Source organism: Curcuma longa, chromosome 7 (assembly GCF_044706935.1).
Source record: "Curcuma longa cultivar G26 ecotype Majalengka, Jawa Barat chromosome 7, ITB_CL_G26_1.1, whole genome shotgun sequence".
NCBI classification, from domain to species: domain Eukaryota; kingdom Viridiplantae; phylum Streptophyta; class Magnoliopsida; order Zingiberales; family Zingiberaceae; genus Curcuma; species Curcuma longa.
The window spans coordinates 9,088,481-9,157,443 of NC_133867.1; the positions used below are offsets into that span (position 1 = coordinate 9,088,481).

The 68,963-nt window shown below is 37.1% G+C and overlaps 11 protein-coding genes and 1 non-coding gene across 14 annotated transcripts; 4 read left to right on the plus strand and 8 right to left on the minus strand.

Moving 5' to 3' along the window:
- Positions 1-911: 911 nt before the first annotated feature.
- LOC141832449 (uncharacterized) lies at positions 912-1,815 on the minus strand. Its single transcript, XM_074719952.1, has one exon. The coding sequence runs from the start codon at positions 1,785-1,787 to the stop codon at positions 1,083-1,085; it is 705 nt and encodes a 234-aa protein (XP_074576053.1). The 5' UTR covers positions 1,788-1,815; the 3' UTR covers positions 912-1,082.
- A 4,294-nt stretch (positions 1,816-6,109) lies between these two features.
- Positions 6,110-7,021, minus strand: LOC141831336 (uncharacterized). The gene has a single exon (XM_074718695.1). The coding sequence runs from the start codon at positions 6,989-6,991 to the stop codon at positions 6,329-6,331; it is 663 nt and encodes a 220-aa protein (XP_074574796.1). The 5' UTR covers positions 6,992-7,021; the 3' UTR covers positions 6,110-6,328.
- Positions 7,022-8,105: 1,084 nt separating this feature from the next.
- LOC141832383 (uncharacterized) lies at positions 8,106-20,462 on the minus strand. 3 transcript variants are annotated; one of them, XM_074719885.1, is made up of 20 exons: positions 20,235-20,462; positions 20,048-20,158; positions 19,901-19,961; positions 19,563-19,599; positions 16,562-16,692; positions 16,360-16,464; positions 16,194-16,290; positions 14,250-14,383; positions 13,327-13,466; positions 12,401-12,451; positions 12,236-12,318; positions 12,102-12,156; positions 11,920-12,028; positions 10,637-11,156; positions 10,275-10,488; positions 10,122-10,192; positions 9,587-9,755; positions 9,386-9,515; positions 8,631-9,070; positions 8,106-8,555 (listed from the first exon to the last, which is right to left on the minus strand). In XM_074719885.1, the coding sequence occupies exons 2-20, from the start codon at positions 20,156-20,158 to the stop codon at positions 8,304-8,306; spliced, it is 2,910 nt and encodes a 969-aa protein (XP_074575986.1). In that variant the 5' UTR covers positions 20,235-20,462; the 3' UTR covers positions 8,106-8,303. The 3 variants fall into 3 exon arrangements, with proteins under 3 accessions (XP_074575986.1, XP_074575987.1, XP_074575985.1); XM_074719886.1 differs by having other exon boundaries at positions 16,194-16,281; positions 20,048-20,462; XM_074719884.1 differs by having other exon boundaries at positions 20,048-20,462.
- A 584-nt stretch (positions 20,463-21,046) lies between these two features.
- LOC141832385 (glycerophosphodiester phosphodiesterase GDPD6-like) lies at positions 21,047-24,663 on the minus strand. The gene is made up of 8 exons (XM_074719887.1): positions 24,538-24,663; positions 24,033-24,211; positions 23,016-23,199; positions 22,576-22,650; positions 22,379-22,488; positions 21,976-22,194; positions 21,699-21,854; positions 21,047-21,483 (listed from the first exon to the last, which is right to left on the minus strand). The coding sequence occupies exons 1-8, from the start codon at positions 24,548-24,550 to the stop codon at positions 21,241-21,243; spliced, it is 1,179 nt and encodes a 392-aa protein (XP_074575988.1). The 5' UTR covers positions 24,551-24,663; the 3' UTR covers positions 21,047-21,240.
- A 271-nt stretch (positions 24,664-24,934) lies between these two features.
- Positions 24,935-25,007, minus strand: TRNAR-ACG (transfer RNA arginine (anticodon ACG)). Its single transcript has one exon. It is a non-coding gene; the product is annotated as a tRNA-Arg (tRNA).
- A 2,742-nt stretch (positions 25,008-27,749) lies between these two features.
- On the plus strand, positions 27,750-30,791 carry LOC141832386 (UDP-arabinopyranose mutase 1-like). The gene is made up of 4 exons (XM_074719888.1): positions 27,750-28,170; positions 29,558-29,808; positions 29,895-30,063; positions 30,254-30,791. The coding sequence occupies exons 1-4, from the start codon at positions 27,835-27,837 to the stop codon at positions 30,590-30,592; spliced, it is 1,095 nt and encodes a 364-aa protein (XP_074575989.1). The 5' UTR covers positions 27,750-27,834; the 3' UTR covers positions 30,593-30,791.
- A 1,597-nt stretch (positions 30,792-32,388) lies between these two features.
- Positions 32,389-33,207, plus strand: LOC141831627 (nuclear transcription factor Y subunit B-1-like). Its single transcript, XM_074719021.1, has one exon. It carries the CDS (start codon positions 32,613-32,615, stop codon positions 33,087-33,089), a length of 477 nt encoding a protein of 158 aa, XP_074575122.1. The 5' UTR covers positions 32,389-32,612; the 3' UTR covers positions 33,090-33,207.
- Positions 33,208-35,625: 2,418 nt separating this feature from the next.
- LOC141832381 (receptor-like protein EIX2) lies at positions 35,626-38,779 on the minus strand. Its single transcript, XM_074719882.1, has one exon. It carries the CDS (start codon positions 38,666-38,668, stop codon positions 35,741-35,743), a length of 2,928 nt encoding a protein of 975 aa, XP_074575983.1. The 5' UTR covers positions 38,669-38,779; the 3' UTR covers positions 35,626-35,740.
- Positions 38,780-42,834: 4,055 nt separating this feature from the next.
- Positions 42,835-47,625, plus strand: LOC141831416 (protein TORNADO 1). The gene is made up of 3 exons (XM_074718774.1): positions 42,835-44,344; positions 44,491-45,728; positions 46,237-47,625. Exons 1-3 carry the CDS (start codon positions 42,835-42,837, stop codon positions 47,623-47,625), a joined length of 4,137 nt encoding a protein of 1,378 aa, XP_074574875.1.
- A 481-nt stretch (positions 47,626-48,106) lies between these two features.
- LOC141832404 (putative protein phosphatase 2C 55) lies at positions 48,107-53,488 on the minus strand. Its single transcript, XM_074719909.1, has 5 exons — positions 53,315-53,488; positions 52,245-53,011; positions 50,105-50,429; positions 49,014-49,163; positions 48,107-48,594 (listed from the first exon to the last, which is right to left on the minus strand). Exons 2-5 carry the CDS (start codon positions 52,910-52,912, stop codon positions 48,301-48,303), a joined length of 1,437 nt encoding a protein of 478 aa, XP_074576010.1. The 5' UTR covers positions 52,913-53,011; positions 53,315-53,488; the 3' UTR covers positions 48,107-48,300.
- A 2,944-nt stretch (positions 53,489-56,432) lies between these two features.
- LOC141831931 (PTI1-like tyrosine-protein kinase At3g15890) lies at positions 56,433-58,420 on the plus strand. Its single transcript, XM_074719357.1, has 4 exons — positions 56,433-56,730; positions 56,844-56,997; positions 57,326-57,588; positions 57,662-58,420. The coding sequence occupies exons 1-4, from the start codon at positions 56,687-56,689 to the stop codon at positions 58,299-58,301; spliced, it is 1,101 nt and encodes a 366-aa protein (XP_074575458.1). The 5' UTR covers positions 56,433-56,686; the 3' UTR covers positions 58,302-58,420.
- A 377-nt stretch (positions 58,421-58,797) lies between these two features.
- On the minus strand, positions 58,798-64,870 carry LOC141831967 (vesicle-associated membrane protein 711-like). The gene is made up of 4 exons (XM_074719417.1): positions 64,588-64,870; positions 62,238-62,428; positions 59,636-59,799; positions 58,798-59,091 (listed from the first exon to the last, which is right to left on the minus strand). Exons 1-4 carry the CDS (start codon positions 64,802-64,804, stop codon positions 59,001-59,003), a joined length of 663 nt encoding a protein of 220 aa, XP_074575518.1. The 5' UTR covers positions 64,805-64,870; the 3' UTR covers positions 58,798-59,000.
- Between the last annotated feature and the right edge of the window lie 4,093 nt (positions 64,871-68,963).

The following is a 68,963-nucleotide window of genomic DNA, read 5'->3' on the forward strand; positions in this document are numbered from 1 at the left end:
ACAACGGTTTTAAATTGTTGTTATAGCTTCCAAAATCGTTGTTGAAAGCGCAAATAGACATCGGTTTTAAAATGTTGTTATAGCTTCCAAAACCGTTGTTGAAAGCGCAAATAGACAACGGTTTTCAAACCGTTGTCGTAGTCTTCAAAAACCGTTGTTGAAAGCGCACATAGACAACGGTTTTAAAACCGTTATTGTATCCTCCAAAAATCGTTGTCGTAGTCTCCCATCAACCTCTCAAAGACATCGGTTTTTCTTAAAACCGTTGTAAAAAAGTAAAAGACATCGGTTTTGCCATAAAATCGATGTCTTTTGAGTGTTCTTAAAGACCGATTTTCTTGTAGTGCGTACGTTCTCATAATGACATCGCCCTGGCTAATGTGGAGATGCTATTCTAGCAGTTATATAAATCCTAGGAAAGGTACGTGAGAAAGGGGAGGACATTATTTCTTTCTTTCTTTCATTCTTCCTTGAAGAGTTATCCTAATTTGAACGTCGGAATGACTTGTTGGGACTCTCCGACACCAAACTATAACCCTCTGCTGTCTTCTAGGACTACTTTAGTGGAATGCACATGTCAGATTATTTGTTGACTAGTAGTTTAGCCAACCGTAATGATTAACCAAAATGGTGGTAATTCAGAGAAGCTACCGGCACTTTAGTTGAGATGAGTTGAAGAGAGTTGTTGGTTTAGCCACAAGCTACTACAAGCACTTTTTGTAGTGTGGGGATGACTTTGTCTTTTCTTTTCTTTTCTTATCTTTTGTGAACCAAATATAACAAGATAAATCGATAATGTACTATATATATATATATATAAACTACACAACCACAATAACAACAACGTCATCATTAATCAATACACTTTCAAAACCAATAAAGTAGAAACATTTATATATACTCCAAGTAAATAAATATGGAACTTATAATTTATTCTTATACCATGGTAATTAATACAAGCTAATTAGTAATGATCCAAACAAATGCACGATGATGAAACCTCTTACAATAATACACTCTAAAAGTACGCACTAGTAAATAATATATAATAATGATGATAATCATATGGAGATCATCGGACATCATGGAGCTGCGGTCGTCGACGGCGGCGGTGGAGAGAGAAAGGGGTTGGAAGGGATTGTCGGAACCGTCACCGGCATCGGTGGCAGCGAAAGCTGTGGGACAAGAGGAGGGATTGAAGCCAAAGGAGGCACTCCCACCGTTGGCATCGTCGGCACTGTTTGAATCGGCGGTGCTGACATTTGAGGAACAGTTGGCATTGGAGGTATGGCTGCCGTTGGAATAGCCGGCGTTAAAAGTGTCGGTGCTTGAGGCACTGTCGGCATTGGAGGCGCCGACGACAGTTGAGGAACCGCCGACATTAATGGAGGCGTCGACAGTTGAGGAACCGTCGGCATTGGAGGCGCTGATAGTAGAGGGACCCCTGGCATTGCAGGCATTGGAGACGCCGATGACAGTTGAGGAACCATAGGCATTGGAGGCGCTGATAGTTGAGGAACCCCAGGAATTGCCGGCATTGGAGGCGCAGACGACGGTTGAGGAACCGTCGGCATTGGTGGCGCCGATAGTTGTGGAACCATCGGCATTGGAGGCACTGATAGTTGAGGGACCCCTGGCATTGCCGGCATCGGTGGCGCGGAAAGTTGCGGAATGGCAGGCAGCACCGGCGGCGGCGCCGTTGTGTCGAGGAGATGCCGAGCCGCTTGGCATGCGCAGAGATGAGCCATCAGAATTGCCATGGCGAAGAGAGCAAAATATGAAGCCATGAAAAAATAGTAGTTAAGGGAAGAGAAGTTGAGGTTGTGGCGTTGATGAATGAGAAGTGAAGGAATTGAGGAGGAGATTTATAGGGGAAAAGTTTTTGCGGTAGAGATTGTTGGTTGCCTTCCAAAATTGTTTGATTATGTGCCATCTTTGGTTGTCTTCCAAATGGCTTTCTTTTTTATTAGGTGTCATGTTAGGTTGGAAAATTAAAAGTGTGATTTTTTTTTTAATATTTCAGTTTCTTAGTTAGCTCATCTTATTTTTTTAGAAGAAAAATCGAGTTAATAGAAGTGAAGTAGATGCACGACTAGAGGTGTAACGGATCGAGTCTGCTCGTAAACTTCAAAAAATATTTAATTCTTATTCAAAATTATGAAATCTGAATATTCATCGATTTTATATCTTTCTATATTTTTCTTTAAATTTTGTAGTTTTTTATAGTTCTACGTACTCTTTGAGATGTTTCCTAAGCTTTATACTACTTCACCAACATGAGATTCATAGCTCACTATAAAAAACTATTTAAAATCATTGTTTTTAAAAAAATCTTCAAATAAAATTTATTTAGTGATTGATGTATAGTGGAATCTACTTGTAATATATGGCATAAATCAACATATTTGGTCCAAAAAAACTCTTATTAATTTTCATTTTTCTAGAAAAAGAAATTTGTTCTCCATAGAAATATTTCTATGAAAAATAAAGTATAAAATTGAAAACTAGAATAAAAAAATAAAATGAAAATATTTTAGATTAAAAGGAATGTGTACATGAAAATAATTCCATAAATAAAAAAATGAAGCAAGCTATTTTTTAGAATCAATTTATATATAAGAAATATATTATTTAAATCATTTAAAAATTGATTTAATAATATTTTAAAATGAAGCAAGCTGTGAAATAGAAGAATTAACTAGAAGTGATTGAAATAGTTCAATTCAAATTTGTCTTCAAAATCGACTATGAAAATATTTTCATTGTTAAAATCGACGATGAAATATTTATTCATCATAAATCATCGATTTGGACGAACACAAATTTTTGTCATCGATTTTGATGATGAATTTGATTTTGTTACGAAATTAGCAACGAAAAAATAATTTCGTCATCAATTTGATAACGAATTTGAGTTTATTTGCCGACGAAATTTTATTTTCATCATAAATTTGACAACAAAAATAGGTTTTTGTCGCCAAAGTTATACAATGTATTGTCAATAAATTTATGATGAAAATAAATTCGTCGCTAAAAATAAAATTTTTTACCAGAACCTCCCAAATCCTTATTCATTTAATCATGTTTACAAATATCCTATTTATAATTGACGAAATTTTATTTTCATCATAAATTTGACAACAAAAATAGGTTTTTGTCGCCAAAGTTATGATATACAATGTATTGTCAATAAATTTATGATGAAAATAAATTCGTCGCTAAAAATAAAATTTTTTACCAAAACCTCCCAAATCCTTATTCATTTAATCATGTTTACAAATATCCTATTTATAACAAACACAATAGACTCAATCGAACATATAACATTCGAACACAATGCTAAATCCAACGTATAACATTCCAACACATTTCAACAATTCCAATAAATCATATTCATTCTACAAGTTAAAACAAACAAACTTTTTAAACAAACATAAAAGTCACATTCCATACAACACAAATATTTTAATCTAACAAGCCAAACTTAAATAATATGAAACAAGTCATCATATCTAATAATCCATTCCAAGAAGACATCATGTATATCCAAATAAAAATATCTCATATCAAATAGTCTCAAAATGACGACAAGATACAAAAACTATTATCGTCATCTTTGGCATTATCATCTTCGACAAATACTTTATATTTGTTCTATTATCTTTCTTTTCCTACATCAAAAAATAAATATATCATATTATACAAGAAAAAATATTATATAAATTAAAATACAAAATTATAATATAAAAAGACTTACTTTTTTCAGACATGAATTTCTAAATTTCATCATCTTCCTTGATCTCATCAACCCTGTTCGAAACAAATTAATAGTACTAATCAATAATACAAAAATGAATGGTTCACAAACTCAATCAAATACCAAATGTTCAAAAACACTAATTCTGAGAAAAATAACATTTATACATATCATAAAAAATTATCACCACTACCACCATCATCATCATCACCGTTATCGCTAGAACTAAGAGGAATCTGACTTGGAATATATAGAGCCTAGTTGAATATGTCACATTATGAAATCTTATTATTGGCGCAATTCTCTCATTTCTTGATTCCTTTGCAATATTATCTCCTTCAAATTGCTAACCTCTTCGATTAAGTTTTCTATTTGTGCCCTTACCGCTGGTGGGGTGAAATTAAAAGATGTACCAACAACTTTATAAGTTCTGCTTAAAGAATTTATTGTCAATATCTTTCCTCCTTTGGATCTCCCACTTGCCTCTAGCTATATATTCAAATTATTACCGACAGAGAACTCAGATCCATCCTTATCACCACTAGCACCTCAATTTCTCTGTGTTAACTCTAGATCATCATATTTCTCCTATATTATCATGAAAAAAATTAAAATTAATTTATAATAATATTTTAAAAACACATATAATATTGATTATATCTAATAGAACTATATTTAAAATAAAAATAAAGCAGGTATGTAACTATTAGAATCTAAGTTAAAAATTAAGATTCAATAATAATCCAAATATTAATTGCTCTAGCTCTATTTCTGCTCTAAGTCTTTTTTTTTTTAATGTGCGAGTGAAAGTGTCTATAATTAATGGCTCCTTCTCCATTTTCTTGGCCTAAAAAAATATTATTAGAAATAATGTAATAGTTTGAAATCAATTAATAAATTAGTGTTTATAAAAAAAATATCAATCTATATGTATGTTCATTAATATTGATTGAGCCTCCTGCATATGTCATGATGAGTCTCCAAAATTATAAGTTTGATTTACCTTATTCTGTTAACTCCTTCGTTTACTCTTCTCGGTTTGTAAAATATTAGAGATCCTGACCCAATTTTCTTCGATGATGCAGGATGGTTTTCCCCCTAATCTTTGCATGATTAAGTACATGTCGAATGTGATCTCCATATTTTTTCTTAAAAATCCTCTTTTTTTTAATTCTTCATTCGGGTCCTAATTGAATGTCTGCTAGAATGAAAAAAAATAATTATATATTCACTTTAATTTCATATATAAATTAAAAGAGATAGATACTTTAAACTCGTTCTATTAGAGCCGTTTATTGGATGATGGAGTGCTTATATATATCATTGAAGCTCCTCTCTAATGGTTATTCATTATTTTATTTATCTTGCAAATAACACATACAAAATTTTGAAATCTATAATAAAATTATAAATAAATATTATTAAATAATTAAGATAGTAGTTGAAAAATAAAATATTGTAAATACTTATGAATCTCTGTGAGGGATTGTACACTCTCGAATGTTTTACATCTCAGCAATGGACTGTCCGGTTGAAGATACTAGCGAATGCAGTAGCGAAGGTACTGGTGAAGGTACTAGCAAAGGTGCATGGGAAGGTCCTGCCCAATTAGGGAGGCATAGATACAATGTCAAGTGTCGAAGCTAGCAGACTGTCCAAGAATAGTCCGTCTATGCCCACTACGTCAAGACTATCAACCAAAATTATTAAGATATAATAAATAAAAATTTGATACATAATAAAAAACATAAAAAATTTTCCATGTTTGCTAATAGATAAAAAAAAATGTGTGAAATCAACCACTAAGATGTCACCTCTAATGGCCTATAACAAGTCAACAATCAAATGTGTAATTGCAGGTGTTGACTGATAAATAGCAAGTAATTGCTAGTTTAGGTGGGACTAAAATTGTTACAAATAATATGTATCACACCTAATGTCGAAATCTTAAAATCTGAATAGAGTAAATTCAAGTTGCAGTCATTTTTTTCTATTCTGACATTCTATTCTGACATAACAATCAAAAATCTAAATTTTCAAACGAGATGAAGAATAGATATAGTATCGCTGAGGCTGGCCGATCGGCCATGCCCGAAGCGCCCACGCCTCACTCACCTCAGCGGGCGGTTGGCCAGCTTTAGCGGCCAGTACACGAATTTATGATTCGTCAGTACATTTGGCAACGAATCTTTAATTTGTCTCAAACTTTGGCAATAAGAAATTCCCAAGCCAAATTCTTCCAAATTAGCGACGAATTTGATGACAAATTTAAAATTCATCATGACGAATTTGACAACAAAAATTGTTTTAGCAACAAACTTTGCAACGAAATTTATTTGTTGTTAGTTGCTAAAGTAGAAACATTTATATATACTCCAAGTAAATAAATATGGAACTTATAATTTATTCATATACCATGGTAATTAATACAAGCTAAGTAATGATCCAAACAAATTAAATGCACGATGATGAAACCTCTTAAAGATTACAATAATATACTCTAAAAGTACACACTAGTAAATAATATATAATATATAATGATGATGATAATCATATGGAGATCACCGGACATCATGGAGCTGCGGTCGTCGACGGCGACGGTGGGGAGAGAAAGGGGTTGGAAGGGATTGTCGGAACCGTTGCCGGCATCGGTGGCAGCGAAAGCTGTGGGACGAGAGGGATTGAAGCCAAAGGAGGCACTCCCACGGTTGGCATCGTCGGCACTGCTTGAACCGGCGGTGTTGACATTTGAGGGACAATCGGCATTGGAGGTATGGCTACCGTTGGAATGGCCGACGTCAAAGGTGTCGATGCTTGAGGCACTGTCGGCACTGTTGGCATTGGAGGCGCCGATGACAGTTGAGGAACCGTCGGCATTAATGGAGGCGTCGACAGTTGAGGAACCGCTTGCATTGGAGGTGCTGATAGTTGAGGGACCCCCATTGGAGGCGCCGATAGTTGAGGGACCCCAGGCATTGCTGGCATTGGAGGCACAGACGACAGTTGAGGAACCGTCGGCATTGGTGGCGCCGACAGTTGGGGAACCATCGGCATTGGAGGCGCTGATAGTTGAGGGACCCCTGGCATTGCCGGCATCGGTGGCGCGGAAAGTTGCGGAACGACAGGCAACACCGGCGGCGGCGCCGTTGTGTCGAGGAGATGCCGAGCTGCTTGGCATGCGCCGAGATGAGCCATCAGAATTGCTATGGGGAAGAGAGCAAAATAAGAAGCCATGGGAAAATGTTAGTTATGAGAAGAGAAGTCGTGGCGTCGATGGATGAGAAGTGAAGGAATTGAGTAGGAGATTTATAGGGGAAACATTTTTGGGGTAGAGATTGTTGGTTGCCTTCCAAAATTTTTTTATTATTTGCCATCTTTGGTTGTTCTTCCAAAATAACTTTAGTTTTTTATTAGGTGTCATGTTAGGTTGGAAAATTAAACGTGTGACTTTTTTAATATTTATTTTAGTTTCCTAGTTAGTTCATCTTGTTTTTTCCATAAGAGTCGAGTTCATAAAAGTAAAGTAGATGCACGACTAGAGTTGTAAACAGATTGAGTTTATTCATAAATTTTTGAATTAGTTTAAAAAAATATTTGATTCGTATTTAAAATTATAATAAAAAATATTTAATTTATATTTAAAAATTATGACATCCGAGTATTAGTCGCTTTTATATCTTTCTATATTTTTTCTTTAAATTTTTTGTTTTTTTATAGTTCTACCTACTTTTTGAGATGTTTCCTAAGCTTTATAATACTTCACCAATAAGATATTCACAGCTCTCTATAAAAAACTATTTAGAATTATTATTTTTAAAAAAATCTTCAAATAAAATTTATTTAGTGGCTGATGTATAGCGAACCTACTTATAAATTATAATAATACATTGCATAAATCAACATATTTGGTCCAAAAAAACTCTTATTAATTTTCATTTTTCTAGAAAAATAAAGTATAAAATTGAAAACTAAAATAAATAAATAAAATGAAAATAATGCCACAAGTAAAAAAAAGTGAAGCAAGCTATTGTTTAGGATCAATTTATATATAAGAAATATATTATCTAAACCATTTAAAATTTGATTTTAATAATATTTTAAAATGAAGCAAGTTATGAAATAGAAGAATTAACTAGAAGGGATTATATTCCAAGTGATATTTAGGTGCATAAACCTTGTGAATTTAATCATGAGTAAACTTGTTTGATTTCGTTACTGCTGTAAATATCTAATGACTAATTATCGTTTGCATAAATTTTACCTGAGATTTTTTATCTATGATCAGATTATCTATCAGTTCCACACATCAGAATCAACACACTGAGCAATCTTCAACTCTGAAAACAAGTGAACTCCAAAACAATCTATGATAAAATACTAAAGTATAATGTAATATAACTCGTTTCAAATATTATCAAGCATACATAACTGTCTAAATAATATGGTGCAACACCATATCAACTTCATACTTTCAGCAGCAGTTACATCTCATCTAATTATACCCCTAAGATGAAGCTTTCGGCGCAAGGAAAGAAGAACAAAACATCTAATTATCAGGAAGTTGCTCAAACCATCTTCTAACCTTTTGACCAGATTTAGTTGCATCTTTACCATCGGTTGGATCACGGCGTGAAAATTTGGAACGGTATTGCTCAATTAGCATGTCCAACTTATCTACTATTTCCCCCCCTGATGAGCCCTTTCTCCTCTTAGGTTTTCGAGCCGGATTTTGATGTCCCAACCCACCATCAGGCTCAGTTGTGCTCTTTCTTTTCTTAGTCTCACCGGATGTATCCATCTGTAATGACATCACAAGATTATAGTATACTGTAAATTGTAGGCTGAGGTCAAAGAGAGTTGGCATGTCAATTACCTGATTCTTGTTTGGCTTTTTTACATGAACTTTTCCACCCTGTATCGCGTTGGACTCTGATTCCGACCCAATATGCTTAAATTTAGTGGAAGGAACAGCTTTGCCTCTTCTACCAGCTTTATTTTGTTTCTTGTCCTGTTTAGCAGCATCCCTACCTTTTACATCTGGATCAGTGTCCTCGGAAGTCAACCTTAGTTCGACGCCGGGCACTTCAGCAGTTACCGATGGTTGGGCTGATCTCTTGTGGAGTGTTCGGCGCTTTGGTTTCTTGGATTCCTCACCTGCATTGTCTCTGTCAGGCCCTTTGGTTTGATCGCGAAACACATCTGAATTATGATTATTCTCCTTGGACTCCACGTTAGCTGTATGTTGTTGTCTTAGTTTCTGCAAGTTGTCAATAGCAAATTCCACGATAGGGCGATGCTCAGGACCGAAGGTTTCTAGTAGAGAAATACAAATTAATTAGCACAAAGTAAAATGTTCAATAAATTTATCTACATGATATCAACGGAACAAAGTTTTTAGATACTAAAATACAATGTTTTGTTGCACTTTCCCCTTCCAGAATGCAAAGTTTTAGAAAATATATATATATATATATATATATATATATAAAAGAAATGTAACAGAGAAATTTAAGAAGGATGTCCAACAAATTAGCATAAAGAAATCCAAACTATTAAGCAAGAAATGCCGCATCAATACACTAGAGAAAACTTGAAAGACAAATCCACTAGGAAAACGCATCAAATTACCTGGATTGTTGTTCAGAACCCTCAGGGCTACAAGTGCATGTTGATGTTCTCTAAATTGGACAAAAGCCACACCATGGGAATGTTTTTTAGTTGTAACCTTGCCTTTCTTTGCGTCTTTCAAGACCTTTACCTGGTCAAACAGTGCAAAATTAAGGGATAAATTCTAACAAACGTAAGGTAAATAAAAGATCAAATAGAAACCTTTTCAATGATAGGCTTCTGCTTTGAAGCACGGGATGTAACTGCATTTACACAGAGTTTCCTCACTTCTACTGGGGTCATTGTCTTTGGCAAATTGTAGATAATCAACATAGTTCTTGATACATGGAATTTTGGAGACTGAAGCATTTCCGTCTTCTTCTTCATCAACCTACACGTGAGATTGATCTTAGAAACATATCTGTCTTCACAGTATGATTGTTAAATTTCACATCCTAAGAGAGAATACATATATCCACAATTTAGCAATTCCAAGGAAAAACATTGTTAATGGACATGTTTAATAAACAATCCTGAAAATGTCCAACATGCAGGAAAACAAGTCAAATCAATTGAACATCATGAGGGCTGCATGCAATGAGAGCAAGGCTGAAATCAACTGAACATCATGAGACCAAGCAGCCGTGCTAGATAATAATATTGAAATCAACATAAAATACTCTGTCCAAAAATGGAAAAGTAAAGGGTATGTATTATCCATGCAATGCCAGAATACCAGGACGAGGTAACAACTTACGCCTCACGCTTTTTCATATCATCTTCAGATACACCTTCTGCAGCAGGTGTTCCAGCAAGTATCTCACCTTCCTGTTACAGGAACAAGAAAATTACAGTAAGTAGCCATATCAAAAAATTTGATAAGGTAATTGAAGTTCAAAAAGAACCAGACCTTTGTTAGATATAAATTGCGTCTGTCATGCACCACATTCTTTAACTTCTCGAGTTCCTTTTTGTGAACTGATTCCTTATCTAAGGCTTTTAAAACCTTAAGTGGTCTTCCCTTAATAATGATTCCTAAGCCAGATTCAGCATTTGCAGCAGAAATGGCAGCATCTGCTGCAACTGGACTATCAAATGTCAGAAAGCCAGTCCCTTGGGGTCGCCTGCAATAGCAAGAATCATACAAAATTGAAAATAAAATACAAAAGGAGTTCTGGGAAACACGTGTGAAAGGAGCTTCTTGAGTTATTATAAACTCATTATTACATAGAACAAAAAGAAACAAAACCAAAGGTATCATCCTCAACGTACTTGGTAAGTTTATGGAGAACTGGATGAAAAGATTGCACTTTTCCAAATGAAGAAAACCTCTCCTTAACCTCCTCGGTAGTAATTTCGAACGGGAGGTTGCTTATGAAAATAGTTTTATCCAAATCCTTATCTTTGTTTCTCAATTCTGTAATATCAGCTTTTATCACTTTTGCATCCTCGCCTTCTACTATTGCATCTTTCCTTGTAGGCATGAGAGATTCCTTCTTTTCAGAGTCATCTTCTGCACCAAACTCAGAAATACTATCATCTGTCTTGAAATCCATGCCACATGCATCAGACCCAGCAGTAGATCTGATCAAGTTATCAAGGACCTTTTTTGCAACTTCTGCCTCCAATGCAAAATCAATATCGTTAGATGGGACCATATTTCCACTAGCCTTTGGGGCTTTTTCAACAATAGCAGCTTTATCAAGTTTGACTTCATCTTTAATCATGTCATCTTCATCATATTCACTGTCACTGTTAGTGTCTGAATTACTCTCACTGTCATTGTGCTGTCCTGTAAATAAGATTATTTATTAGACCGGAGGAGAAAACATATCCAATCCTTTGTAAATGAGATCACAGTAGATGAAGCACTTATCACTAAAATCATTAAACCTTTTTCTCCTCTGCCAAGAGGGAAAAAAGGAAGAAAACTAGCAAATAACAAATAGAAAAGAATGAGACAAACAGTACAGTTAAGAGTTTCAACAGAATCTAGAAAGTTGCAACATGATTTCACTCGGTTTAAAAGAAAATTATGGAAGCAAAAGTTGATCAAACATTATTTTGTCTTTAGCTTACCAAAAATTACTTTGGAAAAGAACTGTCATATTACATCACGAAATCCATGAATCATTAGGATTTAATAGGTATTATTTGGCTATACATCAAGAAACAAATTCACTCCAAAGCAATTTTTATTTATCAATGAATGTCTTCAGTTCTTGTTACAGCCCGTCAATAGAAACACAACCACGTAATAATTCAGATAAAGGTGGCTACATTTTCTAGTCAATAAAGTCGGCAAGATGTAGATAGTATGGAACATATGAATGCCTATAATACTAAAGAAACAAAAGAAAGCTGTATGCATTCTATATGAAAAGTGTTCATGAATTAGGAAGGAATTAGTCATACTTGTGAAATACAATTACATGTCAATCCTCATGGATGTTGTTCACCTATCCAATTTAATGTCATCACAAGTGAACTTTAAATTCTTTATTGTGTATGAACTAGAAGATACAATGTCATGAAGTTCATGCATTGGACTTTACCTTCCTTAGTGGCAGCGGAGTTTGCAGCAGAATATACTTTTTTTGGAACTGCCCAATCAACAGCAATAGTTCGTTTTGCAAATGATCGCCCATTTAGGTTTTTTATGGCCTAATAAAGAAAGCATTTAGTACTGCTCCAACAAATTATATGCTTGTAAACAACTATTTACAACTGAGCATACTTTTTCCGCATCTTGTTTGCATGTGAAAGATACAAAAGCAAAACCTTTTGAAACTCTGATAATATCAGAAAAAAAAGGATATTAGATCGCCAATTTCATCAGGGTTCAAAAAAAAATGAGGATGCAAGAAATACCCTTCATCTGACATATGAGGGATTAAAACATCCCACACAAAACCTGCTGAAGTAAATACATCTCGGATTTCACTAACTGTAACCTGCAACCATTGCCAGATGGTATTCTTAGAACAAAAACTGGAAAAATTACTGGTTGGCAATTCAGTATAGGCCATTATCCACCTTAAAAGGTAAGTTCCTGACAATTACTCTCCACTTCTTGATTTTTGAACCCTGGATTGTAACAAGATAAAAAGATAAAAATAGAATGTACTTAAAAAAACATTTAACATAGACACACGAATTGAAAGAAGAAAAGAATAGCAAAACATAAGGTGCATCAACACAATATCAATTTATCCAAAGAGTTTATATTGAAAATTAATGCAAATCCGCAATGTAGATTCATATAACAAAATCAACAGCAATATCATTCCAATAATTATCCTACCTCTTCACCCAGGAATGGAAATCCAACCATCATAAGATGCATCAGATTTAAGGTATCTATCTACATGACTTATGGACTACTTGGCAAAACAGATTAAAATTTTGGGCAAGGCCATTACAGTCTATATCTTAAAGATGATGTAAATGACCTTACCATCATATCAATCAGTCATATGGCTTAGCATGCAATAGAAAATACAATAAGCTAACTGAAATCATATGAATTTAAAAACGAGTAAAACTATGTACATGATTGATCTAGTATGGAGAGGTAACTAGTTACGCGGCTAAAAGATCTTCAAACCAGCATAATAATAAGACACTAAAATGTAAAATTAAACCTAACAAATTGAACAATCTTATACTTCTATAGATCAACAACCAAATAAAGAACTTTTAAAAATTAAAATACATAAGTGTAACATAATGAGTGGGGTTGTTAAGTATTATTCAATGGAAATAGAAGTTGTAACAAGTATAAAATCAAGTAACTAAAGATAAACCTCCAGCCGCCAACAATCAAATATGAGATCATGATCACAACAGTCATCATCTTCACACATCTCATGTAATCTATATCTGAAGTGAAGCTGCAAAATCCAATTGAATCTAATGGTTTTATTAAAACCCTGGATAAAGAAAACTAGCAGAAGCTATACCTCCCCACCCAATTGGCGAGCCCAAACACATACGCCCTTTATTTCTTGCTGATGTAACTTTGTCACAGAATATCGTGCTGATTTGACACTTGTGTAAAGTACTGAGGCAGCTTCTAACTTGCATCCATCTTGAGCAAGCCCTAAAAAGAATACTAACAATTACTTCTTTTCTAATGACCATTTAGTTTTGAAACAACTATTAAGCACCAATAGCTTTGCATCTTCTTTAGCACTATTGATATTCAAAACAAATGTTTGTCAAACTCATTGACAGGTTGCAACTGAGATAGCAACTGAAACATAATGAAGTATCATAACCAAATAAAAAAGACTACAATTAACTAGTTTCTCAACATGGAAAGTTTGGGCATGAAATAGGAAACTCTCTTCATTAAGCACATGGAAGGCCTTGTTTCATGTATAAGAATGTTACAAGAATGTTCATCCTGATTAAAAAGAGAATCTAAGTAAAGCTATTGTTGGGATGAAGATAAAGTTCTTACATAGTCCTCCAATCAATGCAGGAATGTAATACAGCAAAGGTGGTAGAATTTGACAAGATAAATAAAAGAATCATCTCATATGGAAAAAAAATATGAATAGCACTAGGCATTAGAGTTTTGAATAGAATCTTGCTCAGTAAATGCAGGAGCCAAAAAGGCTGAAATTACAAGAAGAAAGATTCATGAAAGTATGATCTTTGGATATTTATCCCAAGCCCACAGAAGGTAGATAGATGAGCATTTGTACCATCACAATGCAAATTCCAAGCTTCAATAAGATTAATAGTAAGACTAACATGATGCATATTATCAGCTTAGCATACAATTCACCAGAAGTTTCAGAAATTGAATTTTCTGTATGATGAGCTTTTCAACAACAAAAAAAAACAATGCATATTATATATAAAAAAACCACCTAACCATGTAACTCTAATTCTTCTTTTGGAAGAGGATAGTTATATGAGCATATGGTGCCGATCTCTCCAGCTTGCCGAAAGACTTCAACGGACATCTCATAGTTCAGCAGATTACCAAAAACAACAGTTCTAGCAATCCTGGTCCATGAAGGGAAAACATATAATTGATAACAAAATTTGTGTTCAAGCATTTAATGCAGAATCAAAATACAAAAAAAAAACATCTTGTCACTAGAAAATAAAATATAAATGATATGAGATTCTGAATTTGTTTAACACAATATTTTTCACTAGATGATAGTTTGGCAACCGAGACATCTACACTTATTGGAAACAGTGCTTGTATAGTTCAATACATCTTTGTTTTGCATTACAGGGTGATATTTTAACTATTATATGAGATATTTAAACATTATGATAATCAAGATTTGAATTCTTGTTTGAGCACTGACTGGAATTATCAGTCATGCCAATCTAGATGTCAATCCATGTGCATAGCCCTAATAGAAGAGGAGGAAGAGGACCTACCAAACTCATTGCAACCCACTGACCTCATCTGCAACTTGCAGAAGACCATTGTGCCGCATCTTCATGGAGAAAGGCATGCCGCTCACAAAGGAAAGCTCACTGGCTATCATCATTGTGGAGGAAGGCTCATCATGTCCACTCCTCATTTTCACAAGTCTCAAGTTCTTGATGTGTTTCATGTGTCAATCAGTGAGTGAAAAGATAAATTTCGCTTGTGTTGTCTAGCACAAACCATGCAACAATTTTTATTTATATTATCCATAATATTATATTGTATTATTTCAGCATATCACGTTATATATTTAGAAGCATACACAATATGATAATATTCTATAATATATTAAATAAATTGCAAAATTATATAATTGTATAATTATATAAACTAAATTATATATTTATAATTGGAATATGTAAATTCAATCTCATTCAATCTCAGCTGGAATACGTAATCACTTAATAATATATTGGAACCTATACAGTGTAGTTTTTCTCTTTTTCACTTGTATAATACAAATCTATTCCTCTCATATAGGTAGTAGATTGAGGAAAACTATGGCTTCTATCTTATGATAACCCATCTGAGGGGAAGGTCGGTATTTTCATATTGGTAGTGAAATTCCTCCCTCACTAGCTCCCCTCCACCTCTTGCCTCCTTTGCTGCCCATCATAAAGACGAGATCTTATCATTTGACCTCTTCTTCTGTGATATTGAGCCAAGTCCTCGCACATGACCAACATATGTTAGCCTCAAATCGCTCTCTGCGGACCTTATCATCTGACCTCCACTTCTACTAGGATCTTTTCTTAGTGGTAAACAAATTGTACACAGTTAAGTAACTCATTACAAACATAAATAGATTTACAATCAAAATGAGACAATACACAAATATATTCACAATGTTCCTTGATGTTCTAGAGTGTTTGAACATCTTGAAGATGGCCCTTGTTAATTCTAGGTTTCATTCAAGAGTGATTCTGTATGGCTTTGATGTCAGAATTTAGTCCCCTTTTGCCTACTGTTATAAATTAATTAAATTCAACAGCAAAGAGAACTATTAATGAGGTAGGTGAATGTGAAATTCTATTAAGCCTACTGTTATAAATAAATTAAATACAACGGCAAAGAAAATGAGGAAAGTGTGTGAAATTCTATTAAATGCAATGTACATAAAAATAAATTTAAAATGTATGTTCAATAAAAACCAAGGTATTTTCTGACTACAAAGAGTGTTAAAGAAGATTGAAGGGCGAAAAAAGAAAATCTGGAGGTATATAATGATAAAATATATTAAAAGACTGCAAGATATCTCAAATTTACTTTTTAAATAATATAAAATTGACATCAAATGGAGAGGATAACTGACATATATGATATGAAGCATAAATCAAAATTTTCCAACAAACAAATCACCAAACTAACCTCTGCTTTTCTGAGCCATCCACTACAGCATTGTTGTCCTGGATCCCCAACTCTTCCTTGAGTTTATCGACAATTCTTCTTGGTGATTCTATTACAGCTACTGATTTTAGATAAATTAAAAACTTAATAAGACCTTATCTCGGTAAAAAGAACAAAAATCACATACTTGCATCACAACTTATTTTGTTTGGCTTGGGTGTGTCCTTTTTCTCAGTTTTGCCACCAGAGTGAACAATATCATTGTTTTTTTTATCCATCTCCTCTGAGGGCACTGCACAACAACAATACCGCCAAGGACATTAAAACTATTTACTCTGATTTCGGGTATATAAGGAATGTGAGAATTAATGTTAGGCAGATGATGCAACCATGCTTTGTGGTTTGCCGACGTTCCGCAAGAGGAAGACGGGACTTAGCAAGTTTGACCCTAATCCTTCTACCATTGATGGACGCCTCATTTTTCAGTTGAATTGCACGCTCAGCATCTTCGACAGTAGCACTGAAACCGTCAAATCAAATTAATAAGGCATACAAAAATATGAACACTGTGCATTGAATATAATAATCTTCTCTTTTTCATTGAAATCAAAGATAAAAAGAGTTTTATAAGATTATATTTTCAGAAACACAATGCAAATTAATGTCTACAAGATATCATACAGATGTAAAAATAAATGAAAAAAAATCCAGTCACAATATCATTTGGAGAAAATAAACATTTGGATCAAATTAGACTTAAAAGTGCATTGCCTCAAAATGGAAATGGTAATACACAAGCTGCAAGTCTGACAAAAATGATTAGAGCAAATAGAGAAACTGAGGTCTTCTCAAGTATTTTAATTGGGATGTAACAACCATTGATGCAAAACTTCAAATACCAATGTACCTTAATGGATATTTTAACATCAAATGAGCTTAAGCAAATTGTACAAACAAAATGAACAGGATGTTGCTATTGACTTTATTTAATCACCTATATTGACATATCAGAATTAATGAGTTTTTAGGCGGAATAGGTTAAATCCTGCATCCTTTATTCTAGTTCACGGTTTTATCATGTGTCCTAAATATAACCATGTAACAGTTATCTCACTAGTTCTCTTCTCTAACCTATCCTACAATTTCTCCTCTGTCATGCAAGGATCTTCTAGCACCAGTTGCAGCACCACAGTGCCTTATGGTGCTCCTTGTGCTACAGTATCCACAATTTCAACAAATCTCAACATCCTCTGTGCCATCTTAACAGCACCTACCAGGTGGCATCGTCCTCCACCTTATTTCCATTCAAAATGCCAACAACCTTATATCTAGCACATCTCTGGCATAGTCAAAAATCCCATTAGGAGTTACCACCGGTGACCACCCTCATCAAATTTGTTGCACTATTTACAGTGGCCTCCTCTCCACCTACTTTATCAGTCATCTATATCGATGTCACTAAATGACACTCACACTTCTATTCGCCTTCCGGTCCACTCCCACGACGACCACACAGGCACAGCCATCATGTGATCATCACTCATCCTTGCAAGTGCAAACATCGCCACAACTCATCATCACCACTAGTCACTCATCTCCAAGCATGGCACGCATTCGAGTCATATTTAAGCATTTGACTCATCTTCAAGCATTGCACAGGTAGATTATTAAATCCTTAGCGCCCCATCCACTGAGCACATTGCTCCTCAAGCCCTTCTTTGTCTCTTGAGGACTTGGAGAATAAATATGCCAACAATCCTAAGTCCAACACTAATTTGCAACTCTCTACTTGGATTTTTGGAATTTTTTCCTCTTCTATATTAGGTGATCTTGAATTGAAAATTTCTCTGCCTAGTTCTTGTTTCCTTTGCTTTTCTCTGGTATTAACATGCTCCTGCTTATCACCTTTGTCAGGTTTTTCTTCTTTCTATATCTGCAGTTCCTTCCTCAATTATGTTTTTTCTCTTATTTTCAATCCATAAAAATAACCCTTATTTCTTCTTGTAGCTTCACCTTTTATATTCCTCTTCATCCATAAATCTAATAATGAAATCCTTTTATTTCTTCCCAATAATGCAGCTTTCTCTACAACTTCTTTAGGTCTCATACAAGGAGGAGTCCTTGCCAATCAACCTTAAGCTTAGACATCCTCGGGCTGCTTCCAACACTTGCAAACATTGTTTTCTGTGCCCTTTGTACTTTATTTCAGCACATTATCTTCTTTCCAGTGAAGGCTTAAATAGAGAGAATATCATATTCTCATGTTCTCAGTTTGCTACTTTTATCAAATGGTCAAGTTGTGCTATCCATCTCTAGTGAAGATTGAAGAAAGAAATCATCATGTTCTCAATATGTTATGTTTGTAAGGGTTGAGCTATAATATTTATTCCTCTAGAACTTTTGAGTGCTTTCCTTTTCCTTGAGCATATTGTGTGTTTTTTGTAGCATCACTATGGTGGGAAATGTTCTCAAGAGCTAATTCATGAGATCCCTCTTCATTCTTGTTCTACTTTTTCCTTATCTCTTTCTCCTCTTTGTTAATGTTGATATTTGGTCCAAGGCATCATTGATTGTGTGTTGATATGAGAATAAAGGGATCATTAACTGTGTGCTAGAACAACAATTACAAGAGCTTTCCTTAGTTATGTTTTGATTTTTCATATACATAGTCTTGGTTAGCATTGGCTCTTTATGTTTAACTCTTATGTAGGTAACAAGTCGGACACAACTAGTATCTGTCTTAGGCTTGAAGTAAAAGAGAATTAGAACTAAAGACTTATTAGGTGTAATGAGTTTAGTCACACATTAGTAGTTCTAGGTTTAGGGCTTTATCACGATATTATGTAAGACAATGTATGCTCTCTTTCCCAAACTTTAAAAAAATCATCCTAAAATATTCAATTGAAGGGAACATATGCAAAAAGAGTTGGTCTCAAGTTGTGAATTTCTAGAAATCATAGTGTCATGCTCCAGTATTTAGACTGTGCATCTTTCAAAGATGGAACCATTAGTTTACCATGCCTCATATGATTCAAAACCTGGAACTTTCAAGTTCTTAGATCATTGATTTCAAATAAGACCAAAACTTCTAGTTCATCCCGACTATGCTTAGGGCCATTATCCAGCTACATAGTAAATGTTGTGTTAATTCCTTCCAGTAAGTCTTTTCAAGGTTTAGAAAAAAGTAGTCAATAGAGTTGCATACAACGACAACATCAACATGGAAACACCATCATTACAACAAAATAAAAAAGAAAGGGAAATCAAACAAACAACACATAGAGGCACTAACACAATCAGCAAGAGAGTATGATTGAGCCATTTTGGTTCATCATTTCAACACAAGATTAACTGCCAATTTGGTAACAGATTTTTTTTAGTCAAACTTACAATTGGACAAAACCAAACCCCAGACTCTCTTCTGATCCTGCAAAAGAGGAAGCAAACTATTTTTAGAAGAAGATGAATGACCTCATACTAGCAATAGTTACATAAAACCATAGCCGAGTGAAAAAGCAAATATCATATGTACTAATTCAGGTTCACAAACTTAAACTAGCCAACACCAAGATGTTCCTCATAATTTATTACACCTCAAAAATTCTTATCTATTAATCTCAATTAACATGTTTACCACTTCATTCCTTTGATTGCAGACTAAAGCATCCATAGAAAAACTGAACAACAACTACTACTAATGGCGTGCAATGTGTATATACACAACTTACCTTTTGAAGTGACCATAAAGCAGCGTCTTACAGGCCCGACTTCACCGAATAATGCTTCCAGCTATGAAAGAAGAAAAGATGAACCAAATAAATAACTGAGGAAACAATCAAACCAAACGACAGCAAAAATAAAAGTTTTAAAATTACCTCAGAGGACTTGAACGAATAGGGGAGATTGGAGACGAAGATGGTGGAAGGGCAGTGCCCAACATCGATCTTCTCCTCATTGGAGTCATTGCTTCGTTTCCTCTTCCCCATCTATTCCGTAACATCAAAAAATAACTTTTTACCTCTTCTTCAGGAGGGTTGGATTGAGAAGTAGAAGATATATTACGTGAGGGCTTAGAGCAAGTGTCAAGCGATGCGATGACGAGAAGAGACGGTAACACAGCTTGGAAGAAGGCAGCAGGAAGCGTCAGTAGCAGACAGTCCCGTCGCCCCTTTCGTCGGAGAGGAGAGGCGCGCGGTCGGGGATCCTATCACATACGGCGGCACGAGGACCAGCGACGCCGCCGCTCGAGTGCTCTCTGAGGGAACCGCTTAATCGCCGGGTGGAGGAGAGAGGAGGGGAACCGCGACCCGGAGTTTTACAAACCCCAGCGGTTCGGCCTCAAATAGGTCCTTTAAAATTTTATTTAAATTTCTAGAATAAAATAGGTATTTTAATTTTAAATAAAAGTATTTAACTGTAAACTAAAAAAATGAAAATATTTAAGATTTAATTATTCAATAAATTATTTTTTAAAGTTATTAAATTTTAAAAGGTAGTTTAAGAATTACTCAGGGTTTTGTATATAAAAATAATATCTTTTAACTCTTTCTAAATTTAAAATAATTTTAGTAGAAATCTTTTTTTAAAAAAAACTTATTTCCTGGCATTTAAATGATGGATGACTACTTTTTCTCTTTAAAATCAGTACTAATAATTTTCATCAATTGAAAATTTAGTATTTTTTATCAATTGAATACTAAATTTAAAAAGAACATAAAAAATTTATAAAATTGTTCAAGAATATTTTTCATATATATTATTTTTAATAATTAATTTATATAAGTTAATAAATAAATTTATTCATAAATTGTTAACAGATCAAACTCATTAGTGTCCAAGCCACCAACCTTGTTCACTAATGTAAGGGAGGAGAGAGACACTCGGCTCTAAAAGGCTGAAAAATGTAATAAGAATATCACCTCAAGTTTCATTTAGAGAGATGGCTTTTTGCTGAAAAATTCAGACAAATCGATAAGTAAATTTTACAGCACTTGTTTTACAAACATCCTGGATTTACTTTCAAGGCAATCGGTAAGGGAGCTTGGCATATAGACACGATGAAATATGTTCATGCTTCTCCTTCGAACAAGGAGATCATAAGTGCAATCTTATGCAATAAACCAAGAGCACTGGCTTCATTTGTTAAAGATGCCTGCGCCCACTCTTGATACTGATGGAGACTCCCAGTGAAGTCAGTAAACAATCCATCCACTCCAATCTTGTTGATCCAGTAGTCATATTCAGCGTAAGGATCTTGATGGAAATCGAAATGCAAGTAAGAGTTTTCGTTCCTGTAGGTGTATGTATGTACCTATAACAAGACCCGACAAAAAAAATTATGATTTTTTTTTCAAGTTATAAATCATCTAAACAAACACCAAATCCAGTTCTTCAACAAAATACTATATCAAAGAAAAGGAATCAAACAAGCAAATTTCAAGCAGACAACAAGCATAACACTGGCAATAAAATGTCATTGAAAAGTAAAAATCGATGGTAGGCTAGAGAAGGAACACAAATTTATACCTGAAGGTTGTGTGCATGGGCTCTATCGACAAGATCAGTTGGTGTAGTCAAATAATTTTTTTTCGTAGGTACAATTGTGTCTTTCCAAGGTCCAATACCAATCACAAAGTTTTTGATATACTCAAGATAGCTGTCAGAAGTAATTTCCCAGAATGACTGCAAAAAACACAAAAGGATTAGGCTGTGCCCAGAAGAAGAATCCAAAATATTGTCTTTATTTTAATATGAACAAATTAGATCAATAGATAAATGAGTCCTTATTCAGACAGAAGTAAACCTGATTTGTATCTTGTGTACGTATGTCAAAATCATCAATCAAGAATACTTTTGGAGAGTCCGTCAGGTTTGAAATGTATACAAGAGAAGTTGGGGCAAAAGATTGAATAAACACTGGTTGTTTTAGCCATTCAGTCGACATGTATGCGCCACTATATCCATACTTCTGTAGTGTCTCTACAAACTTGTCCTCGAATTTCTTTCCATTGGCCCATTTGACCTATCAAGTTGTTGGACGGATATCAAAATACTTGTGACAGCTGATTTCAGAAGTACATATAAGTAATGCTCTGATAAAACGTAATCAATTCAGCTGAAAATCAAATGTGAATGAAATAAGGCACCATGGAAAATTGTACTTTGTGGCAGTAATTGAATTCTTAACACAGTTAATATATACTGACCCGCTGGTTTATGAAAACTGGATCCTTTATCTCAGGGTAGATCCCAACAATTCTATTGGCATCCAATGCGATGGCAATAAATTCTTCAAATGTGATAATTGAGAACTTTCCTGGCAAACATAATCAAAATAATTTTTAAGTATAACAGATGTGACAAAAGAAAACATCTATAACCCATAATAATCTAGTTAGTATACCATTGTATTGTTGATCTCGGAATGAAAACCTCTGTTTCACCCCAAGTGATTTAAGTTCAGCAAGGGTGAAATCCACTGCAAATAAGCCAAAAGATAATGTCAGTTGTTAATATGCTTCATGTGACAAGAAAAATAATAATAATAACAATAACAACAATAACAATGATAATAATAATAATAATAATAATAATATAAGACCAAAGTTACTACAGTAGTTCACTAAGTTCAATAAGATCTCTGCAAAGAGGATCATACACTAGCATATAGTCTAAGCAACTTTTAACCAAAGTACTTAAAGGGCAAAGCATAACATATAAAAGGTTCATCACAAACAATTTCTGACAACATTTAACACACTAAATTCAAAAAGATAAATGTTATTATATGCAGACAATAAACTTGTAAGAAAAACAAAGTAGAAGAAATGCAGGAAAACTTGCCCACAAAATACCCAGTCATATTAGACCCTTCAACTTCATAGGTTCTTTTGCGATTGGCAAATTTTGTATGTTTGATAATATCAGTTGTAGCATCAAGTGTTACATCATGAAAGCATATCAATTGACCATCTTTTGTGGCAAGAATGTCTGATTCTATGAAGTCAGCACCTTCTTCAATAGCTCTCTGCAAGTAAAAGTCACTCATGAACCAAAATGTTGGTGATTCAAATTAAACAACTGAACATCTATTACAAAGAAATAGTGTTCCTACCATTTGAGTCTAGCTACATGAATCTTATTGTCTATCTAACTAAATTCAGATTAACCACCTACTGCAATTATATCTGTAGGTAATTTCATTTGGTTGTTTAGCATCCTTTAGCTACATTTGGTTTCCAGAATAAACAAATTTCACTATTTTGTTGTAGAGAATTTTCTCAGAATCTTTGAGCTACATGTGTTTGCAAAAAGAACCAAGTATTTTGTTGTCTATAGTTGTCTACACTGACAAATAGAATGGCCATACATTTACATGATGTAGCCTTTGGTTTTACTCAAATATCTGCTTCACTAAAAAAGTAAAAAATAAATAAAGTAGAAAGGATAAATTCCGATACTTGGCGACATAGCTAGGAAACACCACATCTAGTTAGTTATTTGCTTGATCCAGTCTCTCAAAATCCCAAATAAGACTGCCCAAGGAAATGCCATAGCAGTCTAAATAAGTAGTTCTTCAAAACAAACAAACATGTCCTATAGAACAAAAATCACGTAGTTCAAGAAGGATCCCACTACCTGGCATCAAGATAAGCATTTAAATTAATTACACCAGTATGAGTTTGGACGCTTGGATTGCGTTATAGCAAATTGTCTATGTATTTTGCTACATTAGATCCTTTAGTAAATCTTTCTAAAAGTTCTTACAGCAGTGAGGATGCTGAAAACTTCATGAATGCTCTTTAGATACGTCCTGTAACTTAAGATATCACATTCCATCAGCTTAAGTTGAGTAGTTACCATATAAGCAGCAGCTGTTTCTTCAGGAATCTCTCCATTCGATCCACGGTGAGCAATGTTATAAGGCCTCGATGTCTGCAAGGGCTTTTTCTCTTTGTGCTGTTGCTTGCTTGGTAGCGGGTACAGTGGCCTGCCGTGAGACCCCATGAACAAGGAGAAGAAAATCATACTGGCAACCCCTATAGAACGTTGAGAATGTATAAATCTTTTTCTTGTCGGCAAAAAAAGGTATAACTTTGATCACGTATAACGACTGCCAATATGAGAAAATACAAACACAAGGCATCCTAATCCACATCGCCCAATTCCATCAGTAAGCATTTCGAGGCAAAAACACAAAAGAATCTCAACTATTCTTATTTGCCATTTGAAACCCTAGCAAAGAAAAATCTTTCAGCCCGATTCTTTTTTAACTCCCATGCAAATTCAAAGGCGAACAATTTGAAAGGAAAAAAATGGCAGAAATATCGTCAAACAAATAATTAAAAAGGAAATCAGAGCTTACAGAGGGGACTCATTTCAATCTCGTTCCTGTTCCTCCTCGATCGCCCTCTTCGCACCTCGTCCCTTGTGGCCTCCGATCGAGGGTGACAGACTGGAGTACGTCCATCATCGGAGAGCCCGCATGGCTACAAATACTGGACGGCCGGATGGAATATTCGGCGGAATAATTGGGGGCGATTGGATTAATAGTAATTATTAGTTGACTAATTTCGCACTTACTTCGATGCATTAAATTAATCGCATTAAAATAGGATAATTACAAACAAAACGTACGCTACTTTGCCTTCTCGTTCGTTCTTGACTTGTCATTTTGGATTTAATACCTGGAAATGTCCTTTTAAATTCAAGGTTTATTAAAAAAGTAATTTCGAACATCAAAATTAGTAATAATAATAGAACGACTCCACTGGGGATCGAACCAAGAATCTCTGGTTCCGTAGACCAGCGCCTTATCCATTGGGCCATGGAGTCGTAGTCATTCATTGTTCAAAGTATAAAAGGCTTATTATTTAATTTATTTAAAGATAAGGCACCAGTTTAAATAGTCGACAAAATACAATAATAATAAAAGACAACGACAAGAAAACTGTAATAATAAATGTCAAAAGAATTTATGAACGTTAAAGAAGAGTATATAATAATAATAAATGGTTACTAATGAAATGTGAATCTATCTATATAGACTGTGGAGCTCAAAGTCTTACGATATTAAAACTTATAATATATAAAATCTTTTAAAAGTCTGAATCGTTTAATAAGGCTTATTTAATAATTTTTTAATGTAAAATAAAATAGATAGAGTCAAATAAGATTTAATGGCAATAAAATACATCACTATAGTTGAATTGATATAGTACTTTTTTTTTATTAATTTCGGCCGGGCAGCCTCAGCTTCCGTCGAAGTCAGGCATCTGGCGTCGCGTCGTGGATCTGCCGCTCGCCACATCACGTCTCTCTCGCTCTCGCTCTCGCTCTCCCTCTCCCACTGCATCGGAGTAAGTGTCGTCCCCCCCGGGTATAGGTGAGTTGGTTACAACGCAGCAGACTTGCAGAAAAGGACAAGAGTTCGAATTTTGACGAAGCTAGACAATACCCTCCTGCGTCGTAACCAATTGCAATTTCTCAATTTACCTCTTCACATATGGTCGTGGGGCCAACTGTATGGAGTGATGGCTAAGTTCGATCGGATCCACCTTTTTGCAGAAGAAAAGGAGTAAAAAGTGTCGAGATTTCAAATATTTAGGGTTTAACTCTCCCAGACTTCAATCTCCATCAACCTCATCAAAATCCAATCCATCCATCTCTTTCCCTCCCCTTTGCTCTCCTCCCTCCAATATCACTAAAAAGGTAGTCAAATATTAATCTGCGCGAATTGAATATTTAAAATAATAAAAAATAAATAAATTAGAGGTGATCCATTTAGTTTCATAGAAGTTTTTCATTAATCTCCAAGGATAAATCATAGAAGCACAGTGTTAAATCGTCAACAGTCACTCTCATTGTTTTCACTATCTCTATAAGGTCATCCAACGTCAAATTAATACAATATTTGTAAAGATAAACTCATGGACTTTTTCTGTCCATTGATAGTTTGGCCTATGGCCATCCAATTCAAATTTTCTATTAAATTCGACGTTAACGTATATATGTCTCACTGGAGAATCAAATCATGATACTTTTAAAATCCTTAGTTTGCCTTAACCGTGGCACCAAGTGTGTTGTCCCTTCGCTCTTGTGAAGCTTGGTTCTCTGATTCCGTAGCTGCGACTTCACTGGATGGGTGGCACACAGCCAGAATTTATTGGGGAAAAAAACAAATAAGGAAATCCATTTACTTGCCGCGCCATTTTAGTTTGCAGTAATCTAAAATTGTAGTTATCTTTTCTTTCATGTAAGTTAAAACTATCATCTTTGTTTTTTTAAAACTTGAATATCTTTTACTGAAGATAAAAAAATTTAAGACTTTGGCTGGATAACAAGTCATTTGTACTTTTAAATTTATTTGACAGGTGATGCAGAACAGAATCATCCACTTTTAAAAAATTAATTGAGTATGTAATAATCTAGACATTTGAATTATAAAAAAAAACTTGAATATCCATAAAAAAAAAAAGTTGAATATCCATATGCTATTGTTGCGTTGTTTTGATGATCTTTTATCTTCTTGGCTATGCGATAGTTGAAATTTTTATCATGTTTCACTGTTATAATGAGTAGACATAGTTTCGACCAAGGGCTATGACTTCGGCAACGACTTGGACTTTGGACTGACCTGACTTTGTGTTGACCAGGTCCTCTCCTGACAATCCTGCCACATCACTTGAGATGTAGATCTCTGAACTATCAGAGTGAGTTTGATAACGAGCTCTACAATCCCTTCTGAAAAACGTTTTGCAAAAATGCTTCAAAATCCGGCAATTTTTGTCCCCATGTCCCAGAATGCTTCAGGTATCAATGCCGCCGACAGAGTTCACAATTTCAATGAAAACCTCGTGAATGATGAAGAAATCAGGGATAAATCTTACAAGCCCCCTCCCTGTAACACCAATGAGTTTCAGAAAAATCTGTCGAATAAGGTTTCAATCTTTTTCAGCTGGCATTGCAACTCTGATTCAGCTAGCCATCGCCATCAGGGCTCAAGCAAGGAAACAAAGAACACATGGAAATGGAGAGGAAACAAAATACAGAGAGGCATGCATGATCTGGACACTGCCTTCCATTTTGACTTGCCGTTTAAGTGTTCTTTCAACACGCAAAACATCTTCTCTTTTACTCTTGTTTTACTCAGTTATTTTCTCTCACTCTCGATCTATTAATTTATGCATAGGAGAAAAATGTTTCTTTTTGCCAATCAAAATTTAGCTTCTCTTGGGAATTTTCATGCTCTTTAAAAAAAATAATTTGAATTAATAAATAATTTTCTGCTATTGTTAGGTAGCTTAAGTCGCGGCGACGACTTAGATCGACGGCCAACCTGAACCGCATAATACGTGGGACCGGGCCATGCGCACCGGGAACCCCGACCCGACTTTTATGCGTACCCGAGGCACATGATTTGAGTTACGACTTCACACGTGGCTCAGCCTTGCGCGACTCAAGTCGCTTCTCATGTCGTTGCAGATGTGGCGGCCAACACCGGCGATTGATCCTCAGACCCGGCACGTGGTGGCACGTGCCGAGCGTTTTATATAATCCAGGCGAAGTGGGGGAAGATCTGCATTTCGGTCTCCGTCTTTCGATTCGATTTCTCTTTCGTTCCTTTTGTTATCCTCTTCGATCGAGAGAGAGCGCGGCGGAGATGGCGGCGAAGGAGGCAGCAGCGTCGGTGCCGAGCACGCCTCTGCTGAAGGACGAGCTCGACATCGTGATCCCTACCATCCGGAACCTGGATTTCTTGGAAATGTGGCGGCCCTTCTTCCAGCCCTACCACCTGATCATCGTGCAGGACGGAGACCCGAGCAAGACGATCAAGGTGCCGGAGGGGTTCGACTACGAGCTCTACAACCGCAACGACATCAACCGCATCCTTGGGCCCAAGGCCAACTGCATCTCCTTCAAGGACTCTGCCTGCCGCTGCTTCGGCTACATGGTCTCCAAGAAGAAGTACATCTACACCATCGACGATGACTGCTTCGTAAGTCAACGCTAGATCCATCGCCGGATTTTGATTCTCGTTTTCTTTTTCTTATAGATCTGCCTTTTGCCAGTTGCCCCTATTCATAATCTGACATAATTTTTTTACTCTGATGAGGTTCACTTTGTTTTTTTTTAATTCAAAGTCCCTGAAAAATCTCTCATTTCTCATCGTTCTAAACAATCTGGACCCGAATTAGTAAGTGATACTTATGAATAGATCTGAATTCGTCCGCTTTATTTCTAAACAATTCAAATATGCGAGCTATGCTGGAGGAAAGTGTCGTTCTTTAACTTGTTTATGCATTTCTTTGTCATTTATCTGATTTGATTGACTGAATGGATTGCATCTCTACTAGGTGGTACTAGAACACATAGATCTGACTTTCCAGAGTTAAAAATTCGAAGTTAAGGGTATGCTAAATACGTATCGTATGTTAATCTGAGATAGATCTATCTATTAGTGCAACAATTTGTGCAAGAGTGTTAGTAAATAAGGATGGAACTAGATGTTAAGCCTGAGAAAACACGTGGCCTAGGAAGTTTTTATGTTAATCTCTTTTGCTTTATCATAATTTCCCCATCATATATCATCAGGAGATCTGTATTCTTTGTTTCCGTCCTTATGTACTAATTTCATGTGGCTTATACTTGGTTTACCTGTTTGACCTACTTTTAAGTCATTTAATGTTCTTTTAAGTTCCCCTGTATCCACAAGTATTGAAGCAAATTATTCTGTGGCTCTAGTTTCATTGTCTCGTGTCACTAATTATCTCTAATAATTTGTAAAGCAAATGCTATTATGATTTAGGTTACAAGACTGTAGTTATCAGTCAGGGGTCTACTAGTTTCAATCTTCTATTGTTGTAAAAATATGCATTTAGGTAGGAATTTGATATGTCAAATACAAACTAAACCACTAAGTTTGGTTCCTGGACTGCATTGTTCATTGAATCGGTGGTTGAGTGGTTAGAAATTCAGTAAAATGTCAAGAGAAACTTCTTGACTCATGTATTAGCGAATATTTTGGTTTGATGGTGTCAGCTATCTCAGCTGATGAGGACCTTATAAGTTGTTGCCAGGTCTTCAGTTTGAAACCCACTTTCACCCAAGAGCTTGAGGCTTTCATTGCTGTCTCATTTGGAGAAAAAAGGTGTGTGATATTGGACTGCAAAGCACTATTTTGGCAGATATAACCTACACTTTTATTAAGTGTTATCTAATCGGATATTTGAATGTTGTATAATCACAGTTAGCTTGTTTAAATATGCATGATTAATTGTTGCACATGGAACACTTTTTATTGTTATGTCTGCGTCTAGTTGATTGTTGTTTTGGCAATCTTGCACCTTGTGTCTAAAATATCTGTTATCTTTCATCTTAAATAGGTTGCTAAAGATCCCTCTGGCAAAGACATCAATGCACTTGAACAGCACATCAAAAATCTTTTAAGTCCTTCTACTCCTTACTTCTTCAACACTTTGTATGATCCCTACCGAGAAGGTGCAGACTTTGTTCGTGGATATCCTTTCAGCCTCAGGGAAGGTGCTCCAACAGCTGTTTCTCACGGCCTGTGGCTCAACATTCCCGACTATGATGCTCCCACTCAGCTTGTGAAGCCTCGCGAGAGGAACAGCAGGTGACAACTGCCTCAATATTATTACCTCACAGCTAGAGGATCGTAGTTGTCACATGAATTTAGTCTGCAAATATGTGGTGTTTTAGGTATGTTGATGCTGTTCTTACCATACCCAAGGGAACTTTGTTTCCTATGTGCGGAATGAACCTGGCTTTCGATCGGCAGCTCATTGGCCCTGCAATGTACTTTGGCCTTATGGGTGATGGTCAGCCTATTGGACGTTACGATGATATGTGGGCTGGATGGTGTATCAAGGTCTGTTTTCTACTTTAGTTTTGAATTTTTCTCTTCCATAGCTTCAAAATATGTCTCACATAGTGCTCTGAAACTGATGTATCATATCTTACTATGTGGCTGTTTGGTTTATCATTTGACATATAGTTAGTTCACTTTCGCAATCCTATGTGTAAGCAATCTAACATGTCTATAATTGACTAAATTGTAGGTGATCTGTGATCACTTGGGTCTGGGAGTGAAGACAGGCCTACCCTACATCTGGCACAGCAAGGCTAGCAACCCATTCGTTAACTTGAAAAAGGAATACAAAGGAATCTTTTGGCAAGAAGAGCTGATCCCCTTCTTCCAATCTGCTGTCCTCTCCAAGGATTGCACCACTGTCCAAAAGTGCTACATCGAACTCTCCAAACAGGTAAAGGAGAAGCTTGGAAAGATCGACCCTTACTTTACAAAGCTGGCAGATGCTATGGTCACATGGATTGAGGCCTGGGACGAGCTCAACCCTGCCGGAGGAGCTGCAGTCACCAATGGCACGGCCAAGAAGTAGAAGAGACAATCCTAGCCTCATCGAACATTTGCAATTTCCGTAGTATCCTTGATTTATGCTTTCTAGATGTAACTCTAATTCATACTCCACTTGATATTGTTAAGGTTACTCAGTTGAAGCTTGAGATATTTTTCCAGTTGGGTTGTTGTATTATTTTTCATATTCGAGTTGACAATAAAAAGAATCTATTGTTTTAGAATGTGTAATGCACATAATGATGTTGGCAAGTGGATAGATTTCTTTCAAGGGTCATGAAGTTGGACATTTTTTAACAGGAAGATTAAATTTCAATTTTCAATTCAATCGAATCCATTTGATCAGTATATAAAATTTAAAATGTTTTGAGTGATCTGTATAAATACTTTGGATCGCTGATGTTTCTCCGAGTGATGTCAAATATGACTCAAATTATTTTTTTATTTCTTATAATTTTAAAAATAATTTATAAACTTTAATATTAAAGTCAGGCCCGATGGGCGGGATATGAGCTTAGACTCGGCTACCACATGGGTGTTTGGGTTGACTCTGACATGGTTCGTAATAAAACAGATTTTTAATATTTATAAAAAATAGATTAAAAAAAGAATTTAAAAGATGAAATGAAACGGAATAATTTTTCAAATTTTGGTGAATTACTGATGCGAAGGCGGCAGACCGATTCAATTCCTGAGGGTCCGGCTTACCGGTCCAAATAATTAGGTCAACTTTCATTGGTCGGAAGCCGTGGGACCCAGTGACGACCTCCCCACCTGAGTCACGCGTGATATGACCACACAATTTTTTAGTTTAATATCATCACATTTATAAAAAATATATATTTTTCTTCTCAAAAAGAAAAAAAATCAATATATATATATTTTTTTAAAATAGAAAAAGCAGGTCAACGTCACCCAAAGACGACCCATCATCATTTCACTGTGCGCTGTCTAACGCTGCTCCGCCACCGACCTCGAGGGTCCACTCCATCGAACGGCCATGATTATCTTTCAGCACCCGATCGACGGTCGATAAGGCCCTTCGATGTCGTCTGTCACATAGCGAAATCAACGTCTCTCTTCGTTCCACGGATCTATTACATATCCCAGCTCAATATTTGCACATTACCACCCCAGAATTTAAATATTATATAAATCTTTGCACGAATTTGGAATGTAAATAAAGAAAATGTTCATGATTAACTTTGATTTTGGTTTGGGAAAAGATGATTTTTATTCATTCATCGCATATATATATATATATATATAAGGTCAAATAAATAAATAAATTTAACTAAATTATTAAATTAAATTAATAGTTTATTTGTTAATATTCATCCATAAGTAAAGTTTTTAAATTATATTTATCTATAAACTTTTTATTAAACTTATAAATAAATTTTTTATAATAAACAAATAACCTTATAATATTAAAGTCACTTATCAATCAAATAAATTTTAGAATATAAACATTTTAATTAATCAAATAAATTCAAATTAAGAGCTTAATTACATCTAAAGAGTCAAGCTTAAGTTAAATTTGAATAAATGCAATCTAAAATAAATAAGTCAAGTTTAAATAGTTATTTTAATAGTTTGATTAATTTTAGACTCAAATTAATTTAACTTATTATTTTTTAAAATAACCTTGGACAATACAATACTTAGCTCGGTGTCGCTCATTTACAACCCTACACTTAATGTGAGTAAGTGCAAAAGTTGTCTTCAAATTATGAAATAATTAAATTATAGGACTAAAGTGAAATTTTCTGTAATATAATGCCTCCGATCTCTTCCTCACTCTGTCCTCTTGTACACAGACGGCTGCTGTGGTGGAGGTGGCATGGCGGTGGAAGAATCCACCACGACGGCCGGCGATCAGATCAAATCCATATAAATTTGATCCCTTCCACGAATTCCTAGCTCATCGACCTTTATAAAACCTCCTTTTCCTCTCTCGATTCCTTTAAATTAATCCTGTACGTTCTTGATCGTTGAAGGATCAGCTCGATCAGTGCTACTATACGTCCTCTGTAACTACTCGCATGGCGGATTCCGACAACGAGTCCGGCGGAAAGGTCGGCGGTGCGGCAGGGAGGGAGCAGGACCGGTTCCTGCCGATCGCGAACGTGAGCCGGATCATGAAGAAGGCGCTGCCGGCGAACGCGAAGGTCTCCAAGGAGGCGAAGGAGACGGTGCAGGAGTGCGTGTCGGAGTTCATCAGCTTCGTCACCGGAGAGGCCTCCGACAAGTGCCAGCGCGAGAAGCGCAAGACCGTCAACGGCGACGACCTCCTCTGGGCCATGGCCACCCTCGGCTTCGACGACTACGTCGAACCCCTCAAGACCTACCTCCAGCGATTCCGCGAGACGGAAGTCGACAAAGCAGCAGTCGGCGCCTCCATGGCTTCCTCCTCCTCCTCAGGAAACGACTTCGGCGGCGGCCGCCAGGTGTACGGTCCGGTGGCACCGTTCCATCCAATGGGAAGCACTAGCGAAGGTGGAAGACACGGCAGAATATGATCGATGATGTCTGTAATTGTGTTTCATTAATGAATATTTAATCCTTAATCTTCGGACTAATGCACTGTTGGTTACTTAACTCTTTAAATTTTAATTAAGTTGAAGTAATTTTTATTTATTATTCGAGCGATATTAACTAAAATTATTTACTTTTTTTTTAATAAAAAAAATTGTCCATGTCCAATTTTAATTGTCAAAATCATATCATGTCGCGCATTAATTCTATAAATGCGACCCAACAAAAATCTGCAGCACATGTGCTCCCCATCTCATCTACGTGATTAAGGAGCAAATGGAAGGCTTAATCTGCTTTCTGCTTCCACTCGTGATTAGTCCTGTGCTGTAACATTCATAATTACACCTAATTAATTAATTAATTAATAACTGTTGCTTTTGCTCGAAGTATACATGATTATACAAGCAATTAATTAATTAATTAATCAACCAGAAAAAAAATCTAGAAAATTATTAATTAAATTAACCAGAATTTTGGCGTAATTAATAAAATTATTACCGTATACTCTTACAAAGTAGAATAAATCGAGAAGCAAAGTTGTATGCTTCTGTTTGCTAGAATTGGCAAAGCTACTTCTCCATGTCGTAAACTTTTGTGCTTTTTATTATATAGATTTCTCTCGACTACTGCTTTTACTATTTTATTATATAGATTTGTCTCTACTACTAGACTAGATTGTTAAAATTAAAACTAATATATATATATATATATATATATATATATTCAAAATTGACATATTTGGGTCAGGAAAATCAAGATTTAATCCGAATGAAGACCACATATTAGACATAAAGCTTGACTCCAAGGTTGACTAGTTCATCAGTCTTATATCAAATTCGACGCTCAAACTCCCTCCCTACCCTAGCCATGTGGTCAAGCCGCCAACTTGGCTCCTCGCCCGAGTAAACCATGGGGAGGACCCAACACCTAACTCGAAATTCAACTCAGCTCAAGACCCAACACCTTACTCGAACACCAACACTTGACCTTTCTCAAAGTCCATCTCTAGCTCAGCACTATACTCCGATCCTAGGTTGCTCGAACTCCACCTACCCAGTGCCCTACTTAGCACTCAATTGACTCTTCTCCCTTCATTTCCTCATCCAGCTTGTCAGACAATCGCCGTCAGAAGGACACGTGCGATGATATGATATTTAGGGAAGCTCACCTGCCCCATTAATATAGCATGATTTATGATTGCGCAGTTTGATATCGTCTTAGGCGTGAGTGATGAGACCCTTCACTAGTGGTGGTGACGATGAGATATTTTCCTTATCAACAATGGGACATCTTCTCTAACAGAACATCTCCACTGATGGGATATTCTTCTTGCCAACTATGGGACATCTTCTGACAGGACATCTCCCCTGATGAGATATTCTCCTTATCACATATGGACATCTTCTTTTCTGATAATTCTATATAGTGACTCCGCCTCTTGCAGGTGCAGATACACGAAGATAGCCAAAAACATGTTCTCTTCTCCATTTTTGTACCTTTTTTGGATTACGGTCTGACTTAAGCGTCAGAGTGGTTGAGTCAGGGCACCTCTGGCCTCCGTTCTCACTTTCTTCCTTCTCCTTGTAGCTCGGCACTTAGAGGTATGTTAGAGTTCGGTGTTCTCTTCTTAGCTAGTCGTAGGTACCGCTTTAGTCAATCAACATACAAGTCAGGTGTCCGACAACTCATTCGGAGACAATCTCAAACAGGAACTATATATACATTACTGAAACTTTCAATAGGTGTAAAGATTTTCTGAAGTGCACGTACACACACACACACAAAGAAAAACTAAAATGAGAAAAGGTTGATCAGCTATCTTCCCTATCAACATTCTCTAATGCGAAGAATTCTCACATCTAACTAATCTAACACGAACTTGCAATCTGTAGGATCGAAACAGTTCATGATTTAACTTTAGAGTTTTGCAGTCGAAGTTATTCTGAACAGGACAATGCTTCTACAGGTTGCCAATTACTGAGATTTCAGTTTTACTTGGGGTAAAAAATGCTATTGCAGAAATGGGAAAAAGTTCTCTCTTGTCGATCACCTTGTTCATTCCTGAAAAGAGATTTGAGTTGTTCATCGAATGTTGTTGATATAAGTGCTTCTGAAACAAAATAAATCAAATTGATGTGTTCATGAAAACACCAAAATATGCAGTCTTTGTGTATGGAAGGAAAAATTGAGAGGCAACTTATGAAAGATGATGTTGCTTTGTGATTCTCTATCTTGAAAAATCTTGAGGTGAAAGGAAGCCTTATGCCTTCTATCATTCAAATCTGAATCTATAATTTTCAGATCCTTAAAGAGCTACTTGATATGTTAATTGCTTGTAAAACGGTTGGAGGCCTTCAAGAATCCCTTAGAACTCTTCTTCTTCTTCTTCTTCCTCCATCAGCATGTTGATTGAGCTTGCTTTAAGAAGGAGAAGAGTTAATAATAGAGGAAACTTTTTACTTCTCTCCAAGTTTTATCAACTATAAACTCAAAACAAAGCAAAAATACACAGACAAATAACCAAATTGAAACTCGAAGCTTTTTATTACAATAGAGGAGCATAGTGAACAATATCAAATTCAGGAGAAGAGACAATGTCTTACAAAACAGAAACTTGCACAAAGCTACAACACAACTAAGCGACACCTTGTTTTCTGTTCAACACCTTCCTTTTGATCGATCTGAAGTTTAAGACGACTGAAACATACACACGATCAAAAAAGCCATCCACAGCACGGAAATATGAATGCCTGGAAGCCTCGCTGAACAAGAGGACCCCCCAGACTACCCAGAATCCAAGGACAAATCCTAGCACCACGCTGATATACATCCAAATCGCATCATGATTGTGCGTCTCGATCTTATTCTTGTAAGCTTCCCCATCAGTTACTACCTTGTCACAGGAGTTGTTTAAAGGAAAGCCGCAAAGAAACGGGTTTCCCATGAATGCAGATGGATCAGTGAAGGTATTCAGTTGGTTTCCTGATGGAATCCTCCCTGTCAGGTTGTTGCAAGACACATTGAAGTGGCTCAGAAAGGTCAAATTGGACAATGCTGGTGGAATGGAACCTGAGAGCTGGTTTCTCGACAGGTCTAAAGACTCCAGCTCGATTAGCTGACTGAACTTGTGAGTGATCTCTCCGGTAAGATGATTTCCTGACAAATTCAAGTTCCATAAGCCTAAAAGAGACGTGATTTGTTCAGGAATTTGGCCGGAGAGGTTGTTATCTGAAAGGTCCAAGGTTGTCATTATTGAAAGCAGTTCGCCATAGAAGCTCTCTCGGTTTTTAGTTACCAACAAAATGGTCTCCTTGTAGGATCCAACATTGACGATCTTCCCCAGTCTCTTAGGCGATATTCTGATGGAGCTGAAGTTGCCAAAGGTTGGAGGTATAGTTCCTAAGAAACTATTGTGTGATAAATCCAATATCTGAAGAGAAGAGAGGTTGGACAGCTGAGGTGGAATATGACCATGGAACCTATTCGATCGAAGGCTGAGAACCTTGAGATTTGGCAGTTCATGTCCAATCGAGGAAGGAATACCTCCTGTGAACTCATTGCTTCCAAGATCAAGTGTTATGAGTTCTGTCAAGTTCTTCATGGAGATGGGTAGATTCCCATTCATGTTGTTGTGATCCAAGTGCAAAGACAGCAGACCTTTTATGGAACAAACTGTGCTAGGTAGCACTCCGGTGAGCTCGTTGCTCGACATGTCGAAAACTCGCAATTCTGTTAGATTTTCCCAGCAATTAGGCAACTCTTTCGAGAGATGATTTCTCGAGAGGTCAACAGCACGCAATTTTATCATTCTGCACATAGATGAGGGGACTGGACCCTCAACATTGTTCATTGAAAGAGAGAAATAGGACAAACTCTGCATGGTTGTGCCTATGATTTCAGGTATTGGACCTGAAAAGGAATTGTTCGACAGATCCAAGATCTCCAAATTCGAAGGAAAAAGAGGCACAGGGCCCTCAAAGGAATTGGAGCTCAAGTCAATGGAAGACGGCAAAGTGAGGTTAAGTTGGAGTAAGTTTGGAACCATACCTCTTAAATCATTGTGTGATAGATCCAAATTCCCAAAGTTAGATGATAAATTCCAGAACCAGTGTGGCACAGCATCTGAAATCCCTGTGTACGATAAGTCGAGCGAAGAATAATTAACCTGGGTCTTCAACCATGTGGGAAACAGAGGTCCCAGTTTGCAAGAACTCAGAAGAATAGTCTCCAACTGAAAAGGAGCAACCCAGTCTGATCTCACTTTCACAGCTAAAGAAGTAGATCTCAGGTCCAATTTCCTCAACTTTGTCATGTTAGCAAAATGCTTTTCAGATACCACACCCTCCAAAGAGTTGGTTCGAAGAACCAATGAAACAAGGCTCGAAAGGCCACCGAGGCTCTCTGGGACATTGCCCTTCAGTTGGTTATCCGAGAGCATTAAGTTCTGGAGGGAGGAGAGCCGACCAAGAGAAGTTGGCACTGGACCTGAGAATGAGTTTGAGTAGAGGAAAAGAGACTCCAAATTCTTGAATTCTCCTAGCCATTCCGGCAAACTGCCATTCAATTGGTTGCCACCGAGGTCCAGAATCCTCAAACTCTTCCTGATGCATCCACTAAAAATCCCTTCAAATTGGTTTAAGTCGCCGGTAATGTTCATCCAGGATAAAGAAAGTACTTGTAGCTGGCAGAGCTCCTCTAATCTCACTGAAGGGTCACCACGAATGGCATGATTAAAGGAAAGGTCGACTTCTTTCAGAAAGGCCTTATTCTGGATAGCATCTGGAAAAGGAATAGCAAAGTAGTTTCCTTCGAGGTAGAGAAATTCCAAGCTAGTCAAATTGAGAAACCACCCAGGAAGAGTAGAATTGAAATAGGTATAGGACAGATCAAGTGTGGTAAGAGAAGTAAAGTTGAGATGAGGAAGAGAGAGGGGGATATCTGGAATGGTGCACTGAGATAAAAACAGTTTGACGAGGGAAGGGAGCTTGTTCAGTGCTTGCAGCCATTTTACCCCTCTCTCGAAGCTAATCAAGCTCAAGTCGAGTTGCTGCAAGGAGGTAAGCCTCGAAAGCCACCGCGAGTCGTCAAGGAGCAATGAGTTGGACGAGAGATCAAGGATGCGTAAGTTGGACAGATTCCCAAGTTGGTGAGGGATCGGTCCTTTGAGATACAAATTAGAGAGATTAAGGTACCTCAAGTTATGAAATGAATGCATGAACACAGGAAGGGGACCTTCAAAGCCATTAGAACTGAGATCTAAGTAGGTGAGGTGCTCAAGGGCGGCTAAGGAAGGACTGATCTCACCTTCCAATCCGATGCTTCGGAGGCTCAGGTGGATAACGTGCCCAGCGGAGTCATCGCATCCTACTCCTCGCCATGAGCAGCAGTCCTTGCCGACCCAAGAGGACAACTCGCCTGCAGGGTCCTCAGTGATTCCTCTTTTGAACTTCAAGAGCGACTGCCTCTCTGTGTCACGGCAGCAACTGAACTCTCTAGCTTGGAAGAGCAGGAAGAAGAGAGCAAAGAAAATTGGCATGGATTCAGGAACTCTGATGACATACATGATGTTCAAGGAAGGAGTGACAATACCAGGAATAACAGAGGAATAATTTAGTAGATTGCTTCAGTGTGTACATGGAGAATCTAAGTAGACTCGGAGGGTCTAGTCTTTTGCATCAGCTACCCTACTGTCATTGCTTTAATGTGTACATGGACTTGCGGGATTAATCTTGGTGCTGATGTAGTGATGTTGAAAGTGATGACACAGAAGTTATAAGCTTGATTAGAACATGCATCCATCAAAATTAATATTTAAATGATATTACAATCCTCCATATGAAATCTCGAGTAACGTGCACGGTTGTTCAAGCTGACGGATATTCCACGCGGACAATTTTTCCTGGACGTGTCTAATGGACTGAAAGAAGTGCCTGTGACACGGTCAAGAAACATATTACAGCAGGAGAAGGAATGATCAGGACAAAGTACAAACAACGCATGAAACTTTAAAACAAAGAGCATTTTATCCAAAAAAAAGAAAAACGTAATCCATATTTAGTATTTATTAAAACGCAGCCATATAATTATTTTTACTAAAAGATAACGTTTCTCGAAGGACTTCATTTTATTTTAGAAAACGAAGTTCTCCGCTCGTCTTGGTCGACGTCCAAAAGGACGAGCATGCATGCAGATTCCGTTTGCGAGGTCTTGAACAATAAGAAATCTAGGAAAAATACTCCGTTTGTGGTAATTCAAGAATAATTATTACAAAAACGGAATCTAGGAAAATTCGGAGTCTATTTCAAACGGAATCTAGGAAAATTCGGAATCTATGAAAATTCGCAGTCTATTTCTTTTTGGATAAAAATTTAAAAACATGTTTTTGAACTCCGAATGTATAAGATGAGATGAATACTCAAATGATGAATAGAATCGATGAATTCGATGATTGATCGATGAAATTTTCAGCATCTGGAAGGATATATTTATACCAAGTGAAGAGGTTAAATATTTTTTGGGTGAGTGGATGTGACCTTTGAGTAGGATCGATCCTAAAAAGAGGTTCTTGAATTTGAATTTTTGTAATTATTACAAAAATAGAATCTAAGAAAATTCGGAGTCTATTTCTTGAATTTTTGTAATAATTAATGTCTTCTTTGGAATCTATTTTTCTGAAAATAATTGTCAATTTTATTATTCCATGCTTGTGGACTTGCTTGAACCCATAAAGAGTTTTTTGAAGTCGATACACTATATTTTCTTGACTTGTAATTGAATATCCTTGTGGTTGATGAACATATACTTCTTCTTCGATTTCTCCATTAAAAAAAGCAGATTTAACATCTAGTTGATATATCAGCAACTTGAGTTAAGTAGCAAGAACCATAAATGTATGAATAGTTTTCATGTGAACAATCGGTGCAAATGTCTTCTCGAAGTCGTTTCAGGTTGTTGAGCATAACCTTTAGCAACAATGAGAGCTTTATGCTTTGGAATAGAGAGTCATCTTCGTTGTGCTTAGTCTTGAAGACCCATTTTAAGTCGATAATGTCTTTAGACAGTGACTTTTTAATGAGTTACCAAGTGTTATTTTTTTTCAATCATCTTTATTTCTTCGTTTATAACTTATACACAAACTTCTTCTCCAACAACATTCTCATAATTTTAGGGCTCATGATCACTAATAGCAAAAGCAACATCACATGCTTCATATATTTTTTGTAATGAATGAGTCTTTCTTGTTGATGAGTCAGTTGTTTTCAAAATCAATTGATCATGACTTGATGATGAAAAATTTGAAGTTTCTTGATTTAGAGAAATTAAATGAGTAACTTCATTGTCTTGAGAAGGTGTTGATGTAAATTCAACGGACGAGAAAGAGTTGCATGTGAATCCAACTCTTTGTCTCCCCATTCCCATGCATTTCCTTCATAAAAAATAATTACACCTCTTGAAATTATCAACTGTCGAGTATTGGGATTACACAATCTGTAGTTTTTAGAATAATCACTATGGCCAATGAAGATGTATTTCTCTCTGTTTCCATCAAACTTTTCTCTATTCCAAGGATGAATATAATAATAAGCCAAAGAACCAAAGATCTTAAGTTTGGTTTTCGTTGGAACCATGTTTCATAGGGCGTCATGTGTTGGACATTCTTTGTTGGAGATCAATTCAAAAGATATACTACTATATTAACATCTTCTGCCCAATAGGTGTTTGGCAAACCTTTGGCTTTCAAATGCTTCGAGCCATCTCCACAATACTGCGATTTTTTTGCTTTGCAATGTCATTTTGTTAAGGACTTTGTCTCGAACAGTAAGTTGTCTTGTTATGTCCTTTTCTTTTCAATAGTTCTAGAATATCTTTGAAATAAATTTTCCTTCTTGATATGTTCTCAAGTCTTTAATGACCCACCACTTTCTCTTTCAACATAAGTCATAAATTGAAAAAATTTAGAGAAAACTTCATATTTCTTCTCAAGAAAATATACCGACATCATCCTTGACTAATTATTAACAAATAAAAAAATATCTTCTATTATTCAAGGAATAAATTTTGATTGAACCATAAATTTCGGCATGCAATAATTCTAGTGAAGTTGTAGCTCTCCATGAGAATTTAGAAAATGACATTTTATGAATTTTTTCATAAACACATTTTTCACAAACTCTTCCTCTTAAGTTAATAGAGAGAGTAGCCCAATAGTCATAGCCTTTGTATTAAACAATTTAAACCTCTTATAATTTATAAGTCCATGCCTCATATGCCAAAGCATTGAATCATTTATGACTTCAGATGTTAAAATCAGATTTTCTTTATGAGATATATACATTAAGAACACTCTATTTAATCTCATCGGTACTATAGTTATTGTTTGATCCTTTTTCCTTATTAATAATTTTACATTTATCCTTATCAAATGTGAGCATATAACCATTTCTACTAGTTGACCTATATTCAATAAATTTTGAGATAATTCAAGAATATAAAACACATCTTTGATAAGTTTAGAAGTACCTCCCTTTGTTTCATGATGATATCACCTTTGCCTTCCGCCTTCACATACTTTTCATCTCCAAGCTTCTTTGGATTTAAATGAATCATCCAGATAGACAAAACTGGACTTTATACTTATCATATGACGACTACACCCACTATTGAGGTACCATGTATCTCGATCTTCTTGTGTACTCTTGCAAGAGTAAAATAATTGTTCTGAGGATTCATGATATTCAGTGTAGTTGGTTTGATTTTTCTGTTTCTTCAGGCAATTGATGTAAAGATGGTCAAAGTCTTCATAATTATTACATTATCTAAACCAACAATCTTTGCTTTCACAGTTGCTCATTTTGCATATGTGGCATCTTCTGAAATCTTTATTGTTAAACCAATTTTTCTTCCAATCTTTGCCTTTGGATTCACCTATTGAAGTAGAATTTCGATATTGATATTTTTGTCATCTCGATCGATCTTCATTCTTTCTTTCTGTCACATTCATTTTAAATTGGAAAGCCTGTTCTAATGGTTCCTCTATACATCTAGTCATTCTATTCTCATGAGTTTAAAGGGAACTCATTAGTTCATCCATAGTGAGTATAAATAAATTTTTAGATTCCTCAATGATAGTAACAACATATTGAAATTTTTATGATAAAATCCTTAAAATTTTATCAACTATTTTCTTTGCTTTAACAGTATCACCACAACTTCTAATCAAGTTAATTATCTCTGTAATTTTTAAAAAACAATCATGTAAGCTTTTCAATTTCTTTGATGGACAAATTATCTCTGCAATTTGATGGCAGTAATTTTCTCTAAACTTTGAAATTCTTTGTTCAGAACTTCTCAAACATCCTTACCTTTTTTTATGCCGCGACGCGAAGAGAGCAGCGACGAGACTGCGTCGTTCGTTCAATCGCCAGTTTGTAAGCAGATTTTTCAACCAGCATTCAACTTTTTTTCACCTTTGTTATCCGATTCCTTCCTCGCCCATAAGAGCAAGTTTAAAAAAGAAGCAAGAATCTGCTTTCTTTTGTTCTTTTTCTTTCGGCATCGCTAGGCCACGCCAGATCAATCTCTTTTGGAGAAGTCCAAAAGAGGCGTCTTTAAGAACAAGACGTGAGATAGAGTTGAACTCAAGAAAGGTATATAATCTAGCTTGAGCCGTTTAGATCTTCCTTATTTACTTCATATCCATCGAAGATTTCACTTGGTCCACAGGAATCAATGTCAATCAGCACAAGCACCAGCAATCTCCATGCAGCTCTGCATACAATCAGGTCAGCTAACACCACCCTGCAGAATGTTTCCTTCTACCAATCTACGACCAGTTCAAGCACTTCCCTACTGACAGAGAGCTCATTGAGCATCAACATCTCCACAGACAGAGAAGGTGTGCAGTTTTTCTGTGCGATATTGGACGAGATGATTTCCCAAGGAGGTAATCTGAAGAACCTCATGAACTTGTCGTTTCATGGTGTACAGTGGGAGCAAAGGCAACTGCAAAGCTTGTGTTCATTTCTCGCCACCAACTCGAGCATCAAACACCTTGAACTCGAGAGATGCATGTTTGAGAAAGAAGGTTTGCGAGAACTATCAGGTGTGTTCGATAGGAATGGAGGAATTAAAGCAGCTGTGTTCTCGGAGTGTCATATCGAATCGACTGGTGCAAGGTTTCTCTCCTTGGCATTGGCAAAAAATGACACACTGGAAGAACTACAGATATGGGAGGACTCAGTCGGTTCGAAGGGAGCTGAAGACCTTGCAAGAATGATTGAGGTGAATCCAACACTCAAGTTGCTGATTGTGTTTGACAAGGAATCTTTTACAGCAACACCACTGATCTCTGCAATACTAGCAAGGAATCGAAATCTGGAGGTTCACATATGGAGTAGAGATAATAGTGACAGGAGCTCCAAAGTAGTCGAGTTCACCCCTGAAAGCAACACCCTCAGGATCTATAAGCTCAATGCTTCAGGTTCCCAGAGAGTGGCCTGTGCATTGGCATGGAACACCACTGTTAGGACCTTAGACATGACGGGAATCAAGCTGAAAACAAGGTGGGCTAGGGAATTCAGAGTATCCCTAGAACAAAACCAAACCCTCAAGGATGTCAAGTTATCGAGAGCTTGCCTTCGAGACAAGGCAGTTGTTTACATAGCTGCTGGGCTTTTTGTGAACCAGAAGTTAGAAAATTTGCAGCTAGATCAGAATTGGTTTACTGGAGTTGGGGTGGATCACTTGCTGTGTCCATTAAGCAGATTCTCTCCAGTGCAAAAGCAAGCAAATACCACTCTGAAGTCATTGATTTTGGGGGGTGGGAAAACAAAAATAGGGAAAGATGGTCTGATAGCAATACTGAGAATGTTGGAGACAAACCAGACAGTAACTCGATTTAGTATCAGTGGTGACTCGAGTATGAAGCCAGATGATATCATAAAAATCTTCAGGGCCTTGGAAAGGAATGCAACTTTACAGTGCATATCGTTGGAGGGATGTGTAGGTGTTCAAGGGGATATGGTGTTGCAGACCATCATGCAAACCTTGCAGACTAACCCATGGATCGAAGAAATTGATCTTGCTAGAACTCCTCTGCAAATTTCTGGAAAGACAGACAAGATTTACGAGAAGCTAGGACAGAATGGTAGCATTGTGCCAGAGGATGACTTTGGTACTGATTTACCACTTACTTCACCCAGGTGCTGCAGAATTTTCTTCTGTGGGCAAGAATATGCAGGTATGATGACTTATCAGACCAGCTTTCTGTTCTTATGAGCAGAATTACTAGTTTCATGCTAACCAATTTTTGTTAACTGATAGAGTAACTTCAGATTGGTGGCATGAGTATCATTTCTCACATTTCAACTACTTGTATTGATACAGGAAAAAGCACTCTGTGTAACTCCATTTTCCACAGCATGAACACAAAGTTGCCTTATGCAGATCATATGAGAACTCTGGTGATTTCTGTCGAGCAGATTATGCGAAGAGCCGATGTCAAGATAAAGATTGTATATGATGGTGACATAAAAATCTCAATCTGGAATTTTGGTGGCCAACATGAAAATTTTGAGCTACATGACCTCATTTTTCCAAGCTATGGAAGCCCATCTTTCTTCCTGATAGTATCTAGTTTGTTTCGAAATCATCCAAGCAAAGAACTGAAGAGCCCTGATGAGATTGAAGATGATATCCTGTATTGGATCAAGTTCATAGTTTCTAACTCTAGAAGAGGATCATCACAGTCGATGCTCCCGTATGTCTCTATAGTTCTCACTCACTGGGATAGAGTTTCCCCACAATCCAATGTCCTGCAGACAACTGCAATTTCCATCCAAAGGCTCAGGGAGAGATTCCAAGGTTTTGTTGATATCTATCCTACAGTTTTTATGGTGGATGCAAGATCATCGATGTCTGTAAGTAAACTTGCACGGCATTTGCGAAAAACTAGTGAAACCATTCTCCAAAGAGTTCCCCAAGTTTTTGAGTTGTGCAATGAAATGGCAAAAATCTTATCTGAGTGGAGGTCTGAAAACACAAACAAACCAGTAATGAAATGGAAGGAATTTTGTGAGTTGTGCCAGCTTAAGGTCTCGCCACTAAGATTACGGTCAAGGTTCAACAATGTTGATAGGTTGGAAAAGCGAAGGTGTGCAGTTGCAAATTCTTTGCACCTCATTGGGGAGGTGATCTTCTTTGAAGACCTCAGGCTTCTGATATTAGACTGTGAATGGTTTTGGGGTGAGGTTCTCAATTTGCTAGTGAGACTAGATGTATCAAAAGCCGAAAGGCGAGAGAAAGATGGTTTTATGAGTAGGAGAGAGTTGGAGAGGATAGTAAGAAGAACAATGCAAAATCAGAATTCTTGGATGGGCGCAAATGTCTTCGATAACTTGGAAGCTAATGATCTGATAAAGATAATGCTAAAGCTAGAACTATGCTATGAAAAAGATCCTGGTAATTCAGAAGCTCTTCTTTTAATACCATCACTTCTTACAGAAGGAAGAGGAGGGCTACAAAAATGGCAAGTAAACACAAGTGAATGTGTTTATGTTGGAAGGAAAATGGAATGTGATCATTCACACATGTTTCTAACAAAAGGTTTCTTTCCAAGACTACAGGTATATGAGTTTTACACCCTTGTTGTGTCTTTACATATACATTCTTCATGAAGTTTAAAATATTGAATGATAAAAGCAATGAAGAGAGAGAGCAATAGATAATCGAATTGCTAAAAGGGAAATCATGCTTAGTAACCTAAACATAACATAATGCAGACTAATAATCTGACAATTTGGAAGTTAAATTCAAATGCATCATGTATGACAGTTCTATAGTTAGCTTTCCTAGTATGTTTCATTTAAAACAATCATGAGATGAGTAACATAGAATGACAGGTTTGGTTTGGAATTCATGATTGAAAACTCCTAATCTTGTTTGTCATCCTAATGTTTTTACTCATTATTAAGCAAAAACAAAAGGCTTTTGAATCATGATGGTGGTTTATGTAAATCTCTTTGGTGGATGCATCATTCTATTTGCTCTAAGCTTTAATACAAGATCTGGAAACTTGTGTTGGGATTTTGAGCTTGGTATTATTATTATTATTATATAAAAATTCTGAATCAGGTGCACCTTTATAACAAATTACTGACTTTGAAGATCCAACAAGGGGCAGTTTACAGCCTAGAGAAAAACCTCATTGACATTTTCATCAATGGAGTTCACATTCAGGTTGAAGCTGGTGGTCAACTGAGTTCTTATATTGATGTCATTGCTTGTTCTACAAAGAGCATTACTGAGACTCTGAGACTTTTTCACCAGTTCATAATCCCTGCGATCCAAAGCATAGCCCCCAGCATCACTTTCACTGAGAAAATAATAAGACCAGACTGCGTCGAGCATCGAGTTCCATCTAGATTGAGAACTACTCAGTGTGTACCTCTTCAACAGATAAAACAGGCTTTACTGTCAATGCCCGCAGATAGCATGTATGATTACCAGCACACTTGGAGTTCAGTTGTAAGCGATACCAAAATAATCTTACAGTCAGGTTCTGATTATGCAAGAGACCTACTTTCTGATGAGGATTTCCGAGAAGTGCTACATCGAAGGTACTATGACCTGCATCATGTTGCTGCTGAGCTCGCTGTGCCAACTGATAACTCACAGGAATCTCCAAAAGTAGATGCAAATGAAACTCAATACACAGTCGAACCTTCTTTAACTGGCATCGCAAAGGGTGTAGAAGTAGTCCTGCAGAGACTCAAAATTCTTGAACAAGAGATTCAGGATCTGAAGCAAGAGATTCAAGGACTCAGATACTATGAACACCAGATCCTAATTGAACTTCGCAAAAAAGTAGACTATATCATCAACTTCAACATCGAAATGGAGGAAAGAAAGGTGCCACGGTTGTTCTATTTTGTACAAATGCAGAACAATGCCAGAAGACTCATCACTGGTCTGGTTCCTGGAATGACCGCGCTTCGCCTACATATGTTGTGTGAGTATCGGAGAGAAATGCATGTTGTGGATGATCAAATAGGGTGTGAACTAATGCAACTGGACAACCAAGCAATCAAGAGCCTGCTACCTTACATGGCTGGCCTGATGAAGCTCTTGACTTTTGCTCTCAAGATAGGAGTTAGTGTTGTGGCAGGCATGGGGCATATGATACCTGATTTGGCTAGGGAATTCGCACACTTGATGGATTCCTCGCTTGTATATGGGACAGCAGCCATGGCGGCCGGAGGGGTCTTCGGCTATGTGGTGACCGGACAAGCTGGAAGAAGATTCAGAAACAGGAGTGGAGAAAGGAATGTTGCACAAGAGGTGGTAGGTGCTGAGCAGTGGCTAGTAGACTTCCTGAAATCTCAAAAGATCACAACTGGGAAGGACATAGCTGAGAGGTTTGGATTATGGAGGGTGAGGTACAGGGACAGTGGAAGCATTGCATGGATTTGCAGAAAACACATGATACTGAGAAAATATGAAATAGCAGAAGTGCCAGTTTGAGAATTGGCACACAGACAGAATTAAGGATAAAAATACTATTAGTTTCTTGTTTGTGTTTATTAGATGGTTAAATTTTTCTCTCCTCTTTACTCTCTTCCAAGTAAACAGGAAAACTTGAAGTTATATACATATTCTACTTCTACCTGTTTTCATTCAAGTAAAAGCAATAGTTGTATAGGCAAGTAAACTGAACATGAGGAAGAATAAAGGTAAAAACCTCTAAGTACCTTGGAGAGCCCTCCTTGCTGCTTGCCCATCATCTATCGATTCCACGTTGCGCCAGCCATTGTGACGGATGATAGCTAGCACGAAACAAGATTTAGCTCGATGATTATAGTTACGTGGTTCCTTGCCAAAGCTCCAGAATGAAGAGTTTGTATGTATCACACTAGATTGTTATAGTTCCTTTTCAACTAGGGGCTATGTGAATGAAACAATTAGATAAAACTCAAGTCTTAAGTAATTGTTTCACCAATGACTCTGTACAACGACTAGTTTCATTATTCAAAATCTTCAACTTGTAAGAACATAACAATGCAACCAAAGGTCTATGGCACATTTTTTGCCATGGAGTTGAAGGATCCAGATCGACTTAGAAAAGAAACTAAGAAAAAAATGTTTAGACTCCCATACCAGGAGCCTCCTGTACAATTTGCAAGTAGAAATTGTCTGAAGTTAAACATCAGATGCAGTGATATAGGAAACGACCACAGTAATGTCATCGAGTTTGCCACCGTAGTAGCGATATCCAGCATCCTGAGCAGCTGCTGAGAAGGGAGTTTGCCGGTTCCTATCTTGCGCCCTCTGCCGTGCAAGCGCAGCGATCTTCTGAGCAGTAACCTGAGGACCAAGGCTAGCTCTGGTGGCCTGGATGACAATTGCAGTGATTTCATTGTTGTACAAGTTATCGAACAAGCCATCAGTTCCAGCAATGACTATGTCGCCTGGTGCAACAGGCAAATTGAATACCTGATCAATTGCAAACCAAAGAAGAGTTAGTTCTTGATTGGAGTTACTATGTCTAGAACTCAGTACGACTGCACTAATAAGTAATGCAGCTTAAGAACCTTCTTTGCAAACAAAAAGAAATCCATTGATGGTGCCAAATATTCTAGTACCAATATGAAGATTATCTGGCAACTCACTTCAGAATCTAGCCAGTGTGTTACCATAATATTGAGACATGATACGATAGTTTAAGACCAGAAAACAATTTCACATCTCTTGCATTTGATATCCAAGGTGGCGCTTTTGTGATGTTAACTAAGAAAACAAGAAGATCGAAACACTTTGATACTAAGTGCTCAGTAACTAACTTTAATCACCCCAGAGCCCAGTAAATAGCTGTAATATCAAGAGGTAATGACAGAACAAGTATCAGAACTTACCTGTGCAGAGCTAGGGAGGTCACTGCCATTGCCACTTTCAAGCTGATAAGTAAAATTGAAATCATGCTGTTGTACAGGTGACCTGAAGAGCGTGGATCCATCTCTCACAACAATGAATCCACTGTCCCCTAGATTGAGAGCATGGATGCCCTGTAAATGAAAAACAGAAGATTCATAAAAATAATAATCAATAAAAACAAAAAAATAAATTTTTTTTAAAAAAAAATGTGTAGGTGAGCAATAATCTCCATTAAGGAGGAAAAAGTTTCACCATTTTATAATTCTGTATAGCAGAAGCAAAACGTAAATGCCATGCAATGCAAACATTTAGGTGCAGCTTATTTTAAAGGTTATTATACAGAAGAATGAAAACTGTATGCTAACATGAAATATCTAGAGGTAGTAACAAAGGATGATGCCATTCTATCTAGCATTGAAACACCACCAGATCCATTGAAATAAATATATTGAGACTGAAATTTTACAGATTGGATGTTTACAAAAGAACAATGCAGAATGCAGAGTGAATATACAGCATACTCTGTACGATGTTGTATGTTCATTATTCTACTATGGACAGGCTTATTAGAACAACTCCAGAGGCTAATAATAGCTTATCATCTATTGATCCTATTACGTATCATAGTGATGCAGCAAGAGAGGCAATAATCTCACACATCCTAATTAGCTCTCTGTTCTTCATTCAAATAATTGGTTGCTGCAGCTTTTTTTCCCTTCTCTCTCTCTTAGAGGCAAGGCCAAGCAAGAGAGGAAGGACCGGGAATTCCCTCTTGCAATCTGCAAATGGATAAAGGGGTCCAGCTAGCTAATGATAGGAAATGTATATGACAAAGATGCTGAGAAAATACAAAAGGTTATGGGAACCAAAGAGTTATAGACAGTCTACAATAACCATGATACCATCCCAAAGATTATGTTGAACACTACAAGGTAGATGTAATACCATTTTTCTTTAATAAACTATCTCAGGTTTATGTGGAAAAATTGCACAACAAAAACAATTTTTTTTAAAAAAAAAAGAGTTTACATGCTACATTAGCGATATCCAAAGCAATAAAAAGGAAAAAGACCTGGGCAGTGAGTGCTATAATGCATGCCGTGGATGAACCCCTAGCTGTTGTTATTGAGTAAGCTTTTTCAAGAACTCTTAAGGGATCAATGGAACCTTTTGGCTCCTCCCGAATTGCATTTGCTGAATTGGACATGAGTTCTCTAGCATATTGTCCTGAATCAACACCAAGATCAGCCCATCCACCAACTCCATCTGCCACACCAATGGCTTGCTCATTAGCACAAATAAAATGAGCATCCTCTCCTCCAGTATCTTCTTTGTCCGGGTGAGGTAAATAGCAAGATCCAGATAGCAGCTTCAAGAATTCATGATCTTGATTCTTTCTGTAAAGAAAGTAGTAGAATTTCAAGCAACATGCCTAGAAGACAGGCTGATGCAAACGAGAGACACAAACTTTACAAGGAATTTACATATTATAACTTGACACAAAGTTGAACTTCTAAATGACTTTAAGGAAATAAAGTAAACTGACTCCAGCAAAGTTTATATTTTAGAAATATAGAAGTATTGAATAACCGATGCAAACCAAACTGTTTAAGGTACAAAATGTTCATCTTGTCAAATTTCTCAGTCAACTTCTAGCAAATCACCACTTAATAGCTTCAAAGCATAAATACACCTTCCAAAGTAAGCAAACAATATAAGTAATAAATTTACCGATGTGTTTGCTTAATATACTTTCGGATCATTTATTTTATAGGACTAGTTGTAAACAAAAACTACATTTTAATTATTATAAACATGATCAAAATTAGGAGTTCAGACAATTTTTTAGAGGAATAAAACTTCTGACAATTACTCTCACCAATGCAATGTCAATATCCACATCAACAAGTTGTTTAGTAATATCATTTGGGTTCGATTACAACAGAAATACAGATCACATCAAGTTTTAAACAAGATACTAGATAATGATTCAAGGATAAGATCCCACTCCATACCCTTGATCAATTTTTTTTACAAATTACTAAGCACACATGATCACTTGTGTGTTTTTATACATCCTATGAATATGGTAACCTTTGCTCTGTTGGCCTAGGTTCTCCATGGCAGAACAGGTAAATTTGAGATTATGTAGAATTATACACAAAAAAATCTTTGTTGGTCTCTCACTCTTCAACTCTATTACTCTAATCCCTAGCAGCTCTTCCCCCAATAACTAGTTACTTTGGTGGGAAACTCCATCTATTCTGATTTGGATGGAAATCAATTACTAACTAAACATCACACCAAAAACCCTCACGCACTTTTTCCAGTCGCAAGTTGCAAAAGTTAGACTATTTAACAAAATAAAATTTAAGAAAACTAGTTAGAGGCAAGCATGACCCTAGATTATTAACAGTGGTCAAACCAAGAGGTAACGTAACAACAAGTTATCATTATATCATTCTGATTTGATGATTCTTAAGACTGCAGTGCGGAAAAAAAATAATAATGTAGCAGAGCTCAAATACAAGAGCAATTAGATGTAACTCCGAGAGATGATAAACAGGGGAAAATAAGTTAAGATGGTAGCAACAAGTTCAAAGACAACAAATAGATTATATAGTTAAAAAGCTAAATCTATTATAGTGGAAGGTACAAGGACAAAAGGAGACTAAAGAAAACATTAAATAATGCAATTAAAAATAATTTAATTAATTTGAATATTAATAGTAATAGTTATGCATAAAGCTCAATGGAGAGATAAAATTCATGGACAATCTCAAATAATTTAGAAAACCACAACTAGATGATGATGATCTGTTATGCTAAGTAAATTGAAATTTCATAATCCATTCCACAGTGAATCATACAGAATCAACCATGCATAAACTTCATATCCTTAAATAAGTCCAACTTTGGGTACTTGAATAATTCTTTGCTTAACAATAATCTCTCCATGTTTAATAAACACTTCTTGATTCACTAAAAATTTACTTGAGCAGCCATATTGATCTTATTTGCTCAGCGCCATGCCTCCTTGAATTTTTCTATATCAATTTCTTGTTAGAGACACAATTTAAAATAAATTGTAATGGTGAGCATCAGCAGCTGAGTAATACTTCAATATCAAAATAGGAACATATAAAATTAACTCATTTACTGGATATTCAAAAAAATAAAACAAAAGTAAAGAAATATGGCAAAAAACATACTGTTCAGAAGACACGACAGGATTCTGAATTTGCTCCTCCTGCACGGTTGCATCGAATGACAAATCCGGAGCTGCACCAGTTGAATATGGTGCTGAACATGAAACCAAGAAATCTTGACTCTTTGGTTCCACTGAAGAATTATATCTCCAGTTGATATCATGAGTATTTGACCAGAAACATTTGTAGGCCATATTGGAACCCCAAGGTTTTTGATTCCTTAAGCTCCCACAAGCTCTCCACGAGAAGTTGAGACCGTTATTGCAAGAACAGAGATTGACCCTCATCGTGCTGTTCAAGCTGAGTTTAGAACTTGAATTATCCTTTGTCATAGGGCGGGCGGCCAACCCAGATCCTCTCAAAAAAGCACTGCCGGAAGACATTATATTCCACCAAAAAGGAAACCTCCGCACAGGCTGTGAAATCTGATTAGTAAGATTCTGGGCGGCAACAGCAGGTGAAGAAAAGATCTGAAGTGGGCGGCGGTCACCACAGGCGTGGAGATCCCTAATGGATGACTTAGGCAGGAGATGGAAAGCGCAGCCAAGGGTGGAGAAGGGCTCAGAAAAGACAAAGCAGGTGTTACCGAACAAGAAGCTCCGCCCACGTCCACGTAGGAGTTCCGACGAGGTCTGCAGCCCTTTGTGCTTCGACAGGTAGGTCGATGGCATCTTATCCTGTCCTAGCCAAAGACAGAGCGGAACAACAAAGCAGGAAATCTCTCATAACCAGCGACTTCTAGTGGCCTAAAATTATGGTCGAATAGCTAGCTGTGGAAAGGAAAGATTGCAGCTTTGTAAGGCAAACAAAAATATTTCCCCCATTTAATTGGATAAAAGATACCATTTTTGAGACAGATTGCCAAGAACAATAGAAAACCAAAAAACATACTTTCCTCAAAATAAAAATATTGAAAACGAACAGACTCCATCTAGACATAGATTGCAGCTACACCAAAGAAAGGAAGATTTTTTTTATAAACAAGAAGCACCTTCTATCTAGGCAAAGGTTGGCCATTGACAACATCTAAATAAAAAAGGATAGAAACTTCAACAAATTCGAAAAATAAGCACCTGCGAACTTGACACCTTCCTTATCGCCTCCTGATCTCTCCCTGTATCCGAGGGAAGAGGGCAACGGAGAGAGAGAAGGCCACTTGGCCGCCTTTGTCCCGTGGCGTCGAGGGGATTTGAGGTGGAGGCGGCGCAATTGATGGAGCCAGAGGAATGGATTGCGAGACGAAATGATCGAATCAACGGCCACCTTTGACCTTCGAACACTGAGATCGCGTGTTGCTATTCAGTACCTTTCGTTCGGGAAACCCTAATTCCGTATCGGGCCCACATGAATGGAGTGGTACGAAGATCTTGTCCAATGGATTAGTTGGTAACTATCGGGTTTCAGTTCCGAGTAGCAATATCCTCCACTGGACTTATGAAATTAAAGGGATGTTTTTCTTCTATTTTTGGGCATTTATTAATTTAATAATGTTCACTCTTGGTATTTATCCATTCCTAAAGGTATTTATACAAATACTTAGACTAGAAGGTGGTATCTGTCATCCTACACTTCGATGATCATATATAAAAATATAAATTAATAAATTATAATTGACTATTATGAAGATGATATTATTTGATGTATTTATACAAATACAATTCTATTGAAATTGATTTTCTGTTGATTTACAATGTTTCATCTACAGTTGGTCACGACGGGAGGATATTATCTCAGCTTTATCGAGATTTAACCTTTATCCACTTTAACAAGTCTATTCTATCCCAACCAATTCTACTATGTCCGGAGGGTAATACAATGTTCCATCTTAAACCATTAAAAAAGTGATAAATTTATATAATTATTATTATGTTGATTTATTTTATGATATTATAGATATACAAATTATATGGAGTTACTCTTATATAATTTGTTTGTGGGCATAAAATTCATTGTTGACTTTTGATAAGAAAAAATTTATACAATTAAGATTCCTTAAGATTTAATCCCATCGTATTTGATAATCAACTGAAATAATTATAAAATAATTATTTTATGGTGCTAGTGATTGTAAGATTTTATATATTTTTTATTTTATTAATTATATTATATTGTGCTTATATGGGTGTAAACGAACTGAATAATAATATCAAAATATTAATATTTAAGTACGAGTTTAAAAAATATACATGATATTCAAATTCTATTTGAAGCTCTAAAATATAAATAATTTTAGTTAAAGTTCTATTCAGAATCAAATTCAAGTTGGTTCGACTTGTTCAAATCCCGATTCGAGTAGAATTAAATTATAGTTCGAAATAACTTAAATTCGAGTTTGATTAGAATTATTCAAATTTTAATTTTAGCATATTAAATTAAAATTATGTAAAAAAACTAGAATTCAAATCGAGTTAAACTCGTGAGCTGCTCATGAACAATCAACAAAATATTATAAGTTATAATTCGACTCAAAAAAATTATCAAATATCAAATTTGACTCGAATTTAATAAATTCAAATACGAATCAAATATTTTTCGAACCAACTCAAAATATTCATGAACATATTTAATTCATTTGCATCCTAATTGCCTACACTAAACCACGATCCTAGCTCTCCCCCTTGTTTGCACTCATTAGAGACAATAGATGCTCCAAATCCCTCGGCCACCATGCCCTGGTCAGTCCCGCATTCACCGTGATTTACCTCTCCACAGATGGTCGGGGGGCCGATCGTGTGGGGCCGCTAGGTTGGCGGATTCCAACCTTTTGCAGCATTAGAGACAATAGATGCAAGTAACAATCTAGTCGATATATAGTTAATAGTGTTTGGATCTCAAATATGACATTAAAAATTATAAGTATAAATTAAGTGAGTTATTAGATGCATATGGATCTCTTAGTTTGCTGCAACAAAGTTAAAAAAAAAACTTTTAGTTAATCCTTATTAGAATATCCACAATGGGACCTCTCTGTGGATGGCGTGTCAAATAGAACGAGCTCTATCCCATAGTGAGAGGGAGCTACTTTCACGGTGGTCAACTGTAACTTTTCGATTTTCCTCCTCACAGATAATTATGAGATTGATCATGTGAGACCATTGAAGTAACAGATTCCAAGCAAAAGAAGAAGAGGGAGCTCCTTTTATAAACCTTGAGAAGGGAGCCATTTCTTTTTATTTTTTTATTTTTAAAAAAATTAAAATTGTGTTATAATTAGATAACAATTTTTTCTAAAATTATTTTATAATATAAAATATAAATAAATAGTAAGATCCATTAAAAAAATTATCAAGAGATTTTTTTAATAGTAGAGAAATAAATAAGTTTTTTTTTACTTTTTATGTAGCATCTTAGAGACAACAAAAAAACTCCTATAACAAGTCCTACCATACTACAGGAGTGTGTCACTTCCCCATTTGGTATTATTTCAAGTTAGTTGTTGGGGTGAAGTTTAAGAAGCTTTTAACTTATTAAAAACTTTTTTCTCATCATACGTACCATCATTAGTCCATTGATTGCATATCAAATATTCAACAAAAATTTCTCAAGCATTATTTCAAGTTTATTGCTTTGGTGAAATTTAAGAAGCTTTTAATTGATTTACAACTTTCTTTTTTAATCACAAGTATCGTTAGGCACCGACCAATCGAGTGATCATGATTAGTTCAATTTCCATTAATCCTTATTTAATGTCTTATCCAGGTGTCATTTTCCTATTGGTTGTCATCGAAAATTCAAAATTTTTTATGAGAATTATTTCGAGTTCCTTGTTTTTGGGCGCCAAGGGCCACCATGAAAAATAGTAACAACAAATAAAGCGCCAACCACCGAAAGGTTTCGTATTAAAATACAAAATGTTTGGTGTGCGGTTGCTATTACTTTTTTTTGCATTTCTTTGAGAGAATTTTTCAAAATGCCCCCTCCCAAATCTTATTATTTTTTTTCCTTCCAAAACACATTATAGATTACTACTGTTCCGTCGTAACCAACTCAACTATTTTCCGGGAAAAAAAATAAATTGCTACTTCTCTAGAAAGGGGGCAATTTGAGATGATATAAAGGGTAGTTTGATAAAAATCAAAATATTAGGGGTTTTGAAAGTGCATCTAAACTTTGGGGGATCGTTTTGAAAAAAGTTTCTTTCTTTATACAAAATTCCTCCTGTCGCGTTTGTCTTCCCAAGCCGCTAAAAGCTCTTCCATTTTGGTCTTCCATCCTTTTCTTCACGTCTTTATCTTGCTCTTCCCATCGCCATTTCGTCGGATTTTCCGATCCTCACTCGCCGTGGCTTCCGCTGCAATGCTGCCGGAGAAGCGCTTCGGAAGGTCTTCGACGTTCCAGTTTAGAACTTAGCCTCGTGAAGGAGAAAGGGGAAGAAGCGGAAAGAGCCTCGAAAGTCAGTAAGATTTTACTCTTCTCTGAATCAGCGTTTTGGGAGAGGTGAAGAGATGGATTTGCATTCCCTTTTCTGCTGCGGCACATTTGCTGATAGGTATGTTCTTTGATGTCGATTGATTTCTCCTCCAAAATGCTATAGGTTAGGGTTTGTTTGTGGAGGTTTCTATTGACTCCATTACCTAAACTTGTTACTTTGATACGGAGCAGGAGACGGCGGGGGAAGAAGAACTCCACAGCGGGATGGAGAGTGTTCTCTCTGAAAGAGCTGCAGGCTGCCACCAATAACTTTAACTACGATAACAAGATTGGGGAAGGGGGTTTTGGCAGTGTGTACTGGGGGCAGCTCTGGGATGGATCTCAGGTACTATGGATCATCCTTTTTTGTCCCCTTTAATTCAAACTTCAGATTAAGAGATTCATCAATGCTCTCTTGTTGGAATTGGTGAGTTCTACTGACCTAAAGTCGATTTTCTTTTCGCTAAACATTGAATCCTCACAATGAGTGAGCTTGGCTTGGCAATGCTGTTTAGAAACCAAGAACACCCAACACCTATTTGAATTAAAGTCTAACAACCTTTAGATTCATAGCTGATGGATGGTACATGTTGTTCAAGATCTAGGGGTTGTTTCATTGAAGGGATAATTCTCTCTCTTTTCTGTTCAAAATTTGGTTGCCCTTGTTTACTCAGATTGCTGTCAAAAGACTAAAAGTCTGGAGCAACAAGGCTGAGCTTGAATTTGGTGTTGAGGTTGAGGTTCTGGGCAAACTGAGGCATAAGAACCTCCTAAGCTTGCGAGGATACTGTGCCGAAGGACAAGAGCGGCTCATAGTCTATGACTATCTTCCGAATCTGAGTCTAACCTCGCATCTGCACGGTCGAAACTCGGCCGAGAGCCCTCTCGACTGGGGCAAGCGAATGTGCATTGCCATTGGAGCAGCTGAGGGAATTGTGTATGCCTCAGAGCTTCTTAGTTTACATGGATCTCATGTTAAACCTTTCTCTAACTTCTGTTTCATTTGGCAGCTACCTCCACCACCATGCGACGCCCCATGTCATCATCCATCGAGACATTAAAGCAAGCAATGTTCTGCTAGATTCAGACTTCCAGGCACGAGTTGCTGATTTCGGATTCGCCAAGTTTGTTCCTGATGGTGCAAGTCATGTCACGACCAACGTGAAAGGCACCCCAGGCTACCTTGCACCTGAGTACGCCATGTATGGAAAGGCCTCAGAGAGCTGCGATGTATATAGTTTTGGAATACTCCTGCTGGAGCTTGTCAGTGGCAAGAAGCCCATAGAGAAACTGAGCTCGACATCGAAGCTAGCGATCACGGAGTGGGCGATACCTTTGGCCAGGGAAAGAAATTTTAAGGAGATTGCAGATCCGAAGCTCGAAGCAAAGTATGACGAAGAAGAACTGAAGCGAGTGGTACTTGTTGCACTCACCTGCACACGCAGCATGCCAGAGAAGAGACCAACAATGATTGAAGTAGTCGATCTTCTCAAGGGGTTCTCAAAGGAGAAGCTTTCTAGTTTAGAGGATGATATGTTTGGACCTGAAACAACTGGAAATTCTCAAGCGTCGTCAGCTCCTGGCAATAACTGTAGTTCCATGTCTGAAGTAAAGGGTTCTAGAGGAAACGCAAGTGAGATCGATGCATAGGTACCCAAGCTCATCATCTTGTTTCTTAGCAGTTAATTGCCAAATTTGCGTGTGATTCAACTACATTATATTGCTTCCTATTCCTTGTCTCTCTGTGTGATTAAGACACTTTATCATCACTTTCAAGAAGAGTCCCAGTTTGCAAAGTTGTGTTTCTTCGGAAACAGAAATGAGTTTCACAATATGCTCTACTGGGCAACCAAGAACCGGCAAGCCTGCCGGTTTCTTGTTTATTTCAATAAAAAATGCAATGGTATAGCTCTACATATCGCCTCCAATTCTGCCTTTCATGCAGTCGAATGTGATTCAATTCCAATGTTCATATTCTAGTAAGTGAACTCGATACACATGTCGACGCTATTCAACTGGATCAAGTAAACCATATTCAATCTAAGAAACACAGCACAATGAATTGTTTGTGTACCTGGAATAGTTTCTTCAAAACCCAAGCTTCATGGGCATGAACCGAGAATCTGCATTCGAGATGGTTAGCATATACATCACCAATGCACACTTCATAAATAATAGAAAATGTCATTGTAGTTACAGATCTTCGTTCCCGCAAGGGTAGCACAAACAATAAGTTATCAACAACAACAACAACGAGATGAAAATTTCAAACCAATCTATAACACAACCGACATCCATTGGATCACAAATAACCACCGCATCGGCATAAGAAAGGAACTATAACAAGCTCTACCTGATACAAGCTGGCAAAGTAAGTCCATGGCAGAAAAATGCAAGCACCATGTATATAATAATCACGATAAGTAGAATAAGAGCGATCCTGCAAGATGCATACAGTCACATTCAAGAAATGTTCTAATTCCGAGTATAAAATATAAAGGTTGAAGGGAGTCCAAACAGAAAAATCATTTTAATCCCTTAATGTGGATAATAAATTGTTAACAAAAGCAATACAATTAAATTTTAGATGACAGGTATTGGATTTTCACTTCTATATGAGCCTACATTGCTATTACACAGTGACTTTGGATGATGACTACATTTCATTGAGAAAAACCAGGTTGCTGAGTATATGATCACATTTCTGTAGAGTTACTAGCCACAATTCAACCGACAGCAAGAGAAAACTAGTTACACTGGCACATAGAACTCAATCTCTAACTAAAACCAATTCAGATGGCTCCCTCAGATAGATCCGCAAATATGTATCTTATGTTCTTTCGGACAAAAATATAGTTCCTCAATTGAGGTTCAAGGTCTTCCTATTTCCATATAAATAAAACAAAATCAAAGTGAAGCTATCATAGAAGTGAATGCGTGAAAGACAGAAGTTAAAAAAAGGTTAAAGCGTGCAACTTGCATACGTTAGCTTAATATTTCTCCACCATGCAGTGTTCCTGAATCGACGCGCTTGTTTCCTGAAACGAATTGTATTCCCCTGCATGTTTGCAGTTTTGTCAACTAGCAACTCCAGTCGTTCTCCTCTTTCCAGCACTTTGTCAATATTCTCTATCATAACATTGCGAACCTATGACACAAAGCCATTAAGAGGAACTATAGTAGCTAAAAAGATCAGAAGGTTAAACTGAATGAAAGATGTTAATATTTCAGGTTAAATAAATATAAAAGAGAGTGATAATAATCTTAATTAAGTTATTAACTCTTGAAAGTTTCAACTTCTGTCAAGAGCACACAATTCTGTAACAAATTTTTATTCATCCATTTCCTAGTATTTAATACAATTCACTCATTCATTCAGTCGGTCATGTCCCACTGATATTAGGTGACAATGTGATTTTAATGGCGAGTCTCATAATGATGACAATGATGATGATGAAATAAGGATACATATTCCTTCATGAACAATATTTTGATTTGCTCATTGAATTCTAGAGCTTGATTAGGGAATAAAATCATACAGCTGACCCAAATAATTTGGACAAATACATCTTGATTGATGGTGATGATGATGTTCAAAGGTACATGTCTAGATTCCAAGTAAGTGAAACATAATTGGACCTAATTGATATTTTAGTCCTCATTGGGGCAAAATACAAATGTCTAGGATTGATTGCTTAGCTTGATTATTCTGAACAAAATTAATTGGGCATATTTTAAAGCATGAATAGCATCCATGCTCGCATACCATATATGTTATATAAATGGTAACCAATTGAATACTGTCTTGTCTGTTTTATTAAACCCTTGAATGGCATTGTACTAGTGAAGTGTTAATCAGATAGAGGATGAATTACTGTAGTAATAAGTAGCCAAAATATTGCATTGTCATGTCATGTTGATCACTCTGAAATCATATATATTTTTGCATTTGGGGCATTTAAGCATTGAAGAATTATGCAACTATGTAATAGGTAAAGACTTTAGTTGTAATATCCCTATTCATCAATAATGTATAAAGGTACAGAGTGATAATGTATAAAGGTAGAGAGGACTATCTAGGGTTTCTTGAGAAAGAGGAAGCATACTTGTCTCTTATACATGGTATTGGGCTTCCTCCTTGTTTGCGTACCCACTCATCCCATGATTGCGAACTCTTCACCTGTCCACCTCCGTGTATGCATCTTAGTCGCATGTTCACCACATGAGCCAATCCAAGTTCAATGTCTCCTCCATGCAATGCATCTTCCCTAGCATCCATATGCCTCCATTAGTGCACATCCATTTGAGCACCTTTACATCTCTCCAACTTTGTCACACATGACTCTTTGCTACCTTCTGCACCATGCGTACATCCTATACACACCTTTGCCCATGCATCTCCACCTACAGTCCTGCAACCTTTCTATGACTGACTACCTATAGTCCTAGCTAGATAATGCTTCCTCTTCCACATCAAGAGGCTATCATCATTCTTAATCAGAGAGCCCAAAAGCCCGGAAGGTCAACTACAATTAGTGGCTCAACTACACCTCTCTGAGCCATGTACCTCCCTCGAGTGACAATCCAAAAGCAAGAATGGACACATATGACGCATGTCTTCATCGATGTTCCTCTCTCAGCCTTTGTGGGACCAAAGGCCCAATTTGTTCAAATTGAGCATCGTCACTAAGAATCCATTTGCTTCCCTTTGTCAAATTCCTTTTATGCAAGCCTCTCCTTCACATCGTGAGTTCATCCCGTGCATCATTATCACTAGATGAGTCCTTGTGCATGTGTCATTCCAAGCATCATTATCGTGGTTGAGTCTCTCTACGTGTGCCATTTTGCGGATCTCAAGTCAACATGCTCTTATCTTTGTGTGTCACATTCCATGTACTTCTTGAGATCAATCTGGGAATTATCTCTACGTGTGTCAATCTGTGAACATCGTTTTCTCTCCATATGCTTTATTCCGCAGGCATCCCTTTTCTATGTGTGTCATTCCACAAACTTCTTGAGATCATTCTATGAATTATTTCCACATGCATCATTCTGCGACTTCTCAAGTCTCTCCTTCACATTAGTATAGGTTGTATTAGTTGATTATATTTGTAACAAAATTTCTATAGTACAATCGCATTAGCTTGAGGAGAGTGCAATGGAGTATTATGTAAATATGTAATAGGAAACAAATTTATTGGTAAAATTATGTATTCATCAATAATATATAAAAGTAGAAAGGGCTATCTATAATTTTTTGAGAAGGATGAAGCCTAATTTTTCCCTCAACAAGCACCATGCATCCAACATAGATCGGTGGACCTCTATTTACTCTGAGATCCATAACATACATATTAAATTGACACTTGCACAAATAAATCTACTAGTGCCTTGAGGTCATCTCACAAATATTAAAAAACATTTTAACCTAAAATATTGGATACAAGAAATTAAATAAAATATAAATTTTGATATGATCGATGTTGGATACAAATAGAAGTAACATTGTTTTCTATGTCTTGTAAGCACAAAGCAAAGTCCATAACATCTCAACAAATTGTAATAATTTCTAATGAAGTACCCTACCTGACTCATTTCACCCTTGATGCGATTCATTCTATCTGCATTAGGATCATTTGAATAGTAATCAATTTGTTGACTCAAGATCCTAGAGAACTCATCATTCATTGCATAAGCAGGTGCTGTATGACAAGCACGACCATACGCCTTCACAAATCTTCCATGAATATCCTCGAGAAAGGCAAAAGGAATTCTTCCTACATGGACCATTCGCTCCATTTAAAATGACATTTCTATTGAAACAATGTCTTTAACGATGAAATCTAAGTCAACAACAACAACAACAAAACATAACAGATTTGATATTACTTGAACATGTAAAATAGCATATACAATTGATATTTCTACCCTTTGTACAATTGATTCTAAAAAGGTATAGTCAACCAACCTTTCTAGTTTAATGAGGAAATAGCATACTAGTAATGAGGTTCATGTAAGTCTATGAGGAAACCCCATGATTTACAAAGAAAAAGGAAAGAATAAACAATATACAATTTTTAGAGAGTGAACCATTTTGTTCCTCCATGAAAGCTTGATAAATACTGGTTGTCATTGTGCTTGTAATATATACCTACAAGTCTTAAGATTTACTTATCCTAGGAAACACTAAATATGTTTGATAAGTTCAACACAAAGATAATTCCCACAATCTTAAATTAAGGTTGGTAATTTGGTATGAGTGACATGTTAGTAGAATGAATTAACAAAGCATTGTCTTGAGTAGGTTGGGCAAATTTACTATGACAAAAGAAAAACACAAGTTCATGCTTTAGTCTCTTGCATATGCAGGAAGTTATTAATTCTAAACTAATGCCTTTGCTAGGATGGTGAATGGTCATGTCAGTTAAAACAAGTTTAGGTTTGTGTTTGGTTCTCATATTCCTCTAGACACTCTTTGAGTCGACCACCATCTAATGCACATTAACTTTTGCCCACATTTTCTGGATCAGTCTTTGATGCTTTCCACAATAAAGATGGTAGATGTGTCCCAGTGAGAACTTTCTGACTAGCTTGTTCTACGTCCAACATCCAGAAGTTCTGTTTCTAAGGTGAGTTGGTATGACTCTGGCTGATTACTGAAACTTATTTTCTTTGAACTAAGCATTTGATAAATGTCTAAATTTGTTGAGGAAAGAATAAAATATTACTCAACGACCATTCAGATTATTTAGAGAATATATTTCCAATCTGATGGCTTGCAGCTATCATCAGATTAGACATAGTAAAACAATTGTTCTGCTCATATATCTGTTTTCTACCAAAATTCCCGATCCATTTGTGAACAGAGGTTTCCAATCCAATCGAATACAAGTTAACAATTCTATCTGGCACAACTACTAGGTTGATAGAAGTGGGAAACGATTGAAACCTAATTACTCAAATTTTACCTTCATTTTGATCGATGGAACAAGAACTGTTATATATTCTCGTTAAACATACTTCATGGAAATCATCACAAATTTACTTGTAATATGCCCAAATTTAACAATGGTGGTAAGACTTTTAAATGGTGAGATTAGATATATTTACAATGTCCTTGAGGAAGAGCTTTAAAAGAGAAAAAGAATAGCCTTCACAAGGAAACATCAAAATTTTTGCTATGACACTAATAATTGTTTTGTGTAGTGGTAAATGAGGAAGATCCGGAGCACTTTTCATCAAAGGTCAATATTTCAAATCAATATAATGGTACTGTTAGGAGAGGTTTACCTTTGTTGCTCCCACTCAAACAGGAATGTAACATGTGGGGGGATACCTTGTGGTCAAGACAAAAACAAAAAACAAAAATCCTTGCTCTGACCAAGCATAGTATGACAAAGAAACAGAATTTGGCATTCATCTTTTGACTCAGGGGTTTCAATTTAAAAGTATGTACTTCATCTGAACGCATAAATGGCTAGCTGATGATGCCAAAACGCTCACACTGTCCAAGCAAGCACAGTATGACAAAGAAACTGAATTTGACATTTATCATTTGCCTCACGAGTCCTAGAAGTTCGAACTATGGGCTCTAGCTGAATGTTGAATTGGTTAGCAAATGATGACAAACCCCACCTTTTTTGTATCACATACAAGCAGATGATTCTAGGCAGCAGGGCAATAAAGCACAAGTATAACTTCAGTAAGACGAAAAAGAGACATTTTTTCTATGTAACTTTTACTAGTTTTCTTTTAAATTACTCCCTTTTGGACAGAGAGCATCTGTATGAATTTTTCTTCAATCTACGAATCCTTTTCCCTTCCAAATTTCACAAAGAAGAAACGTAATAAATTCGATAGTTAATCTATCAAGAAGCATTCGCAGCTGGGATCCCCGGAAGAGAATGATGGGAGTGCAGGAAAAGGAAGGACTCACTGCCGGCGGTATCATCGGCGACGCAGAGAACGGTGAGGCCGTCTGTGCGCTTGACGTGGAAGACGTACCGGTCCTGTGAGTAGGACGCGTGGGTGTCCTGGGAATCGGGGATCCGCTCGAGGATCTGCCGCGCCACCGCGCCGGCGTTAACAGCCGCAACACTGAACTCCGCCAACACGACCGATCCTCGCGCCACCAGAGCGTAGAGGATCGCCATCTCCCCCTCTCCCCTCCGATCTGGTAGTCGACGAGAAGAGGCAGAGAGAGAGAGAGAGGAGACAGGTCAAAGGAAAGAGAATACAAAGAGGAGAAAGAGCTGTTTCGTGGTTCGGACGGCACAGCGAGATACAAAAGGAATGATGATGTGCTGGCGGCAAAAAATAACCATCGCAAGCGTCCCTACCAAATTAATAATTTTGTAAATTAATTTAATTTTAATTTAAAAAAAAACGTCCCTTAAAGAGGCATTTTATATTAAAAAGATTTCTCACTAGATTAGTTTAACACTGAAATAATTTTGGCTAAGTATTTTAATATTAATCAAAATCCTTTTAATATTAATTAAAACTACATAATATTAAATAAAATTATTTCAATGTTAAAACAAACAAATTACTATAGTCGGTTAAAATTATTCCAACTTAATAAAAAAAATTATTTTAACCTCATCAAAAAATTTTATCGTTATTTTTTTCTTCTGACTAACTTTAAAGCATTTTGACTTTCTTTCAAACTAATTTCTTATTGCAATTATGGTCAAACTTCATTAATAGAAATTATTTGATGTATTGAGTAACGTACTCCTGAGGCATAGTTGAGTTGGTTACGATGGAACAAAACTGTTGAAGTTAGCAAGAATCGATAAGGGAAAAGCCAAGTATTGATTTACCCGGACTTTACCCCGAGCCTATGTTTTTTTTTTTAATATGCAATGATAAGGCATCCCATGACAAATCTTTATCAACTGGTCCCATTTGCATCAACATTGATAAATTTTTCACCAGTGATCGGATCCCATACGGACAATCAACCGGGGTGATAACAATCAATCAATATTAGCTTGGATAGATCATACTTTCTGGCTCCACCATTGATGATCGAATCTCGTAATGCCTTCCTCTATCGTGGTCAACTACAGTTTTTCGATTTATCTTTTCATAAATAGTCGTGAGATCGATCATGTGACACCGCTAGCTAAAATGATAATTTCTATCTTTTATTGAAAAGTAATGTACTCTGGTTGTTCAGTGTTTTTGAATTATTATTTAGGCAGAGTATATCATCACTACAAAGTGATTTAATCTACAATTTAAATTCTTCCACGATTGTAGAGCTAAGATCCAATTTATATAGATAGAAGTGTTTCCACTGCTCTTCCACAGTCAAGCAAAAGGCCACATAAGGTTTATCTTCTTATATAAGATTCAAAAACCTTGTTTTCTTCCTTTTGGCAAAGAATTTCTTGGTTCTTCTGTGTGTTGCTATTTTGGGTCATATTTAACTTCAGTAGAGAGGAGCTTGATGATTTGCCACAAGCTTGCAATTGGTTATGGGAACTTGATCTGAATCGATTGGTACCTGGAAAGGACTACATGATTGATTGTGGCCGAGGGAAGAAGGTTTATCAAAAAGAAGAGATGTATGTAGCATATATCAGATAGTTTGTTTTCCTGACACGATCTCATATGATTATGAAAACTTCAAGAGAATATAATGATGTTGGGTTTATGGTTTAATCTACATGATCGAGATGGCAGCTCAAGTTGCTCTTCTGCTTTTGAGCATGTTTTTGTAGGAGAGATCAAAGGGCAAGGAGCGAGACTATGAAGTCTCTGGTTTTCATAACTGGATTCAGGTAACTTATGAAGTTTTCTTTGTTAATCTACTTATCAACCAGTGAGATTGCTGTTTATAATTCAAGCATATTTACAACAAGCTTGCTTTTGTAGTTCATATGATTTAAATTTGACCACGATCTGTTGTAATCTACATCTTCTTCCTCGTCCACACTCAACTAGATAATTTTTACTTGAGAACAAGTTTTACTTTTGTTACGGTCGTAAGGATACGGGTCGGGACCCGACCGAGAGACATGACCGAGTCGAGTCAACTATCCAAGGACAGTCGGCTGAAGCACTGAGGCCCGGATCCAGGTTCCCGGGTACCAGCCCAGAGGCTCTCCACCCGAGCCCGGCAGCCCAGTGGGCCCGCCGAGAAGACGAATAATCTCACCAGGCCGACTCCCAGATACGCCGAGTGGCTGGCATACTCGACTCACCGACTCACAGATGGCCCGACTCGAGCCGCAGCCCCGACCCGACCCCGGGAGTCGGCCCCCGAATCGTACGCCCTACCCCTGACCACTCCATTCCTTGTCCTAGGGCCGCCACAACTGACAAGCACGCCACGAGGTATGGCGACGCGCCGCCGGACGTACACCTCTGACAACAGTAGGTCCTCGACAGTAAGGGCGCCACTCCTCGCCCGTACAGTAAGTACCCGCACAGTAAGGTCCCCCTTGCTGTGCCCAGGGTACGGATCTCCTCTTCCTTATATAAGGCGACCCCTGTGAAGGGGCCAGGTATGCTTTAACCGTTACTCACTTCTTCTACTCTCGTTTTCTTTCCCGCTACCGTCGCTGACTTAAGCATCGGAGTGGTCTCGCCGGTCCCGCCGGCCAACCATCTCACGGTGTCTGTGATTTCAGGTCTCCGGCGATCAGCGACCAGTCCTAACCATTTCCCCGCACAGCGCCCCTGAGGAAGTGACTTGTGCGCCCAGGAGAGGTTCTTGACGGGAACATTTTGGCGCCGTCTGTGGGAACACGACAAGTCCCGAATCAAGACATAATCATGGGTGAACAGCCACATCCTCAGCTCATTACCATCACACAAGAAGAACTGGATAGAAGAATAGCGACGGCCGTCCTAGCCGTCACTCGGAGTCAGTACGACGCTGCCGCGCAGGCTTCCCGAGTCCCCACTCGGGTCGAGGAGATCCCTCCCGCCGGCACTAGACTGCAGCGGGATCCACCCGAAGACCAGAGAGCCCCCTCCCGGAGACCCCAAGGCGAAGCTGACGATTATGAGGCTTCCGTGGAATCGGCCGCAGAACAAACGCCGAGCCGAGATTTCGTCCGAGGCAAAAGGCCCGAAACTGGAGAAGTGAGAGGACCGGAAAACTCACCCTTCGTACGTCGAATCCTAGACGAGGAGGTGCCTCGTCAATTCCGGATGCCACAGTTCCCCGAATACACTGGGAACGCCGACCCGGAAGACCATCTGGGTCGGTTCGAGAACGCTGCTCTGCTGCACCGATACACGGATGCCATCAAGTGTCGGGTCTTCTTAACCACTTTGGCTGGATCTGCACTGAGGTGGTTCAATCGGCTGCCACCATCTTCCATCCGGTCCTTCGCCGACTTCAAAGGCGCTTTCTTGCGGCACTTTGCCACCAGCAAGGCGTACCGCAAGACCATAATGGACCTCTTCGCCACCAAGCAGAAGACCCGGGAGTCTCTAAAGGAGTTTGTGCACCGATTCAACCAAGTTGCACAAGAGGTGCCAGCCGCCTCCTCCGACGTCCTGGTAAACGCCTTCTCTCAAGGCTTGACCGAGGGTGACTTCTTCAGGTCAATAATTAAAAGACCTCCCGAGAACTTCGATGTGCTGCTCAGTGATGACTTAGGGTTTTTACAATTTAAATCGATTCAATTTTGGGTTTTTACATGAAAATAAATTATAAAATGAATCGATTTGATCTTAATTGTCATTTATTGCATAATCTGAGGCTTGATTATAATTTTTCTGATTTAATGACAATTTTTGCATTAATTTGAATTTTAATTGATTTTAGGGTTAAATCGGACCCGACTCGAGCTAAACCGTGGTCAACTCAAGTCAAATTGCCAAACCGATCAAGCCAACATGGAGGACATGATTCGGATCGAGCCTGATCAAAATTTCAAAATTTTTCAAGAACCCTAGACTGCCCTAAAGCCCCAGATCAGTTCTGACCGTTGGATTCCGAAATCAATGGCTGAGATTGATTGATTAATCAGGTATATAAGCCGAAGGTTTCGGGATGAACAGTGGCCGCCCGACACTGTTCATCGTCTTCTCCCGCGCCGTTCTTCTGTTGCGCGACGTACCAAACGGCGAGCCCCCTTCCATTTCTTTCCCTTTATTCGTGTGTCTGGATCCTTGAAGAGTATAGAACAGCTTCTCTTGGCGACAACCGGCGGCTGGAGGCGAGCAACCGGCGAGGGTCTCTCCGGCGCTGATTTCCCCTGTTTCATGGAGTTCTTGTGTTCGGCGGCGTCATCAGCTCTCACAAGACGACGAGGGGTTCTCTGAGGATTGTGGAGCACCTTCACA

Excerpts from the sequence above, each read along its gene's own strand:
- LOC141832449 (XM_074719952.1), bottom strand. The coding sequence starts at position 1,787 with ATGGCTTCATATTTTGCTCTCTTCGCCATGGCAATTCTGATGGCTCAT.
- LOC141831336 (XM_074718695.1), bottom strand. The coding sequence starts at position 6,991 with ATGGCTTCTTATTTTGCTCTCTTCCCCATAGCAATTCTGATGGCTCAT.
- LOC141832383 (XM_074719885.1), bottom strand. The coding sequence starts at position 20,158 with ATGGGGAAGAGGAAACGAAGCAATGACTCCAATGAGGAGAAGATCGAT. Across the intron at positions 16,465-16,561 it reads TCGGCAAACCACAAAGCATG|TGCCCTCAGAGGAGATGGAT; the intron begins GTTGCATCATCT and ends GTTGTTGTGCAG. Across the intron at positions 12,029-12,101 it reads GCAAACAAGATGCGGAAAAA|GCCATAAAAAACCTAAATGG; the intron begins GTATGCTCAGTT and ends TTTCTTTATTAG.
- LOC141832385 (XM_074719887.1), bottom strand. Across the intron at positions 22,489-22,575 it reads CCGAGATCAACAATACAATG|GAAAGTTCTCAATTATCACA; the intron begins GTATACTAACTA and ends TATGTTTGCCAG. Across the intron at positions 21,855-21,975 it reads GTACACAAGATACAAATCAG|TCATTCTGGGAAATTACTTC; the intron begins GTTTACTTCTGT and ends TGTTTTTTGCAG.
- LOC141832386 (XM_074719888.1), top strand. The coding sequence starts at position 27,835 with ATGGCGGCGAAGGAGGCAGCAGCGTCGGTGCCGAGCACGCCTCTGCTG. Across the intron at positions 28,171-29,557 it reads CCATCGACGATGACTGCTTC|GTTGCTAAAGATCCCTCTGG; the intron begins GTAAGTCAACGC and ends CATCTTAAATAG. Across the intron at positions 29,809-29,894 it reads CCTCGCGAGAGGAACAGCAG|GTATGTTGATGCTGTTCTTA; the intron begins GTGACAACTGCC and ends GTGGTGTTTTAG.
- LOC141831627 (XM_074719021.1), top strand. The coding sequence starts at position 32,613 with ATGGCGGATTCCGACAACGAGTCCGGCGGAAAGGTCGGCGGTGCGGCA.
- LOC141832381 (XM_074719882.1), bottom strand. The coding sequence starts at position 38,668 with ATGTATGTCATCAGAGTTCCTGAATCCATGCCAATTTTCTTTGCTCTC.
- LOC141831416 (XM_074718774.1), top strand. The coding sequence starts at position 42,835 with ATGTCAATCAGCACAAGCACCAGCAATCTCCATGCAGCTCTGCATACA. Across the intron at positions 44,345-44,490 it reads CTGTGGGCAAGAATATGCAG|GAAAAAGCACTCTGTGTAAC; the intron begins GTATGATGACTT and ends GTATTGATACAG. Across the intron at positions 45,729-46,236 it reads GTTTCTTTCCAAGACTACAG|GTGCACCTTTATAACAAATT; the intron begins GTATATGAGTTT and ends ATTCTGAATCAG.
- LOC141832404 (XM_074719909.1), bottom strand. The coding sequence starts at position 52,912 with ATGCCATCGACCTACCTGTCGAAGCACAAAGGGCTGCAGACCTCGTCG. Across the intron at positions 50,430-52,244 it reads CCTGTCGTGTCTTCTGAACA|AAAGAATCAAGATCATGAAT; the intron begins GTATGTTTTTTG and ends CTTTCTTTACAG. Across the intron at positions 49,164-50,104 it reads TTATAGCACTCACTGCCCAG|GGCATCCATGCTCTCAATCT; the intron begins GTCTTTTTCCTT and ends TTTCATTTACAG.
- LOC141831931 (XM_074719357.1), top strand. The coding sequence starts at position 56,687 with ATGGATTTGCATTCCCTTTTCTGCTGCGGCACATTTGCTGATAG. Across the intron at positions 56,731-56,843 it reads TGCGGCACATTTGCTGATAG|GAGACGGCGGGGGAAGAAGA; the intron begins GTATGTTCTTTG and ends GATACGGAGCAG. Across the intron at positions 57,589-57,661 it reads GGAGCAGCTGAGGGAATTGT|CTACCTCCACCACCATGCGA; the intron begins GTATGCCTCAGA and ends TTCATTTGGCAG.
- LOC141831967 (XM_074719417.1), bottom strand. The coding sequence starts at position 64,804 with ATGGCGATCCTCTACGCTCTGGTGGCGCGAGGATCGGTCGTGTTGGCG. Across the intron at positions 62,429-64,587 it reads CGCCGATGATACCGCCGGCA|GAAGAATTCCTTTTGCCTTT; the intron begins GTGAGTCCTTCC and ends TGGTCCATGTAG. Across the intron at positions 59,092-59,635 it reads TGGAGAAATATTAAGCTAAC|GATCGCTCTTATTCTACTTA; the intron begins GTATGCAAGTTG and ends TGCATCTTGCAG.